This window comes from Acomys minous (genome assembly GCF_964271855.1).
Source record: "Acomys minous genome assembly, chromosome: 5".
NCBI classification, from domain to species: domain Eukaryota; kingdom Metazoa; phylum Chordata; class Mammalia; order Rodentia; family Muridae; genus Acomys; species Acomys minous.
The window spans coordinates 33,283,292-33,346,362 of record NC_140494.1 but is presented as its reverse complement, the minus strand read 5'-3'; the positions used below and the strand labels follow the sequence as shown (position 1 = coordinate 33,346,362).

At 48.2% G+C, this 63,071-nt stretch overlaps 1 protein-coding gene across 1 annotated transcript; it reads left to right on the top strand.

Moving 5' to 3' along the window:
* The first annotated feature begins 11,131 nt into the window (after positions 1–11,131).
* Positions 11,132–51,851, top strand: SLC6A3 (solute carrier family 6 member 3). The gene is made up of 15 exons (XM_084781089.1): positions 11,132–11,455; positions 13,081–13,396; positions 15,337–15,468; positions 21,244–21,475; positions 30,923–31,061; positions 32,183–32,317; positions 34,736–34,839; positions 36,245–36,369; positions 39,428–39,540; positions 40,538–40,666; positions 41,211–41,310; positions 43,021–43,121; positions 44,500–44,667; positions 45,652–45,723; positions 50,555–51,851. The coding sequence occupies exons 2-15, from the start codon at positions 13,111–13,113 to the stop codon at positions 50,576–50,578; spliced, it is 1,860 nt and encodes a 619-aa protein (XP_084637215.1). The 5' UTR covers positions 11,132–11,455; positions 13,081–13,110; the 3' UTR covers positions 50,579–51,851.
* The last annotated feature ends 11,220 nt before the right edge of the window (positions 51,852–63,071 follow it).

The window sequence follows — 63,071 nt, the reverse complement described above, 5'->3', positions numbered from 1 at the left end:
AACAAAAACATGTTTGCATCCACTACATAGTGTAGGTTACGTTCCTGTGTGTCCTCTTGCTCGGTGCTAGAGTCACAACCACAAAGTTGTACCTTCTTCTGGGAAGATAGATTCCACCAGCCCTGACTCCAGCTTAAGATGAGCTGAGTTTGGTCCAGAGCCCATCTGAACATTTTTCTTATGGAAAAACTGAGTTTCAAAGTTCACTGCTCAGCATTCCTGATGTTCTCTGTGGAAAAAAAAAATGAGTAACCATTTAACCAGCTGATGTGCAAGTTCACACACACAAGCATGCACATGTACGGGGTTGCACGTGAGCTCACATGCATGAAAGTATGGACATGCCCAGTCAAGCAAGTACAGTCTTGTGGCTGCCCTGTCCTTGTTTCTGTGTCTCACCAGATGGTGGCAAAAACGTGTTTCCAGATTCTTCCAGGACTTATTTATGCTTCCTTGACCCCAGATACGGCAGCACCCTAGTCCCAGGGTTGACCATGACAATGCCAAGCAGCACACGGAGAGCCACTGGGCTCCAAAGGCTCCACTCCGGCTCATTCCTGTCCAGGCTCATTGACTGGTCCCTTCCCATCCATCTTTAGGGCCAGTCAGGGCTGACCACTGTTTAACTTGGCTCAGCATGTGTCTTGTGGTCCCAGGTAGATACCTCTGGTCTTGGGTACTGAGGCTGTTAGCACAAAGTATCACAGTGGTGAAAGGGAGAAGCAGAATCTATGGAAGGGCCTGTGCATCTGCCCAGGCCAAGTTACACAGTAACAGATACAGGCCACAGAGAGTCAGGTCAGCCAAGTAGATCTGTTTCCCACAGGACAGGAAGGCTCTTCCCACGGTTCTGGTTGGTTGGTTTGGAGATTGCAATTTAACTACAACGTTTCTCTTTTCCTTTTCTTTCCTCAAAATTTTCCCATCTGCCCCTGCCCACTGCTACAGTCACTCTATCCTAGGCTGACAGGCCACCCGCTCCAGAGACTGCCTGTTAGATGGCAGGGAAGAGAGAGGTCTGCACTGTGTTATGTCAGTCACTCTCCTGCCTCCTGGCCATAGGCTGGAGGACAGTGATGGAGAAGAATGCTGAGAAGGCATCAAAGCATCACCAGGCATAACTGAACCACTGCACATTCCTCAGTTACAGATGCTTTCTCTGGCCCTAGTTAGCAATGTGCGCTAGTCCCCACTTAAGGAAACATTCTATCTGTGGGAAAACAGTTCAGTATTTCAAGTCTACCTCCAATGTCAGAGCCCAGCTTTGTATCCTTCCAGCTTGCTTTGCCTGTATAGTAAGTGTTGTAGCTTGTAGGGTAGGGGATACACAGCCATATATAAGACTCTCACTGCGTTCCAGGTGGTGCTCAGGCTGGATAACCCAGAAGCCAAATCTCTATATGGGGTCTGTATCAATCAAGAACCCTCTGCAGTCATTATGGTAAGGCCCAGAAAGATTAGCCTACCTGGGGGAGCTGCAAGGTCCCTCCCAGGAGTGATGGCAGCTCAGGTCTGCAAATTCAAGGACAACCTTGACCAGGCTAGGAAGCTGCTGACCAGCTTTGCTGCTGATGCACATGTGGTCCCCGCCTCTCCTTTCCAGGCACTTGGAAAGGATCCCATCAAGTGAGCACAGGGCTGGTGGGAAGAGACAAGCTCACGCCACACCGCGTCACACCTGAGAAGGTTCTAGTGGGCTACGCACTAAGGGGAAAAGCAGGAACCCGGAGGTTAGCTGTGTGCAGCAGTACCTGCAAGCACGGGCAGAAAATACTGAGAAAGGAAATAGGTAGTCCAAGAAACACAGTCACAAGCCTTTCAGGAACAGAGAAGATTATCTGACAAAATAATCGCCATAATTTTCCCAAATCTATAAATGGAGATGTAAAAGAAGCAGCTTAGTGAGCAACAAACCAAACAAATACCAAGCAGGAAAAGGTGCTTGCCACCAAGCCTGAGGACTTGAATTTGACCTCTGATCTCCACTTGTGTGTCTGGCATAGGTGTGTACACACACACACACACACACACACACACACACACACACACACACACTGTGATAAAAACTTTAAAAGGAAAAACATCCAGAAGAAATGTATGTACTCCCAAGGAACAAATCTTGCCGCCCAGGTGACTGCTGAGTGCCCACTGGCTAGTGACCGTCAGCTGCCTTCCCAGTGTCAGCCAACTCCTCGGTGAATGGCAGCTGGCTTCTCAGTGACTAAAAGCTGAGTTTCAGTGATTGGCAGGTGACTTCTCAGTAGCAGCCAAGTTCTCGGCGACTACTGACTTCTTGGTGACTGACAGATGTTGACTCTTTGATGGCCACCAACTACTCAGTGGCCTCTATGTTAGCTAGAAGGCTGGTGACGGCCTCAAAATTAAGAAGAATGCCCAGCCTGGAATTCTGTGCTTAAAATTTTCTAAAGTCAAGCAAAATTCAGACAACTTTTAGTAAGCAGGAGCTGAGCCAATTCATCATTGCCAACAGTGTCAACAGTAATCACAGGAGTGCAAGAATACAGGCATAAAGGCTAGGTATTAACTAAAGTTACACTGTTGAAAATTATGTCACAGCCAGGAGTGGTGACAGCTGCCTTTAATCCTAGGAAGGACTTGGAAGACAGGGACAGGCAGATCTCTGAATTCAAGGCCAACCTGATTTACAGAGCACATTAAGGATAGCCAGGGCTACACAGAAAAGCCCTGTCTCAACAAAACAAAGAACCGCCACCACTAAACCAAAAAGAAAAAGGAGGGAAAAGCATATATAGCAAGTCTTCCAAAGGAAACAAGACCCAAGCAGCATGGTTACTATAAACATGAATTTTACCCAAACTAGGCAGGACAATAGGAGGAGTGAAATGAAGGCAATACAAATATAAAACAGCCAGGTGACAAGTTTAAACCTTATCGTGTTAGTATTTCCATTAAACTCAGACTGAAACTCCCGATGGCAATCGTTAGGCTGAATGAAAGTGAAATGGCTGAGGGTCTGCAGAGAAAGTAGGGATTGGAAGTAAAAGCACAGAAATGTCATACCACAGACCAGTGTGACCAAGAATGGGGCAGCTTGAAGGCTTCATTGAGCTAGTGGACTTTGAGACAGGAACTTTCAGGTCAAAGACATTTCATGGGCAGGAAGGTTCCTTCCATAAGATACAGAAGTCCTCAGGAACTGATAACTCGGAGTCAGCTAAACACCGTCAAGAGGTCTAAAGGCAATAAAGCGTTGAACATGGTTGAAGACAAATCTTAAGCAATTGATCCTTTCCGAGAAGGGAATGTAATTATGTAAAAACTTAAATGGCTCTCTCCATCACAGTAGTGAAACCCCACAGCCCAGTTCCTTGGCTCTAGCGCTAATTTCAGTAAGTTCCAAAGCAACGGGGTCAGGGTGAATATGTCTCTTCTCTCATCTACGTGAAGCTACCCATGGGCAGAACTGAGCTGTGCAAGCATAGCGGCAAGGGATGCAAGCCATGTGCACTAAGAAGTTACGGCAAGAGCCTCAGAATGGGGAGCAGCGCCTACCTGTGCAGTTTTGTGAGAGCTGGTTGGGTGCTGAGCCACTTCAGGTCAGAAGGAACAGGGGCTGAACCTGCCTCTGCAATGATTTAACCGAGACTGGCTTACAGGTTCAGAGGTTTAACCCATCATTGCTGTGGCAGAAAGCACAGCAATCACATAGCCAGACATGGTGATGGAGAAGGAGCCAAGAGTTCTACACCAGGACCTGCAGGCCACAGGAAGAGAGGGAGACACTGGGTCTGGCTTGCACATTTGATACCCCAAAGCCAACCCACAGTAGCACACTTCCTCCAACAAGGCTACACCTACTCCAAGAAGACCACAGCGCCTAATCATTGTCAAGTAGCACCGCTCCCTATCAGCCCACGGGAGCCATTTTTATTCAATCCACCACATATAGCACCACCTGTTTTTGCTTTCTCTGTCTCTGTCTCTCTCACTCTCTCTGATTCTGTCTCTCTGCCTCTTCTCTCTCTCTCTCTCTCCATATTCCATTGGAGAGAGCTGATTTTTCCTCTCACAGCAGGTATAAATGACAGTTCTGTAGTTAACATTTACCTATGGCTAGGTTTACATTCATTCATTTTTTTTAAAATATATATATTTACATATATATACATATATATATAACAAGATAAAGCAAAACTATCATATCAAAGTCAGACAAGACAGACAAACAGAAAGAAAAGAGGCACTAGAATCAGAAACCCACTCATCATATGCTCAGGAATGCCATAAAAGCACTTCGTAACTGGAAGCCATAATATATGCGCTGAAGAGCTGGTGCAGGCCTGAGCACGCTGCTTCGGTCTCTGAGTTCATGTGACTTTTGCTGTGGTTGGTTTAGAGGCCCTTGTCCCCTCGATGTCTTCCATCCTCTTCAGCTCTTACTTTCTTTCCACCTTCTCTTCTGTGGGGTTCCCTGAGCTCTGAAAGAAGGAATGTGTCTTAGTTAGGGTCTCTATTGCCACAACGTAAGACCATGACCAAAAGCAAGTTGGGGATGAAATGGTTTTTTTGACTTATACTTCCAGATCACTGTTCATCTAAGGAAGTCAGGACAGGAACCTAAACAGGGCAGGAACCTGGAGGCAGGAGCTGATGCAGAGGCTATGGAGGGGTGCTGCTTACTGGCTTGCTCAGTCTGCTTTCTTATAAAACTCAGGACCCCAGTGCAGAGATGGCCCCACTCACCATGGACTGGGCCCTCCCTCATCAATCACTAATAGAGAAAATGCCTCACAGCTGGATCTCATGGAGGCATTTCCTCAACTGAGGGTCCTTCCTCTCTGATGACTCCTGCTTGTGTCAAGTTGACACCCATCTGGCCAGTACAACTGACCCCTTGTCAACTCCACACAAACACACAAACTAAGCCACAACCCTTCCTTTCTTATTCAACCCCAAGATCTCTAAAAACACAAATAACTTAAAAGTCCAACAGTCTTTACAAACTCAAACACATTAAAACTTCAGTCCCTTTAAACAGCAATTTTTTTTAAATCCAAAGTCGTTTTAAAATTCAAAATCTCTCAACTGTGGCCTCCAGTAAAATACTTTCTAACTTCAAGAGGGAAAAATCCCAAAACTGTCCAATGTCTGGGATCTACTAATGATCTTCTGGTTTCCTCCGCAAGGCTCAGGTCACGTCCCTGGCTCTGCCCTCGTAGGTCACCTGCCCTCGTAGTACACACATCTTGTCTTCTAGGCACTGGCTGACCCCATTCCACCGCTGCTGCCTTTCTTGGTGGTCACCATGGTACTGGCACCTTCAAATTTTCCCGATCCCTGGCTGCAACTGGACTGCACTTTCAGCAAAAGCTTCTTCTAGGCTCTCGGCCTGGTGCCAAGCCTCAATTTCTTTGCATGACCCCTTCAGTCCCGGCACTTCAACTGCCACTGAGACTACACCGTCACCTCTCCTGGCCTCTCACAGCGCCAAACCTCGGTAGGCATAAGGTTACTGTGTAATTCAAACGCTGGTTTCTGCGCCCCTCCCCCATACCTAGTTGTAATCCTCGTTCTGAAAATCTCCTGTCTCGATATTGTGTACACACTGCTCCCCAATTGTCCCCTGGTATATCAATAAAGCAGCTTACGGCCAATAGCTGGGCAGCAGAGAGAATAGGGCTGGATTTCCTGCCAGGTAGGGGAGGAGGAGTTAGAAGAGGAAGAGGGAGATTCCTCCCCCGCCCCGCCCCCGGGTGGGTGGGGGGAGATTCAGCCACAGGCAGAGAGGTGCTGGAGAGATGAAGAAGATTCAACTGGAGCAAAGAAAGAACTAAAAGTCAAGTAACATGGGGATTTTGGCAAAGATGGAACCAGGATAACAGAGGGTTAAGGACAGACTTAAACTGCTTAAGATTGTGATGTAAAGGTTATTATAAACAATATAAAAGAGTCTTGATTATTTGTGTGATAGCTGCGTTAAGAAATAAAAAGCCGGGCATGGTGGCCCACGCCTTTAATCCCAGCACTCGGGAGGCAGAGGCAGGCAGATCGCTGTGAGTTCGAGGCCAACCTGGTCTACAGATTGAGTCCAGGACAGTCAAGGCTACACAGAGAAACCCTGTCTCGAAGAAAAAAAAGAAAAGAAAAGAAAGAAAGAAAAGAAATAAACTAATAGAAACACAGTTATATTTATTTTAAAAATAGCATTAACAAGCCTCAGCTGCTCTCCATGGCCCCTTTAAGCCTTCAAAAACATTCTCACTCTGGCGACTCTTAACACATTACCAAGCCTGGCTGCCAACACAAGGTACAACCATGCCCGCTTCTAGAACACAGCGTCTCTGTGCTCTCAGGAAACACTTTCCAGAAGATTTCACCTCAGTGAAGCTGGTCTCGTCTTAATCACCACTAATTTCTTAGCTCCAGCTGACCAGCATCAATTAGTTGTCTCGGTAATGCAAAGTTTTCACTTCAGTGCCGCTGGTCTCTTGCTAATTGTGGCTGGCTCTTTAGCCTCAGCTGAGCAGAGTGACCGAATCGTAATTCAAAATAGCAATGGCCCCGATAGACTCTTTAAATTTTCCTCTGAAATTTCACAAGCCAGGCCTCCTTCATCTTCATGGCTCTCAGCGTTCTTATCTTCCAAGCTCCGAAAAAGCATCTAACAGAGGTCTCAACACTCCATGGTTTTTCCAGCCCAAAGTTCCAAAGTTCTTCTACAATCCTCTCTCAAACATGGTCAGTATCTGTCTGCCGGAGCAATACTTGACTCCTAGCTCCAACTTGTCTTAGTTGGGGTTTCTATTGCTGCAACCAAACACCATGACCGAAAAGCACGTTGGGGAGGCAAAGGTTTATTTGGCTTATACGCCCATATTGCTGTTCATCAGCAAAGGAAGTCAGAACAGGAACCCAAATAGGCCAGGAACCTGCAGGCAGGAGCTGATGCGGAGGCCATGGAGGCCACAGAGGCCATGGAAGGAGTGCAGTTTACTGGCTTGCTCTCTGTGGTTTGCTCTTCCTGTTTTCTTATAGAACCCAGAACCACCAGCCCAGGCATGGCACCACCCACAATGGACTGGGCCCTGCCACTTTGATCACTGATTAAGAAAATGTCTCACAGCTGGATCTTATGGAGGCGTTTCCTCAATTGAGGTTCCCTCCTTTCAGATAACTCTAGCTTGTGCCAGCGCACTTGGGTACTGCAACAAGTCTTTTGCTGCCATTGCCCTAGCATATCTTGCAGGGGGTGCAGCATTGTAGATAAAGGGTTTGTGGCTGGCTTGGTGTTTACACTTCTCATTTGATGGAATACCTTCCTGGAACATCGGGGTGAAGGCTCTTTGTGAGCGCCAGCTCAACATCTCCATGTTTAATGAGTTGTGTATGTATTGGCTTCAGCTATGGGAACTTGCTACCAGTTTGTGGAGAGCAGTCTATATAGTCTTGGCAATAGCCTGGGCTGTTTGTGGATGCCTGTGGAGCCCCTTTGGCCAGCAACTCAGATATAACCTAAACACAGCACTGGAATCTTCGTTTGGTGACAAGAGATGACCAGGTGGGTCTCTGTCTCCCATTATTTGTCAGTTTCATCTAGCTCGCCTTCATCTACGTGTGTGCGTGTGTGAGGTTTCCATACTACCCCTCAAATGCTCTTCCGTTTTAGCTGCCTCTCCCCTTATTCTGTTCCACTCCCTCCTCCCCCTTTTCCATCACCACTTGATCCTCCCATTTCAGACACCTCTAATCACCGCTTGCTTTCACCCAATGCTCTGAGCCAACAGCCTCGGCAACAACTGTAAGGGATCGAGCCCTGTATTTGGCCAAAGTGCCAGCATACAATGATGGGCTGTTCGATCAGGTTCGATCGACTCGGAGCCAACCACACTTCATCTACCTGCACAAGCCCAGAAAGTGAGGTGGAGATACATATGTACTGTTTCTTAGCTCCCAGCCGTTTGTGGTGAGATTGAAGGCCCCGCCCCGACACCTGGCTCTTCTCTCTGAGAACATGCAAAGTCCCATGTGCCCTAGCTGCATTGTTAGGAGTTAAGGGCTCCTGTTTTTGGGACAGTGGCCAGTCTGGGCATCGTGTGACTACTCCCTGTCACTGAGTTTCACACTACCGAACTGGTGCGTCTTGTCGGTATTCCACCTCACCTTACGGTATCTTCTTTCTCATACCGTGGGTAGTCTAGCGGTCCCTTTGCTCCATGGTATTTCTGTCTGTGCAGACGGAAATGTTCTCAGAGTTCCACATGTCTTTCTTCTCGGCTTTGTCTCTGTTTTGAGAGTTGTATGAGCCTAAGGTCTGCCCTGTATCTCTGTTCTTAAACCACCCTTTAGTTATTCCCACAATTTCTTCCTTACTCAGACACTTGTTTTCTTGATGCCTGCAGGTGGACCTCTGGCCCTTTCTTGACATCAGAGTTAACTACTGAACAGTGTGTTGGTAAGACACACTAAAGACAACCTCAAAGTCCTCAAAAATGCTTTGATATCACATAAGGGAATGAAAATTCAGCTCGTCCCACTTGGATTAGTTTGACTGATTGGTGAATCCAAGTTTGAACTTTCCTTTTCTCTCCCCGTGTCTTCCATCTGTACCAAACAAGAGGCTGTGTTCAGTGTTTATCAAACAGAGCAGAAAGCATGGGAAATGAGAGCGTCTTTACAGAAATCTTCAACAGAGCTTTACAAGGTATTAGATTACTGATCCTGAGTGACACCGAAATGCTCAGTACCACAGAGATACCTCATCAAGATATATCCCCTGGCTGATTTGAACCATTGTGGTGATATTTGCTATATAAGGTTGCTCCCAGGCTGTTGGCTACTGTCAGTAAATGATTACCACAGTGCACACATATACACATACATTACTCTGGATCAGGGTCGTGGAAAAGTATATAACTTAAGATTAAAGTTGGTTGAGCCGGGCATGGTGGCGCATGCCTTTAATCCCAGCACTCGGTAGGCAGAGGCAGGTGGATCACTGTGAGTTCAAGGGCCAGCCTGGTCTACAAAGCAAGTCAAGGACAGGCAAGGCTAATACAGAGAAACCGTGTTTTGAAAAACTTTTTTAAAAAACAAGCAAAAAAAAAAGATTAAAGTTGTGCGTTAGTGTAGGTTGTGAGAGTGCATTACATGGGAAACTGAGGCAAGTAAGGCTAGTTGTTACGTTGTTCTCTTAAAGGCAGGTTAAAGTTCAACAAGGTGATTCACAGTAGGATAGCAGGTCATGTCTTCAGTGACCTCAAAGTGTGTTGTTGTTGTTGTTGTTGTTGTTGTTGTTGTTGTTGTTGTTGTTTGAGACAGGGTTTCTCTGTGTACCCTTGGCTGCTCTGGACTTGCTTTGTAGACCAGGCTGGTCTCGAACTTACAATGATCCACCTGCCTCTGCCTCCCAAGTACTGAGATTAAAGGCATGTGCTACCATGCCCAGCTCAAAATGTATTATTAACTTGGCTGTGAGGTCCAGAAAGAGCCAGTCTCTTTGAATGCAAGAGATATTTGAATAAAATTGTATTGCTGCAGAGCAGACGGCCCTTGGTGCATTGGAGACCAGAGGTGGGTACCATCATCCCCTGAGCTCCCTGTTACCACCTGGAGTGTCAAGGCCTGAGACCACTCCCCCACTCTCTTCTCAGGGTGGAAATCATGTGCTCTCGTGTCAGACAGTATTGAGAATCAGGTCTTGTGAGGTGATCAGGTCTCAGCTTATTTGTGTCTTATAAAATGGTCCTGGAGAGCTCTGTTCACCTCTGCTCTGGAGAGACCCTAGAGAACTTCCCATTTACCATGTGGGAGCAGCCCTCCCCACGTCCTCCCTGGGGATCTGAGACTTCCAAGTCTACATAGGAGCAAATGTTTGCTGACCGCCTCCAGCGCCGTGGTGTTTCCTTATTAGCAGCTCCAGGTGCCTGACTCCCGCCTGCTCACTCCTTTCCAATACCACATGAAAGAGCAGCTCTAGGGGCCCTCCTGACTGGTATCGGCCCCAAGTTTGGGGGGCGGGGGCGATGGGAAGCAGGACAGGACACGGAAGCACAGAGGAGTAACCATGTAGGGGAGGGGTCAGGCCGTTTTGAGGTCCCAAGTAGAAAGTGACACTGCTAGGAACTTGGTTTAGTGGGGCCTGCAGGGGAGACAGATGCCATGTCCAGGGTCCCCTTGCTCTTGGCAGACCTCTCAGCTATTTTCAGGGGAAGCAGAGATGGAGAGGAAGGGTGAAAGGAAGAGAGGGAAGAGTGTGAGAAGGTACCAGTGCAGGGACCGCAGGAGTGCAGACAGGAAACTTGGGTTCCGAGAAAGGGCCCCGGTGCTGCTTACCCTAGAGCCTGCTCACACCTGGGTGTATGTCACACACATCTGAGTAGGAGAATTCCAGCTCCTAGCCCTTTGGGCCCCGAAGCAGGGTATTGACCATATAGGCTTTATAGGTCCCTCCAGGGAGATCACTTCCTGAAGAAGCTGACAGGAGGGAGGATGCGGGGTTAAATCAGATGGGCTGGATCCGTGTTTTGTTTTGTTTTGTTTTGTTTTGTTTTTAAATGCTCAGGAGAGGCTCCAGGAACCAACCTAGAGCACTGGGGTCAGTCTGGGAACAGGTGCACGCACTACAGACATGCACTTCATACACTACGAACATGCACTTGTGACCATGGGACCCTGAGAAAGGTGGCAGAGGATCAGGACACATGCAAAGAGCATTGGTACTTTAGGCTTTAATATCAGCGCTTACAGAACGAGGAGGGAAGAGTCCCTGAGCAAACTGCCCAAAGCGGGGGTGGGGGCCGCGAAGCCTCGCTGTGACCTGGCTAGGAACAGGTGGGGGCCGCCGGGTCACCACCAAAGCACTGTTAGGCGTGTCCCACTTGTTTTGTCCCCGCGGAGCTGGAGTTGAGAATCTTGTCTTCAGGTTGTTCAGGACCACAGGAGTACGGTGAGGGAGAAGTGGGGAGACCCGGGTGAGCCCTGAGTGCTTCTAGCAGGTCAATGCTCCCCAGTTCACTCTCTCTTAATGACCTTGCTGGAAGCAGCTGTTGGGAGTCCCTTGCAGGCGCTGGGCGGCTAACCCCGAGGAGCAGCAAGCAGGGACGGGAGACCTGGACTGCTCCTTCCTGGAAGCAACTGTCCGTCTGGTCCGCCACCGCGTCCAACCTAGAGATGCCCTGATCCCACGTGGCTGAGGCTCTCTAGCAGCACAACCTCCTAGCCTGGTCTGGCTCAGTGGCTTCTGGCTCTCCCACAGGCAGCCTCGTCCCCAAGAGATGCAGGGGCGCTGCCCTGCTGTCCTCCGCCCACCCGGGGCGGGACGGAGGCGGGGCCAGTGCCAATGGGCGCCCCCGAAGGCGGGCGGGGCTAGGCGGACCGACCCCGCGACAGAATAAGAGCTCAAGACCCGCCAGAGCTGTGAAGCGGGACTGGAGGCTGACAGGACCCCAGAGCTGAAGATTGGCACAGGAGGCAGGTAAGGATCAAGGCTTCTTAGGCATCCTCAGCGGTGCCATCTACACTATGCCTGCTTCACTCTGACCCTGGACAGACAGCCCTTGCAGGTCAGGAACCAGAGCCATCAGAGTTCCTAGTCCAAGTCGCCTGCAGACAGGGCTTTGGAGAGCATCTCCTTCCTTACAGTAGAACTTAGGAGCGTGCACTCAGCGCCTGTCCTCAGAGCGGAAGGGTTTCCCAGAGCCAAGGCTCAAGACCTTGTTCACAGGAGCTTGCTGTTGCTTCCTAGGGGACATGGCTGTCTATGGCTGAGGCCGGGCATCTCGGACCCTTCGGTGGCCCCGATCTGGAGAAAGCACATCCCCTGGGGGTATTTTCATAACATGTCAAAAGATCCATCTCCCTTCTCCGTTGTGTTTGTTTGTTGTGTTGTATTGTGTTGCATTGTTTAAGCCGGACTGAACTTAGGTTGTGGGGAAAACAGAGAATCTTGGCTTATGAACCACCTGTTTCCTGATCCAGCCGGTGAAGAAAAATGTTTTCCCAGAGGCCAATTTGCTATCTGTGCCCAAACCTTGCCTCTGAGGCATCAGTTGAGGAGTAGGGTGGGGCAGGCAGGTGCCTCTGTCCCTGTGTGTCTATATGAGAGCAGAGCCTTGGACCAGGTCCTTTGCTCTATCCCGTACTTTCTCCTAACCAACCTCCTCTGTCAGTCCTACCTGCTCTCTAGCAGCTGCAACCTTTTGTCCCATTTTTGACACATGTGAGGAATTTGCATTCGGGTTTGTCACCAGGGTAAAGAGGCCACAGAGAAGTGGTGCATAAAATAACTTCTGTCAGGAGTTTTTGTTTAGGGATGCAGAGGAAAGTCACCCCATTAGAGCAGCCACCCAGATGTGGGCCTTCCATCAGTGTGCTTGTCTGAGTTCAGTGGAAAGAGGCTGTCACTGGCTGTGAGGCTGCTGCCTCCTTATGACCCATGGCCCTGGCTCTGCAGAAGCACAGCACAGCCTTGCTCCTGCTCCAGGAGTGCTGCTAGGGTAGCAGTGGCCTGATCCCTCTCCTGGTGACAGTCGGCCGACTCTCTGTTAGCTCAAAGGCCTGTGAAGCTGTGATCATGGGCACCTTGGAGAAATCGATGGCCATTTGTTTAAACTTTCAGTTACTGTGACTGCTTTTGTTGGTGTTCATTTTGTTTTGCGTCATACTACTGAAGTATAAAGAAAGCTACACACCCTTACAAGGACCGAAGAGAGTGGAATGCTATTGGCAAGATGTAAAACTGCCTCCAGGGAGTGCGGATAAGCGGTGCATGCAACACCTAGGATGTTTTTTATTGGAAAGAAAATTAGAAATTACACAAGCCTGCACTAACGGGAATGAGGGCTTTGGAGGGAAAGGGAGCCGCAGGGGTGTGTCTGTTTCTGGTCTCTGTAGTCAGTCTTTCCCATCTCTGCAAGCCCCTCCCAGCATCTCCCAGCTATCCTTTATGCTGGCCATAGCATCTCAGGTGCTTGGACTACCTCAGGCCTCTGTGCCCAACCGAGGTACCCTGTGGGCATGGCTACTGAATCTGTGCATTGCTGTGTATGTATTTTGTTGTTGTTGTTGTTGTTGTTGTTGTTGTTTTTATGTTGACTTTAGTACAAGAAGAAAGAAGCAGAGTTCCTACCCATGAGTAAAAGCAAATGCTCCGTGGGACCAATGTCCTCCGTGGTGGCCCCAGCTAAAGAGCCCAATGCCGTGGGCCCCAGAGAGGTGGAGCTCATCCTGGTCAAGGAGCAGAACGGAGTGCAGCTGACCAACTCCACCCTCATCAACCCACCACAGACCCCAGTGGAGGCTCAAGAGCGAGAGACCTGGAGCAAAAAAATTGATTTCCTGCTATCCGTCATCGGCTTTGCTGTGGACCTGGCCAACGTCTGGCGGTTTCCCTACCTGTGCTACAAAAATGGTGGAGGCGAGTGTTGCCTGGTCTCCTGTGCCTTCTGAGGGTGGGGCCTTGGCAGGGGATTCTGGGATGCAGTAGAGGCCATGGGAGGCATAGTACAGTGGGGGCTGTGCTGTCAAGAAACACTCACAGTGAGGGAAGGGGAGATAACCAAGTCAGTGAAGTGCTTCCTGTGCAAGCTGAAAACCCCAGTTTGATCTCCAGAGCCCACATAAAAAAGCAGGGCATGATGGCACAAACGTGCAATGCTTGTAGTGCCAGGCAGGTGGGGACAGATAGAACCCTGGGGATCCACAGCCATCTAGTGTCAGTCTAGCCTATCCAGGGAGCACCAGCTCAATGACAGACAGTGTCTGAGGAATGACACCCAAGAATGATGCCTGGCCTCGCAGGTATGTACAAACATGCTCCTGCACAAACAGGAACGTGCACACACAGGAAACGCTTTCAGCAGGACAATCCTACCTTCCTGTAGGATGGTGAGGCTGTTTCGCCAACTTCACTGCCCTTTAGTCTTTCCAAGCTGGAGAGCTCTGAGAAAATCTCACCACAGGGAACATGGAACCCAGAAAGCAGAAAGGGGAAGGGAGCGGGTGGAGACATGAGGCCCTGGCGTCTATTTCCACTACAAGTTTTACTGTGGAAAGAAAAGTCTCAAAGGCCAAAGCAACACGTTTTCAGTGAACTTCAGAGAGTTGTAAAACTTCAAGTTGAACTTAGAAAAGCAGAAGACGCTTCTAAACTGACAAACACTCATCTCTGCAACCTCTTCCCTTCCCCCTTCTCCCTTCCTTTCTTCTTCCTTCCCTCCTTCCTTCTCCCTTCCTTTCTTCTTCCCTCCCTCTCCCTGTCTTCCCTTCTTTCCTTCCTTCTTTCCTTTGCTTAAATATAGTAATGGCACTTGAACCCAGAGCTTTTAATATACTCTCAAGCACTCTACCACCAAGTCACACCCACGGCCCTCTTACATTATTCCGTTTGAGTAAGGATTATACTATTTCCTGAGCAGTTCTTGAACTCACTCCGTGTATCAGGCAGGCCCTGAACGTGTGGTCTTCCTGCCTTTATCCTCTAGAGTAGTGGGGGGTTACAGATCCCTGACACCAGGCCTGGCTCCCCTACTTTTTTCTCAGCTATAGAGCCATAGCTGTGGAGTGGAGCTAAAAAGAAGGCAAAGGGCAGGGTTACCAGAGAAATTCAGGATGAGCCTAGAAGCTGCTGTTTTCATGGCTTGGGCTCCCTGATTGGCTGCAGGGTATGAAGAATTGCTTTGGGAAGGAAGAGCTGCAGTAAACACACGAGCACAGTGGTCTCATCCTGTGCTCGTGAAGGAAAGAGGTCCAAGGTAAGTGACCCAAAGACATAGGCGAGAAGGTTCCCACTGGCCTCACCCAAACCCCGAGAGAAAGCTGTGGCCAGTCTCTGACTCAATCAAGGTCAGACTTGGGTGGGTGGGTGGGGCCTTTTGGCAGTAGAGTGCACAATTTAAGCAGACCAAGCCTTGCACTCTGCTCCAGCAGAAATTCAGTTCTAGTCCCCCAGAGAGGCAGAATCTAAATGCCAGGATTGGGTGACAGATCCCAGGACTGCAACTCTCAGGGGCCAAATAGGATCAAGACAAAGCATGACCAGGCATGAAGGGGCAGGAAGAGCTAGGAATAAGGCTGAGAAGTGGCTCAGGGTCTTCAACTTCTTTGCTTCAGGCTGAGTTTAGGACATAGGGTCCAGGGACAACCAGAGGCATTAAGGGGAACGCGTCCAACACTGACAGCAGCTGGGACAGGCAAGGAGGTGGGGTTCACCCCCATCCAGGCTATCCCTTTGGGTGGATATGCAGAAGCCCTCCACTCTAGACAGGAAGCTGGGTGACAAGGTCACACTTGAGGTGACAACATCGGGACCCCCGTGTGATAGCGGCCACCAAGCTGAAGCTGCTGTCCTGTGCACAGGTGCCTTCCTGGTGCCCTACCTGCTCTTCATGGTTATTGCTGGGATGCCACTCTTCTACATGGAGCTGGCTCTCGGACAGTTCAACAGAGAAGGAGCCGCCGGTGTCTGGAAGATCTGCCCTGTCCTGAAAGGTAATATGCGGCGACATGCTCCCCATGAGACATGGCTGTGTCTCTGGGGCTTCAGAACAAGACAATGGCATTATGTGCGGGTTCTGCTTTCCTAAACTGCGTGGACATGTGCACATGTCCTTCCATTATGGGTCCTACCTAATGATGGTAATGACCAGGCATCGTCTAGAGCATTCCTTGCTCCCAGGCCAGGCTTCCCTGAAGCTAAGTGGTGGTATTTTTGTCAGCATGTTAAAATGGTAAGATTAAAAACAAACAAGCAAAAACCCTATGAATCTGTCCTCTGTCCACAGTCATCCACTTACCTATGTATGGTCCACCCAGCAAGCACTGTTTTTAAATCTATCATCTATCTTCGCAACCTCCATCTACTATCTATCTCCAGCCCTCACTAATTGATCTATCTATTTATCATCTATATACATCTCCATCTGATCACCTGCCAGTCTACCCATCATCCATCCACCAGTCGTGCATTTATCAATCATGTATCTATCAATCACCTATCTAGTTCAGTGAAGCCCCAGAATGTTTATACACAGCTTCAGGACTAGGAGGCAGATGTGCCGTATACTGAGCCTAGGTGGCCTGCCCAGGGGTTGATACTTCCCAGATGTTCCCTCCCTTTGCTCCCAGGAGATCCCAGGTAGATAACTCTGTGTCTTCTGCATGGGAGATACTGACGCTGAGAAGAAGAAGGGCTTCTCTGGTGTGTTAAAAGCCAATCCTGTATCCCCCCTCAGTCCTGTTTACCCCCAGCCAGCTTTGGATCACCTTTTCCCTGACCCAGTGATTGGTGATTGGTTGCAGGAGATTGCAAGACTCTTCTTTGGTGACGTCTCCCTCCCCCCCCCCCCCCCCCCCCGCAATGACTCTTGAAAGACTAGCATTTGGGTTTTCTCACAAGTATTCTAGCAGTGGCTGCAGGGAAGAAAGCAGAGCCCCCAGCTCCCCTTCGCAGTGTCTGCGGGCCAACGGTTGACACCCAAGACCAGAAACCGCTGCCTTGGGTAGGAGCCACGAAGGGCTGCTCCCAGCTGCTCAGGCCGTACTCTTCTAGAATAATCCACTCTTTCACGGTGGAAATGAGAAATGCAAAGGCTGCTGCCACAGACAGGCTTCTCAGTTTGGGGTTCACAACTGGTAAGTGTTAAGATGGCAGCAATTTTTCCTAGACTAAAATGACTCTCTGGATCGCAGTGAAATGAAACTACGTCCATGCACAATCTTAGAGCCTCGCAGACCCTCTGGGGAGCCCGTATTGGCACTGGATACTCCCAATTGTGATCAAAATGTAGGGTTGAGCACTTGGAAGAACTGCACAGGCTGTCTGACACCATCGTTGGTCTCTAATGGAGGACTACTGAGGCACTTGGGAACCCTGGGACTCTGGGAGATAATTCTTCTGTTGAAGTCCAATTACCATATGAACAAGGTCAGTGAACTCAATCTAAGAGCTCCAGGTGAAAACGAGCGACTCGTGCCATGTCCTTCTAGACTATCTACCAGTGCTAATGTGGCCCGGGGAGTAGACACCTCTGAGGCTATGTCTCATGGCACCCATCATGAGTTTCAACCAAATGTGGCATTCAGGTGACAGTTGAGAACTCATTTGAAGAGCCGGCCTGCCTGTCCAGGGTTAGTGGACACGCATAGACACGCACACTGCAGGGGTGCCAGGATTTGCTCTGCTGGATTTTGTTGAGACCTGTGCCCCTGGATTGTAGTGTATGAGATAGGTTTCCACAAGATACAATCAACACTATGCCTCAGTCCTCACTGGGAGTCACAAGACTGAAAGGCCTGCAGGAAACCAGGGAAGAGGGCAGATTCAGCACCCAGGGGTGCGGTCATCCCAGGAAAGCCAGCTAACTCAAACATGGCCCCGCTCACAACACAAAGCTCTCTATCACCAGCTGGGTATTGGTGATAGTCTACTCCAGCAATCCCAGTACTAAGGAATCTGAGGCAGGAGGATTGTATGTTCTAAGACAGCCCTGGAAGCATAAAAGGCTGTCTGAAAAAAGCTCCTCAGCAAAACCAGTAAAGCTTTTTTTTTAAGCTTTTTTTTTTCTGTTCGTAAAATATCAGTAAAATGCTAAGAAGACCCGCACAGTATTACAGCGCTAATAACCTGTCTCAGAGCACAGTGGAATTGGGCAAGCATGGATGCTCGTAGCTTTGTTTAGAAAAGAAGTCTGTGGCTGTGTGACTAGGAAGGTGAGAGGACCTCAGGGTGGGCAGAGCCCAGAGCTGTGCTGCCTTAGTCCTTGGTGATCCTATCCCTGCTCCCTGGGCTGGAGGAGGCCACACTGGAGCAGATGCAATATTGTGGGAGGGGCCTATGAGCTCCAGGTGCAGGATCTCAGTCAGACATTCTGTCAGCTCCTAACTTGAGGCTGAAGAACCTTCACTCAAAGGGGCAAACTGTAGCTGTGTGCACTCATGTGCTCTCTCTCTCTCTCTCTCTCTCTCTCTCTCTCTCTCTCTCTCTCTCTCTCTCTCTCTCTCTGTGTGTGTGTGTGTGTGTGTGTGTGTGTGTGTGTGTGTGTGTCTTCACCTTGAACTGTTCAATGACAATCCCAGAGGGCCTTTCCTGATCCTCTTGGAACACATGCCTTCTCTTTCCTTCTTCATCTTTTCAAAGTTTGGTTAAGAAATTTATCTTTATTTCCATGGCTTCTAAACTTAAATTTTACATGGACAATGAAGATGACAGCTAAAATACTCAGCATAACTATAAGATAAAGATTGAGCAGTTCCTCAGGAGAAGTTGGGCTCTCCTGCCTCCTGCCAATCTACCTGTGTCCAACTCGGGAAACTGCTCCAGCTTCAAATGCCAGATAGGAAAGTCCAAGGTAAGAACAGAAAACGAAGCCCAGGGTGGGGGACAGTGAAGGCCAGGGTGAGGGACAGTGAAATTTAGGGTGAGGGACAGTGAAGGCCAGGGTGAGGCACAGTGAGGCCCAAGGTGAGAAATCTGAGTCCATAGGTCATCTCAGCTTTGAGGGTGGCCACAGAAGCTGAAGTGGCCTCAGCATCTGAAGGCAACATCACAAGATCTCCGAGAAAATGGTCCTTAAATCTCTCTCTTTCTCCTGTCATCTTTCTCCATTCTCCATGTCTATCTTTCAGATGTGAGTAAACACACACACACACACACACACACACACACACACACACACACACACACACTAAAACCACCCAGATTAATAGCCTGGTGACTTTGCAGCCTGTGCTTACAATAAGATAGGGCAACAAGTGGAGCTGTAGTTGAGTATACGCAATATAATGACAGCCATCACAAGGCCATTCTTTTTGTTGATTTTGTTTCTGTTAGAGACAGGGTCTTACTCTATATCTCATGCTGACCTCAAACTCACGGTGATCCTCCTGCATCAGTCTACTGAGTGCTAGGATTTCAGGTATATTCCATTATACTCAGCTATGAGAAGATTCTTGTGGTGGGGGCCAGGTCTATAAATGCTGTGTCTTATGGGACATGAGGGAAGAAGCCAGTAGTGTTGGCCTGCTGATGATAGGCTTCTGCGGACAAAGCTGGTGGCTTTCTGGGTCTCTGTCTTCCTGAAGAGCAGAGCTCATGGCAACCAACTGAACAGTTAGTTCTTGCACTCCTTCCCATGGAGACGTTTCCCTCTCCTAGGGCAGCTGAACACATGGGAGAGTGGTCTGTGGCAAGCGCTCTCTCTTGCAAGCCCATTTGCCCTAGGAGGCAGATCAGTTGGTGGCAGGCTTCACCCCATTGTGAAGAAAGGTGTGCTTGGCGCTAAACTGTGGTACTCCTGCCACACACAGCAGTGGTCCCCAAAGGATGAGGGGCACAGTCAACTCTTTCTTCAGACACTGCACTTATATTTCACCATAACATATGATCAAAGGCTTCTTTGGGTTCCTAAAGCTTTAAAAAAAAACACTGAGGACTTCAGATACAAAGCTTTAACCTTAAAAAGTTTCAAATGGGGCATCCCCCATCAGCCAGCCATCTTTCAGGAAAACTTTCGTTGTGCAATTTGGAAAAAAACGTGGATTATGACCACATAGCTTCCTGGCAACATGGCTGACAAACTACATGGCTTCCCAAAATGGCTGCCTGATGAGTTCACTGGAAATCAAAACCTTTCTCCTAAGGAGGCTGGTGGATGAAATTGCAATGTGGAGTTGTTTGGTCTTGATTAATTCTATACAGAAGAGTGTTTTCCAAAGGAAACAATTTGCATTTTACTGTTTCTACTTCTGAGCACGTTCAAGTAGTTCACTTTCTCTTCTCGGCTTAAGACAAATATGTTTTAGTGCCTTATCTTTGCATTCATGGAAGGAAAATAACCTTGGTCATGAAAATCCCTTCTCCAAAGACCATCCAAAGCAGCTAAGACACAACCTGAAAACCTCACCTTTAAGTCATACTCCTCTCCAAGCCACAAGCAGACCAGAAAAGACACGGAGTCTAACTAAATTTTAACAAAATCAACTAACGTCACAGACCAAAACAATTATATCTGCAAAGCTGAGGAGGGACTTTCAAATGAGAACCCTTCATGTATCTCAGCCAAATGACCCACAGTAGCAGGCGAATGACTGTGCAAAGAAGAGACCGTTGGCCAACGTAAGGAGTCTTCTAACTGCCTGACCATCTGCCCCCTGCTCAGGATAGCCCTTTTCTGAGGACTGCTTGCCTCTCTGGTCTCCTCCAATTTACAGGAACACCCACTGATCCCAAATACCAGGTTTGGTGATCTTGAAAACAATACTCTACCATGCCCTAGGTACTCCTAGTGGTGGTTCGGAATAGTCCTGGGTGGGCTCACACAGGTGCAACTACTTGGTCTGACTGATCTTTGAATCTCCGGGTAATCATGCATGGCCTGGGAGACGCTAGACGGTCATGTAAGGTCTGGGCAGCTCTAGGTGGCTGTGAACATGCTAGATATCTGTTTGTCCTGGATGGTCATGGAGAAAGGGCATGAGTAGTTATCAGTGACTATGTCTTGAGAGATTCTGGTGGTCTTAACATATATGGATGGATACAGATGCTTGGGTGTGGCCTACACAATTCTGGGTGGTCCTGGATTTCCCTGGGCAATTAATTACTCTTTGATGGTTTTTAATAAACTCGGGTTCTTATGGATGGCCACAAAGGGTCCTAGTTATCTTTTTAATGATTCATGGTGGCTCTGGCACCTTAGGACATTTCTGGGTAACTCTAGGTAGCCTCTGATGGCTCTGTTATCATGGGTGTTTCTGGCAGCCCTGATGATGGTGGATTGTTCTAAAGGTCTGGTGTGGCTCTCATAGCCATAGGTAACTATGCTTGGCTTTCCTGGGTGACCCAAGAAAGCTGTAGATTACCCTATATGAGTCTAAATGACTCTGGCTGCTTCTTGGGTGACTGTAGTGGAAGTGATTGGCCTTACTAAATCTGTATGTCTGTAGGGTAACCCTGGGTGGTCTAGAATATTTATGGCTGACCCTTGGGGGAATACTTGAATGTTCAGAGGATGTCTCAGAAACTCTCTGATGGCCTTAGATGACCCCTCTGATTCTCAGTGTCTGAGACCTATTGATGTCTCCGGTAGATACAGATGAATTTGCGAAGTGGCAACCCCTTCTCATAATCACTGAATAAGGTCTGTTCCCCATTCTTCCTGTGCACTCTAAGGTGTTGTGTAGTGCGAGGGATGTCAGTGCAGCAGCTCTGTGAGTGAGTGTATAATGGGAAGGGTATCCTGCTGATCGTGACTCTCCTATCATCACCAGGTGTGGGCTTCACCGTCATCCTCATCTCTTTCTACGTGGGCTTCTTCTACAATGTCATCATCGCATGGGCACTGCACTACTTCTTCTCCTCCTTCACCATGGACCTCCCATGGATCCACTGCAACAACACCTGGAACAGCCCTAACTGCTCTGATGCCCATCCCAGCAACTCTAGTGATGGCCTGGGCCTCAATGACACCTTTGGGACCACGCCCGCTGCTGAGTACTTTGAGTAAGTGAGTGGTTGGTTCTTCCTGTCAGCCTAGAGAATGGGAGGGTTGGCAGGTCAGGGAGGGACCTCAGGGGCAGCTCTGAGGACACCACGTCACCTTGTTGTTCTCAAAGCTGTGCTGAACAAGTCCCTGTCGTTGCCCATGATGCTGAGCCCTGATCCTTATGCAGTATATTTCAGAACTGCACAAGGATGGTCTCATATATCCTCATCCAACTCTAATGCTGGGGGTCTCGGGAGGGATGGACCCTGCATTGTTGCCCACCTGCTCCACCCTGCCTCTATTGTGGGTGGGAAGAAGCTGCCCAAGACACTGCGGCACTGCTTAGAAGGAAGGGGGCTCCAGCTTCAGGCCCCCAGGGCACAGGACACGGAACAAGCAAATTCTCTGTTAGCTCCAGAAAAGGAGCTCTCTGAGCATTGCTGCCTGGGTGCCTGAGGTTCACAGGGAGGCTGCTGACAGGTTGTGAGGGCTTCCCCCTTGCCATGAAGTTTTCTCTTCACTTACTCCACTGTATCCTTTTTCCATGCATAGTGCTAGCTTTCTTTGCCCAACGCTGGTGCACTCTGATCTCCAGAAAGCCTTCTGGTTTTCTGTCTCTTTGCTAGGCCTGGCCTTTCGCACTCCACCTGTAGGCTATTGCCCCTTTGTGGAATTTGTTTCCCTGAGTCCTCCTGTCCCTCTTTATCACTAGGTGACCTATCCTGGAAAGGTTGTGACATCCATAGACCCACCATTCCCCTTTCTTAGAGTCCAGGCATGTGTGCATGTGTACATTCACTCATATGTTTGTGCACATGTATGCTTATGTGTGTATGTATGTACACATATGTACCTGTATATGAATGTGAATGCTTACCACAAGGAGCCATACTGCCACATGCAATGTTTTCCCTATATGATTTATAAGACAGAAGCGATGGAGATGTAAATTTACAGATGTGTAAAGGAGTCTGGCTCCTCCATGAGGCGCTGGAGCTGTGCTGCCTCTCTTGGGACACTACTGGTCCTGTCTGGCCTACTCTGTCTAAGGCAGGGTCTGCTGAAGTGTGGCTTCTGTGCCAGGCATGAGCAGAGGGCATTTGAGACAATCGCTGTCAAGGAGAGGGTTTCCCATGGGCACTGATATTCTCTGTAGGGCTGAACTCTCACTGGCCTATTTGAGCATGACTCACTACTCATGTTTAAATGTCTAAGAGTTCGCGTACCACTTAGCAGGAGAAGCTGGAGCTGGGCCAATGCCTATGATCCTAGTATTCAACAGGCTGAGGCAGGAGAATTGCAAGTTCAGGGCCAACCTAGACTACAGAGGAGAAGCAAAAGCATCGCATAAGGGGCTTTGGTCAATAGAAACGAAGCCATTTCTGTTTTAATGGCAGCATGGCCCTGAATATTTAGATAGAGGCCTTCCTGTGGCAAGCAAGCAAGAAATGATGGCATTACTCAAAGAACACTTCGAACACCTGCTGAAGTAGATTCTAGTGCATTCTTAAGGCTTGTTCATTACCACAGTTCTCTTACTGAATACTTTAAGGGGAAAAAAAGCCCCCAACCTTACACACATGTGTAAGGTTGTCATGTGTCCCCATGTGGCAGCAGTATCTGACTAAAGTTGAGGGGCCAGCAAGAGTGTGAGGAAACCAGTGCGTGAGGACGCCAGCCGCAGACTCAGTTAGAGGATCCATCAGTTGCACTAAAGGAAGCTCAGAGCCAAGTCAAGCTTGAGTCAGGGTTAGCTTATACACAGAGAGAAGGGTGACTAGGTTTGTGAGCTCATGTGCCTTTCACAACTGCCAGAGACTGAAATATGGTTCAAAGCACTTGGAAAGAACAGAGATTTCAGAGTGGGTGAGGGGTCTGGGGGAACGGCCTGGTTTCTCTTCGGAAGATGTTGGGAGCATTGATTCCACTGTGTGGTTTTCAGATAAGAAAATTAGAGGGAAAGTGTAATTAGTCTGGGTGTTTGTGATGAATGATGAAGGAAAGAATGTTATCTTTTAAGTCTGGAAGGGAAGACCGCAGAGCAGAGGTCTTCAACTCTGTGCTCTGTGAGGGCTTGTAGCCATGGCCAGACATTGAGCTATTACTAAAGGCATCTAGGACAGAGGCAGGGAGAAGAAAATAGCATACATTGCCCTATGAAGTGTGTAAAGGCCAATCTAGTGGTTGTCAGGAAATCTGTGTCCTGTAACACGGGTGTCCGTGGGTAGCAGTCCTAACCTTGCTGTCCCTGTGTGATACTGCATCATGGATTTGGCATGTTGGTAGGTTCCTACATGTTGGTAGGAACAGGTGTGAGAAAAGTAGTACCAAGCATGCCTGCTGTATCCTTGGAGAATAGCAGCAAGGCCATGATGGGACACTAAACACTGTCATGTCATCCCCAGACTTTGTCCATAGGGACAGACCATCTGTCCAGGATGAGGTATGTTCCCCATACGTGGCCAGTCCTGTATACAGAACTGGTTCCTGTGCCTAGAGTCAGCTTAGTCCATGTCTACCAGGACCAATGGAAAAAAAACAGAGAGTAACCACAGCAGCCCCCTTGTCCCATATCATCCAGCAACCTCCCTTCCAGGCAGCAGCCCCTAGAGGTGATGGAAACAGCTGCTGGAGAAACGTGAAAGGAAGTGGAGTCTAAGGAGTTGACAACTGGCTAACTCACACAATCACTTTTATTTCAGTGACTCTTAAACCCATTTGCCTCTTTGTTTTTAAGATTCTGGGTCTCAAACCCAGGACCTTGTATATGCTAGAGAAAGAATCTACCACAAAGTCACACTCTGTGTTTGGATAGTTTTATGTCAGATTGACAAAGCTAATGTCATCCAAGAGGATGGAACCTCAATTAAGAAAATGCTTTTATAAGATGAGGCTGTAGAGAAGCCTGTAGAGTATTTTCTTAATTAGTGATTGACAGGATAGGTCAAACCCATTGTAGGTGGTGCCTTCCCTGGGATGGTGGTCCTGGGTTCTAGAAGAAAGCAGGCTGAGCAAGCCATGGGGAGCAAGTCAGTAAGCAGCACCCCTCCATGGCCTCTGCATCAACTCCTGCCTCCAGGTTCCTGCCCTGTGTGAGTTCCTGTCCTGACTTCCTTCAATGATGAACAGTGATGTGGAAGAGTAGGCCTTTCCTCCCCAACTTGCTTTGGTCTTGATTTGGTTTTGTTTTTTGTTTTTTGTTTTTTGTTTTGTTTGTTTTGGTTTGTTTTTGGTTTGGTTTGGTTTTGGTTTTGGTTTTTGGTTTTTGGTTTTGTTTTGTTTGTATTGGTTTGGTTTGCTTTGCTTTGGTTTTGGTTTTTGGTTTTTTTTCCAGACAAGGTTTCTCTGTTTCTCTGTGTAGCCTTGGCTGCCCTGGACTCACTTTGAGGCCAGGCTGGCCTTGAACTCACAGAGATCCGCCTGCCTCTGCCTCCCAAGTACTGGGATTACGGGCGTGCGCCACCACCACCAGGCCCCTTTACTCTTTTTATTATTTGCTTAAAGTCAGGGTCTTGCTGTGTAGCCCATATTGCCTGATCCTTCTGCCTCCACCTCCCAGTTCTAGGATTACAGGCCTGATCCCCCTCTGCATGCCTGTTTCCTTATTCTTTCTGACATTTCTCCAATGCCCATTAGTAGGCGTGCATAAAAAATATACCACAGGCCCTGAGCAGAAACTGCAAGTTCAGTACTGTCATGCTTGTGGCTGTGCTAGGAAATTATGAATATACTCGATACATGTGAAGCCTAGACTAAGAAAATGCATATGATCTAGAACCTTCTGACAAGCCCACATAACTCTAGCCACTCAGGACTCCCTGACCTCTGTAAATGCTCAATACCACTCCCACCAACTTCCTCACACAAATTATTATAAATTCAGAGATCTAAAGCTGCAAGTGTTCTTCTAACGTACTGCTGTAGCTATGTCTCGCTGTTTGATGTTTTAATCTCAGTTCAATTTAGCGTGTACCCTAATCTCTCAGGTGGTCCCTACTTTCATAAGGAGATATTTTATGAAGATACTTGTTTAGTTTTGGAAAACTTGGGTTGTCTTGATATACTTCTTTTATCAGCTTGAAATTTAATTGTCTTGGCAACGTGTGTTATAGGTTTAATTATAAAAATTTAATGTTAATACATACTGAAATATACTTTGCAGCCTATGCTATGGTCTTTGTCAGTAAACGTTCTACATGCCAGATTGCAGGGTGCATGCTTGTGGTCCCAGAACTTGGGAGTGTGAAGTGGAAAGGGCACTTGAACCAAGGAGTTTGAGGCTACACTAGACAACATAGGACATTATATGAATGCTAGCTATTCATGTTCAGTATCGTTGTTCAGATCTTAATTTGTTTAGTGATCTTCTATCTACTTGTTTAATAAGTTACTGAGAGTGGGCTTTAAAAATCTCAATTATAATTGTGATTTTTGGCTGTTACTCTTTATAGCACTAATGGTTATTGCTTCATCTGAAGCTGAAGTCTTTGCTCTGTTATAGTTTAGTTACTTAGTTAGTTAGTTAGTTAGTTAATTGTGTGTCTCTGTGCACATGTGTGTGTGTGTGTGTGCAAGCACATGTGCATGCACTCTAAGCATTTACAACAGTAGGGCCTGCATGTGGAGGTCAGAGGACAAATTGTGGGAGTCAGTTCTCTCCTTGGTGGCAAGCATCTTTACCCACCGAGCTCTCTCATTGGCTGTGATGATTGGTGTTTTAAAACACACATGTTCACGAATATTAAGCTTTCATTTTGCCTCTTTAACATCAGGAAATGTCCCTCTTGGTCATATTCCTCCTTGTGAAGTTTATTGTGTCTGGTTACAAGTATGTCTGCCCCCTTTTATAGTTAGTGGTTGCCTGATAAATCTGTTTCATCCTTTTGATTTTAACCTCAATGTGTCTCATTTAAAGTGAGTGACTAGGAGGCAGCATGGAGTTGGTTCTTTTGTGGGTTTTTTTTTTCTCTCCAATGTAACAATCTCTGTCTGTTAACTGGAATTTTTGTCCAATAGTTTCCAGTATGGATACATTTAGATCCTCTCGCTTGGTGTTTTCTCTCTTTGCCTCATTTCGTTGTTTACTGTTTTGTTTCTTTCCTCCTCTTCTTTTGAGTTATTTGACTCTCATTCTTATGTTTATTTGCACTGTTGGGTGATAAACTGTAGCTTGTCCATTTTCAGTGGGATCCCAACATTAGGTAAGGTTTAAGTGGGGGCCAGACTTACTGCATAGCTAAGTCGTGGTATGGCCCTGTAATACCAGCCCAACACTGTCTCTTCTGCAAGGTGGTCTAACAACTTAGAAGTCTCTCTCCAGAGTAAAACGTCTCTTCCATCTGGCCCAGGCGCTGGGCTTTCCCTTGTACTGGCATGACATTCCTGGAGAGACCTCAGTTACCTGGGGTGAATTATTTCAATAGTCTAATGGCCAGAGGTGAGGAGCACAAGTCTCACCCCTGCTGGACTGGCAATGTAGTCCCACTTTTGGTCTTAACACCTCATCATGAGGTAGAATATGTCTGTGTAAAACAAATATAAGCTAAGAACACAGAGTCGGTGTCAGGCTGCGGTCCCGATGAATCATTTTTCCGTAACTGTTGGATTTTCACTGCTCTTGGCAAGGCTAGCACAAACAATCCGTCTTGTTGGTTTGTAACAAGGTCCTTCCATGAAGCCTAGCTGGAACTCCTACTGCAGCTTCCCAAGTGCTGGGGTTACAGAGATTGATTAATTGTGGGCTAGCAGGTGCTTCCATACAGAGTGGAGTCCATTATTAGCTGGGAGACCCAGTGAGTTCCACCCCACGATAACATTTAGCATGTCTTCCTTTAGGAACATCAGGTCTGTCCTGGGAGGTCAGGTGGTGGGTGCAGTGCGGTCTTCTGCAGCTTTAAGCTTTGTGCTTGTGGCTCTAAGAGTTTCCCTCTGGGAATGCTTTATCTTCTGTGCATTGATGGCTCTGTGTGCCCAGTAAGTCCTCTCCCCTGGCTAGTGAGAAACACCACTCCCAACCCCAGCTCCAGTGGGTGTTCTTCCTGGCCTCAGTCCCCTCCAGACTGTACCCTGGGGTTCAGCGAGGTCTTCATGCTCATGCAGGTAGATCTGTGGAGAGCCTTTCTGGAAGGGTCCTGGGCTCTCTGAGCTCCGGTCCATTCCCTATACTTAGTAAGATCCAGAACTGATCTCAGAACCATGCCTGACCCTGCCAGGGGTGAGGACTTCTGCAGGAGGAAGTGGTCACTGTCTGGATACATTCTCATGTGCCCCTCCACCAAATCTCAGTCCTGGGTTACCTCCAGTCCACTGTCTGGTGCCCCTTCCAGAAGAGCTGGGTCCAGGCTACCTGCATGACATCACTTCTCTGTTATAGCACATATCTGTGGCCAAGGCTGCAGTCTTGCCTCATCTATCTATTGTAGCATGCTCCTGTGGGCAGAGCTAGGGACTAGAGGTAGAAATTTGGGCCCAGACCCCAGCTCTGCTACTTGATGGCAGAGCTCATCTTCTCTATGCCTTGGTTCCTCTACCTGTAAAAGGAGAAGGAGGGGCAGGGACCCAGAGAGAGTGTGTACATGATGCCCCGGGTACAGATTCAAGGCAAACGACTCATCGCCGAGATCTCAGCTTTGAAGAGAACACAGAACTGGTACTGTGAAGCCTTTCCAGGTGGTGGTGAGCATGCCAGCCTAACCATGCCTGGCCCTTCATGCCACATCAGCTTCAAAAATGTCTGAACATCACCCCTAAGTCGCCTTACTTGTTGACGGCAGGCCCCCACTCTCAGGAGCATCGTCCCTGCTGTGTAATGTGGAGCTTTCTGTGGCTATTAGTGGGGCTGGTTCCCATGTTGTGGTTGGCTGGGGAGGTGAATGCTATGGGAGTCAGGACGTTCCTCTAAATGGTCCATGAGATCTTCTGTGCATGTGCATGTCATGCATTTGTGTGTGTGTAATATATGTGCATGTTTGTGTGGGTGTGTACACATGTAGATGTAGGTGCATATGCACATGTTTATATGTATATGAATATGTGCTCATGTAGATATACATACACGTGTGAGTGCATGTACATGCATGTCTATGTTGAGGACAGAGATCAATTCTGGTTCTTCCCTAATCACTTTCCATCTTATTGGATGTGCTTATGTGTTATATGTACATATTCATATGGGTGCATGCATATGCGTGTGTGTGTGTGTGCATGTCTGTATCTGTGTGTGTGTGTGTGTGTGTGTGTGTGTGTGTGTGTGTGTGTGCATACATGTGCGGAGTTCAGAGACTGACATAGGTTATCTTTCTCAGTCACTCTTTACTTTATCATTTCTGAAAAGGGTCTCTCACTGAACCTGTAGCTCACTGAATTGACTAAGCTAGCTGGCCAATGAGCTGCAGGGGTCCTCCTGTCCTCTGCACCACACTCCAGCACTGGGGTTATAGGTATGCACCAGCAGACCTGCCTTTAATGCGTGAGCCGGAGATTCAAACTCAGTTCCTGACAATTGTGTGACAGGTGCATTTCCCCCGCCTCCAGACCATGGGGCCTTACATACTCCAAAGTGTCGAGGCTTTAATTACAGAACAGAACCAAAGCAGTGCGGTCCAACTCATGTCAGTAGTGATGTGACATGGTCATTGGGGCCGTAATCATGTGGGATAGTAGCTTCAGGAGCTACTGGCCACACTTCCTGAGGAGCACCTTCTTCCTTTGGGAGGAGCGGAACAGTTGGGGCCCCAGGAAGTGTTGGTAAGAAGATCTAAGAGATGAGGTCCCACTGGAACAGCAAAGCAAGGAGCACTGGACAGCAACCAGGGCAAGGGCAGGGCCTTGAGAATCCCCCCATGAGGAAAGATAGAGGGAGTCGGAGAGACCAAGGACACCACAAGAAGACCTACAGAGTAGACCAGCCTGGGCCCATGGGGGCTCACAGAGACTGGACCACCAACCAAAGAGCATGCATGGGCTGGACCTAGGCCCCCTACACATCTGTAGCAGATGTGCAGCTTGGTGATCATGTTGGGTCCCCTAACAATGGGAGTATGAGCTGTCTCTGATCTGTTGCCTGCCTTTGGATCCATTTCCCCAGCTAGGCTACCTTATCTTGCCTCAGAGGGAGAAGATGCACTTAGTCCTCTTAAACTTAAGATGCCAGGGTGGGTTGGTACCTTCTGGGGTCTTCCTTCTCTGAGAAGGAGGGGGCAATGGGGGAAAGGACATGAGAGTGAGACTGGGAGGAGAGGAAGGAGGGCCTGGATTCAGGCTGTAAAGTGATTAAATAAACAAACAAACAAATAAGAAAAAAGGAACCCCCACTACCAGATAGACCCAATAACGCTACCAGAAGGCACACTGGCCTGTCGCCTTTAGCTCATGTGATTCACCCCGCATATCCACATGCTAAGAGCTTGCGCAATACCCATGGAAGACAGGATGCTGAGCAAGCAACTTATATCTGTAAGAAGAGAATGATGGTGCAGCTGCTTGTTCCCCTACCCTTACCAGCCTGGGACCCCTGTCTGGGGACCTCGGCCCTAGCTATTGTTGGAGTAAGATGGGATGTTTGAGCTGGCTTTTCAGTGTTGCCCTGCCCCTGCTGGCAGCAGAGCTCATCCTAGGTGTGTTTCCACAGGCTGTGACGATCAAGAAGCCATGATGCCTGTTTCTGATTTTTACAAAACAAAACAAAACTCTCCAGATAGTTGGGGTTAGTTGTGCTCTGTTGTGAGGCTGTCCATTAACTTCCTGGGAAACCTCATCTGACCCACTGACAGATCTGGACTGTGGTGGCTCTTTTCACTGTGAAGTCCTCACTCCCTTTGGCAGAAGCGGCATTAGAATAGGCTGGGGGCTCAAAGCCCCCGTCTGTGGAGGTGATTCAGCCACCCTCACGCCGCCAGGTTCATCGGGAGCAACTGTACCTTCCACACATCCGCCTTAGGCTGGTTTCCCTCAGGATGACTGCAGCCGCACCAGGCTTCCAACCAGATCATTCCTCAGGGAGCTCACATAGACTGACAGGAGCTGTGTGAGCAAGGGTGAGAGAGGCTGTAACAGAACACACGGGAACATGCATGTGCAGTTTTACTGCTCAGGGCTCTCCTGGCTTCACCCCTGCCAGGTCTCCCCTGTCTAAGGTCTCCATTTCTCTGTATACCCAAGCTGCCCATCCCCCGCCTCCCCCCCGCCCCCCCGACCTCCAAAGATCAGATCCGTGCATGGAGCAGGCTCGAGCTGACCTCATGAGGGGCTCCTGGAAAGGCACCCAGCTTCTTGTCCATCTTAAAGCGGTTCTGTGACTTGGAGACAGCTTTGGGCCTTCCACAGTGAGAATGGGTATTTACATCAGGTCATACCAGATACTTTCCATATGACAAAGATGAGGAGGGTAGGGACTAGCTCGGTGTCCTGTTCCAGTCCTGGGAGACAATTGCTCCCTCCAGAATCACCTGTTGCCTCTCCTCCAGGCGTGGTGTGCTGCACCTCCACCAGAGCCGTGGCATCGATGACCTGGGCCCTCCACGGTGGCAGCTCACAGCCTGCCTGGTGCTGGTCATTGTCCTGCTCTACTTCAGCCTGTGGAAGGGAGTGAAGACCTCAGGGAAGGTGAGGCGCTAGCCAACAGGACCTGAGAACACATGGCTGTGGATGGTGGGTGGGTGGATAAGCATACGGCCATAGTTTGTGAGCGGTCACGGTTGGTGGGTAGACATATGGCCGTAGTTGGGTAGAGTACCAGGTGGCTACGTGTGCATGGGTGTACTCATGGCCATGGTTGGCGAGTGACCATGTGGCCATGTTGAATAGACGAACATGTGGCCATGGTTGATGAGTGACATATAGCTGTGGCTGGAGAGCAGATAGGCAGTCATGGGTGAGTAGGTGAACATGTGGCCATGGTTGATGAGTGACATATAGCTGTGGCTGGAGAGCAGATAGGCAGCCATGGGTGAGTAGGTGAACATGTGGCCATGGTTGATGAGTGACATATAGCTGTGGCTGGTGAGCAGATAGGCAGCCATGGGTGAGTAGGTGAACATGTGGCAGTGGCCAGTGGCTAATATGTGGCTGTGATTGGTATATGGACATGTAGCCATTATTGGATGAGTAGTCATGAGACCATGATTGGGTAAGTTGGCATGTAACCTTGGGTATATAGACACGTGACTATGGTTGGGTAGGTGGGCATGAGGCCATGCTTGGTGGGTGGGAATATGAGTGTAGTTGACAGAGATAGCTGGTCATGGTTGAGTTGAGAATTGACAGGTAGCTGTGGTTGGTTTGGCCATGGACACACAGCCGTGTTTAGGTAAGGAGGGGATGCATGGCCATGGTTGAAGAGAATGAACATGTGAGCATGATTTGAGGGAAGCAGCGGGCACATGATCATGGTGGATGAGAATAGAACACTGTGTTTGGGGTGGGGCATTGAAAAGAACATCATTCATAATGGTGTGGCCAGCATGAACTGAAGCCATTTTATTTCTTACTGAAAATCCTGGGGTGGGGGTTATGTTGGTATGGGTGTCTATGGCAATTTAGCCAAAAATGACCTTGCTGCCTGTGACAACACCTGGAACCCTCCAACAGTAGCAGATATCTCCTTCCCTTCCCTTGTGCCTTGTCACGCCTTTCCACATGCTACCCTAGATGTGTCAACATATGCTCTCACCAAGGTCCCACTGTAGATGACTCATGCCTCTTGGAAACACTGTCTTCTTTTCCAGGTGGTGTGGATCACAGCTACCATGCCCTATGTGGTCCTCACAGCCCTGCTTCTGCGTGGGGTTACCCTCCCTGGAGCCATGGATGGCATCAGAGCCTACCTCAGTGTGGACTTCTACCGTCTCTGTGAAGCATCGGTGAGTGCAGCCTCCGTCATGGTTGACAGTCCTTTGGGCTGGTAGGGCTTTGTGAGAGGGCTCCTGCATATGGTCCAGAGACCCAATATGTGGATCAGCAGGAATCAATAGCAATTCCTTCCTATCCTGTGAGGTCAGCAAATGTAGACTGGTCCATTCACCTGTATATCTGTCTCTTTCATAGGCAGGGTCAGTGTAGAAGGTGTCATAAGACACTTCAGAGAGCTAAAAGGATGAAGAGAAAAGAAACAGGGTAATGACCATCTTTAGGTCTCCACAGGAACGGAAGCCTGTGCCATTCAAAGCACCCTGAACACCCCTCATCTTCTTTATCTGTGATACTACTGGTTCCAAGAGGTGTGCGTGTGTGTCTAAGTTGGTGCCAAGAGCACAGTCTGTGGCTCTGTGTTAACTATCTGCTTGTATGAGCTGCCCTTGGGCCCCTTGAACCAAGGTCCGTCCTTGGGAATCTCAATTTCTGATAGACTGAAGGTTTCTAAGTAAAGGAAGGAGTTATTTGAGGTTAGAAGATTTGGGGAAGGCCTCATGAGACATGGACTCTTCCAGGCTATAGATGATGCTCCTGAGAAATAAGAAGAGCAAAACCATCTTTGGAAAGCAATGAATGAAACCATTTTAGAGAGGCAGCTGTGACAGATTCCATGAGGAGTTGTTGGAAGCCATGTGGGCTGGGTTTGGACAGGTGATACAACCCAAAGGCAATACAGCAGAGCTCAGGCACTGTGTAGTCCTGCTGGAGGGGGTGTAGATTTCTGCTGAGACTGGAGCAAGGGCAGGAGGTGTGCAGACCTCACGGGGGCTGGAGCTTGAGCGAGGCAGAAGGTATGTGGGTCTCCAGAGGAGAGATTAGGAGGGCTGAGTCCTGAGGTCCTCTCTAAGTTTGCTGCCTCATTTAAACTTGAGGCAGAAGCAGGCAAGAGTAAGCTGGGATGCTGAGAGTAAGGAAGGTTCAGCGGGGAGTAACAGTGCCCGCCAAGTCTGTGTGAAGGTGGAAGCAAGGCCCGAGAGCATGTACACGTGTCCCACAGTGTTAAAGAAGAGGTAGGGGATAGAAAAAAGGATCTGTGGAACCAGAACCAGGACTATGGACATCATCCCTGTGGGAACCTGGAGAAGCCAGAGTCAGGGAAGACATGTTTGAGAAAAAAAGTGAAGGCCATTAGGACTTCAGCAAGCGGGCATGCAGCCCACGAAAGAAAGCAGAGAGACACTGCTTTAAAAAAAATAAATAAAGCAAATCACAAAGATGAGATGTTGTGAGGAATTAAGATGACAGTAAGATGGGATGGATGGATGATAGGTAGACAGTAGGCAGGTAGATGCTAGATAGTGCTAGATATTGATAGATTTGATTTCTAATAGATAATTGATATGTGATAGAAATAGGTGCCTAGATAATCAAACATACAAACACAAAGAACCAACCAAGAAAGAAGAAAAGAAAGGAAGCTATTTCTTCTACCTTAGAGCAAAGTGGTCCAGATAAGGTCAGCCAAGCTTCTGAGCATTGCCCAGGGAGGCATTGAGTGGGGTGTGACCATGGCCCAAGCAGAATGCATGCTGTGAGCCCAGTAAATGGTACACACAAAGCTCTGGGCTCCCACAGTCCAGGGCTCCAGTCTCCTTAGCAGCTTCAGGTCCTTTGCCTCATGAGCTCAGGAAGCAGACATCCTCAGCTCGTCCATTGCAAATTCCAGCGACAGCTTCTGATATTCTTGTCTCAGTGTCTAGGCCCCTGGGTTACCCTGGGCTAGCTTGGCCTATGGACACTCAGCAACAACTCCTGGTACTGCCCAGCTCCCAAATTCTTCAGGCCAGGTAGGCCTGGCCCAGATCCCTGGGAAGGAGAGGACTTCAGCAACTCCTCCTTAGCCTTCCCACCAAGGCTACCCAGGAGCAGTTCAGGCCTGGCTGCCTAGGTGGTCCCTAGCACGGCCCTAACTCAAACAGGTTACATCTGACTTCATCCTGTTGGTGGAACTCAGCTCTGGCATCTTTCATTTTACATTCAGAGAAGCGAGCCTGCTATCTTCTGGGCATCTATTTCTGGCCTTAGGCTCTGTCCATGTGCCTCGTGAAACCACAAGTGATACACAAAACCAACAGCCTCCCTCTTGCCATGTGCTTTCAGGCCAGGGATACAGGACCTCTTGCTATGTGTTTTCAGGCCAGGGATGCAGGAGGGCTTGTTTCCTGAGACAGCAGGTACCAACCACCACCAAGCTGAGCACTTCTGCCGCCTCGGCTGGAGGTGAACATGGAGTGCAGACAGGTCACCTATTATGTCATTTGGAAGACTGGCTGGTGACAGCTCCCACTCTCTCCTTGGGTGGAACTTGCATCCCACAGTTCTCTCTAACTGTCTGTCTCGTGCTTCCCCATCTCTGGCTGTGACAGGTGTGGATCGATGCTGCCACCCAGGTGTGCTTCTCCCTCGGCGTTGGTTTTGGGGTACTGATTGCCTTCTCCAGTTACAATAAGTTCACCAACAACTGCTATCGGTGAGCCCTGACCTACTATTGCTGGGAGATGGGTCTATGAAACCTAGTCAGTGTCTCTGACCCTGGGGTCTGCCTCTTGGAATAAAGTATTCCTTGAGGAAAAATCACAAATCCTCGGGGCCACACAGATTTCCTTTCCTTAGTTATGTTTGTTTTGCTTTTTTTTTTTTTTTTTTGGTTTTGTTTTGTTTTGTTTTGTTTCAGAGGTAGAACCTTATGTTACAACCTAAGTTGTCCTGAAATTCATTATGTAGCCCAGGCTGGCCTTGAATTTATGACCCCCACCTCCTGCATTAACCTTGCAAACACTGAGGTTACAGGTGTGAATCACCATGCTTGGCTCCCCACAGCTGCTTCCAACAAAATCTCGCTTCTCACGTTAAAAAGGATGTTGAGACATGTGGTGCTGTGTGCCACCGTCTGAGAAGAGCCAGGTCCCCAGGACAGGATAGCAGGCCAGCCCTCCCTCAGCATATACACCTTTGTCTCTCCTTAAACCCCGCCCCCGGTTCCTCTCCATCCTCTCTCACCCAGCCATCCCCCATGGATTTTTCTCTCCCTTGCTCGAAGTCCAGTTTTGCCTAAGACCTTCACCCAGGGCATGTTTCTATAATCCTCATAGCCTAAACTGAGAGATCCTGGGCCTGGGAAGATGTCCCTGGTCCTGAGTCACCTGCAACTACATACTGGAACCCCAATCCTCCTGGAAAAAAAAACAAACCAGAAGCAGTTGTTGCTATCCTCTTTGAGCTTAGTGGAGCTTAAGTTTGCTTTCTCATCCTAAGGACAAGAAAAGCACTAGAAATACAGAATAAACACAGAAAAATGGTTCCAAGGTACTGAGGGCAGTTTCATGGAGGTAAATAAAGGGGAGGCTGGGTCTGAGTCAATCTTGAGGCAAGTCCTCCCCGAAGTTCATGTGTGTACTTAGATAGGCACTGCACAGCAAAGTGCTGGGTCTTCTGCTATAAGCTGACCACAGTGGGGGACCCTGACCCTCCCAATAGTCTCTAGATTTGCCTCCTCTGTCCCTTATTATTACTACTTACAGTAAATTCACCAGACCAGCCACTCTACCTCCCTGTGTGCATCAAAGCTTTGCTTCACCAACCCTAAAATCTGTGCATGCCCAGGTTCCCGGACTGTTGTGAGGTGGCCCAGTGGCATGATGGCCCAGTGAGTGGGACGCAGAGTGGTCATCTTTCCCACCACCCTGAGCCCCAAGAGACCCCAGGAGTACCAGGCAGGTTTCCCCAGCTGTAAGTGCTGTGATGGCACTTCTCTCAGAAGCTTCTCTCTGAGCCTGCCCACCCCTTTCTGTAGATGCTGGAAATGGGTAATAACGGCTGGCATTCCCAGAGCCATAGTTTAACTAGTGTCAGGACAGTCTGTCTTGTTCCTACAGAGACGCGATCATCACCACCTCCATTAACTCCCTGACAAGCTTCTCCTCTGGCTTCGTCGTCTTCTCCTTCCTGGGGTACATGGCACAGAAGCACAATGTGCCCATCAGGGATGTGGCCACAGATGGTGAGCACTTACCCCACCACACACACACCACTCTGCCCTCTCTAGAGAAAGGCCAGAGGAACATGGCCAGAGGAGCCCAAAGGATGCTGGGTATAAGAACTGCTGACTCAAACAGGAGCAGCCATGGCCATCTGGTATTCGTGTGGGTTACCAGGCCCAGTCCAACCCCTAGGTTCTTCCTGCCCTGCTTCCCCTAGACCTTCTCTGCTATGCTCACATGAAACCACACAGTTCAGCCAACACCTCACTTCCCCAGCCTGTTCCCTGTAGATACGGTTTGGAGGTCTGGGTGGACATTGTCAACATTGTCATTTGCATCCCCTGGAACTTCATGCCATGGTGGAGTGTGTAAAGCACAGGGGAGGCGAAGACTGAGCTGTTCCACTCACATAGTGTCAGGAAAGGGAGGAACTGGGCTTCAACATGGCTTGCCAAGATGAAACCTGTTGCCTCTGACATTAGCTATCAGTGTTTCCTATAAGTGCCTAGAGATGCTGTCAGGCTTGGATGAGATTTGGGTCTAATCAGAAAAGTCCTCAAGTCTTTGGCATATGATCTTTTCTTCCTTCCCATTTGGCTGATTTTTGGACACTGAATGTCTATCCACACCTAGAAGTTGTGACTAAGAGTGGGAACCATGGAGGGGAGGGCTCAATGTGGCCATATGATGTGACATTTTAGTCCATTTTCGGTTGCTGTAACAAAATGCCTGAGGCTGGGTGACTTTATAAAGAAAGGTTAATTTACTTCACAGAGGTCTAAGAGTGTGCAGCCATGAGTGCGTTTTGTATGTGTGTGTGAGGGACTCCAGATGGAAGCGAGAGAGAAAGGAATCAGCCCAGTGCAAAAGAGCTAAGCACATAGGATAGACTGGCTTTGTAAGTGCCTGCTCTCTTTGTGTTTAATTATACTAGACAGCCTTCTGTCACTGTGATAAAATGCACACACACACACACACACACACACACACACACACAAAATCCATTTAAAAGAGGGAAAGCTTGTTTGAGTTCTGTTTCAGAGATCTGTGCCCAGCATCCCCTGGTCATCTCTTTGGACATGTGACAAGAGTATCATGATGGGGTCAGCCAAGGGAGACAAGCTACTGGGAAACTGATGGTTAAGGAGCCAAAGCGAGAAGGGTTTGGGGACACCCCACATAACCTACTTTTCCCACCTAGGTCTCCCCCACAAGAGCCTACTCCGTATAATTGCATCCACTGATGATGTTGGTTTCCCCAAGATCCAACCACCTCTCAACAAACCACCAGCTATGGACAAAGTCCTCAACACATGGTTCATCGTAAAGTTCCACATCTGAAATGTAGTCTCAATCCAGTCCTAAGAGACGCATTTCTGGGAGACCCAACTCAGTCTCTAGAATCTCTTCACCAGGGTGGTGCCCCCAGAACCCAATACTTCTTGAAGGCCCTACCACCTAACTACCAATCCATCCTCAATTAATTTCAACATGGAGGACTGGGAAGCTAGCTCAGCTGATAAACTACTTGTCATGCTAGCTTGAGGGCCTGATGCAATGCCCAGAACCCTCATTAAAAAGCTACCTTCAATGGCACCTGTTTGTAATCCCAGCACTGGGGGAAGCAGAGGCCAGCAAATCCCTGGGGATCGCCAGCCACGCAGCCTAAACTAATTGATGACTTCTGGGCCAATGAGAAGCACTGTGGCGTGTGCATATACACTCACATCCATGTACATAAACACCAACATGGGCAGGAAGTAACCCCTCAGTGTGACATGCAAGTAGAAGACAAAGAGGGCATGCAGAGTGAGGGAGAAGGAAAAGGCCTCTGGCGTTGAAGAAATCTGACTGGGCTACAGAGGAGGCTGTCTGCTGGGACTGCTCCCCTGCATTCAGGCTTATACTGTGGCCCATTATTGATGACAAGCACATCATTACTCTCTAGAGACTGACCTACTATGTTGGGGGTTGCCCATCCTGTTCCCATTCGCCTCCCCGGGGACTGTCTTCTATTAGGATGCTGCCCTTAGAATCAGGGACACCTTGCCCTGGCTGCATTACCATTGGCTGATCACTTCTGAGCTAGGTCCACTTTCATTGTTCCCTTGGTTCTTTGAGCTCAGAGTATCAAGGGCTTAAGGCTGCAGCCATGTCTCGCTTTCTTTCTGTGAGTTCTCCGGGGACTGATGGCATGCTCTACCCCTCTGAACCCCTCAGGACCCCAGTGGACGAACTCTCAACTAAATATCCAGGCGCCCCTGCTGTAGAGCCTGTGGGTGACATAAGTCTCGCTTATCTAGGAAAGAGTCACTTGAAGGTGACGTTACATTATACATTGCATAGCCAGAGCAGCCACTGGCTGCCATTGATTTCAGAGGAGAGGGAGAAGTCTTGTTTTCTCATATGCTGGGAGGGTAGAAGTCAAGAGTGTACCCTAAATGTAGCGCTTTGTGTTTGAAAAAAAATCAAAATATACATTACTTGAGAAAAATGTATATTTCTGTGCATACTTGTGCACATGTATGGCCTTGCTGCTGTGTGTTCCTGCGTGTGTGGTATGTCTGTGCTACATATATGTGCTTATGTGTGCTCTGAGTGTGTGTGTAGGGGAGGTATGTTTTAGTAGGAGGTGGATACATGATCTGTGCAGAAAGATTAACTAGAAAGACATCTAGGGTTAACTGAGGCAGAAGTACCTGCTGATCCCTTTCTCTGGTCCCCGGGTTGATCTCATTCTTGCCATTCTCATGGACGTAAGTGAGTTGGGGGACAAGGGTGTAAGCTGACTGAGCAGCAGCTCTACTAACTGCTCCTGGAGCACTTCAGCCAGCATCTCCTCAGGAAGGAGGACCCTCTAGAGAAACGGGAAAACAGTGAGGGAGGGAGTTCCAAGTCATGTGAGCACTGCTGGCATTGGCTGAGTAGCCTTAGAGGGCGGTGGAACAGCAGACAAAAAGCAAACTGTGACAAGTAGGGAATTGGGAGGCAAGCGTGTGGCAGTGATGAGCTCCGGGGATGATAAGTAGGGGAAGCAAGAAGCAAGCTCGGAGTAATAATGGGGGTTTCTGCCTCTAGGCCCTGGGTTGATCTTCATCATCTACCCTGAGGCAATCGCCACTCTCCCGCTGTCTTCGGCCTGGGCTGCCGTCTTCTTCCTCATGCTCCTCACACTGGGTATCGACAGCGCTGTGAGTAGTCATACCCCAAGGCTCCATAGCCCTGCCTCGCTGTGGGCCTGTTCCTGGAGAAGGACCCTGCCCCCAGGGGGCTAGGCATGACTCCAAACAGTCCCCACCTCATGTGCCTATCACAGAGCCTGCGCATCAGGTGCAAACACTAGAGACCCTCTCCAGACCTGAGCGGGAGTGAATGGGGTGTAATCCAGCATCAGGGTCTGAACACACACAGAGTGGAGCCCCAGTAGCCAAAGGGTTGCCTCAGGATGGCAGAGTGACTGGCCCCAGGGGTACACACAAAGACCTTCCCTGACCTCTGTACTCCCTGATGATGAATGGAAACTGGCTGTAGCCCAGGCTGGACCTTGGAAGCTCTGTTTGCATCCTCCTGGTGTTCAACCTCAAAGAGGCTAGGGCCAGTTTGCTTTCTTAGACTCCTTCAGCCCCATCAACTCCTCGTGACCATTTATTGGGTCCTAACATCAGAATTGGTTGGTGGCACTTTTTGGCTGCCCCATGTCATTGACCCACCCTGGCAGAACTTGGCCACCCTAAGCTTCCTGGAAAGCCTGAACTAGGAATACTTTTTCCCAAGAGCACAGATGTCATGCCATGATCCCACCCTCATCTTCCGCCCAGCTGGTAGCCGATGGGTTTCTTGCTTTATATCAAAGAAGGCACATCTCATGGCCATTGCCTGCAGACAGTAGGCCCTACCTGGCTAGCCCCATTGTAGTGCAACTTGGGGACATATCCAATGCCCAGCCTGGGGCTGCGTTCATAAGACTTTTGGCCACTTGGCACTTTGAAGGCCCAGGGACTCCAGGGTGACTGTGTTGGCCATCCCGGGACTCTTTCTGAGGCATGTGTTGTCAGGGAAGCTTGGGCAAGGCCTCCTTCCTCATCTTACCCCAGGTCTGCTGCACATCCCCCTGAGGGTACACTCACTAAAGGAGAAATTAGGCCCCCGGGAAGGATAGCGCCAACCACCATTCTCCATGTCCCACAGATGGGGGGCATGGAGTCTGTGATCACGGGGCTCGTCGATGAGTTCCAGCTGCTGCACCGTCATCGCGAGCTCTTCACTCTTGGCATCGTCCTCGCCACCTTCCTGCTGTCTCTCTTCTGTGTCACCAACGTATGTAGTTGCCTGCTCCTGTCGCGTCGGCCGCCCTGGTGCCTGGTAACATAGCTGCTGCCATAGGAACAGGCTTACCGCATGACTTCTAAAAGAAGCCTCGTCCTCTGCCTTATGTAAATTAAACCTACTTCCCTGTGGTCACAAGCAGGGCAGCCACGTGTCTGGAACCTGGTCCCAGACAGAATTCAACCTCCAGGATGCACCAGCAGCTGAAGCTGCCTTCCTGGGGCGTGAAATGGAGCTGGAGAGTGGCAGAGGCCATCTGTAGGGTCTTGGCTACTTCCGTACAGGAGATAAACCACCACACGTGGGCATTTGAGTGTTTCTGACCCTTGTCATCAAGTGGTTTCTATTTTCATTGTGATGGGTGTGTCCCTAAGAAGTCGTGTGTGAATCCATGACTCAAATCAAACTTTATAGGGATGAATAAGAAATATCTCCGCACTGAACCCAGAGAATGGGTTGCCTTTTAGGGAGAATGTTCCAATGGTGGAGTTGCTGCAGCTGTCCCTACGTTCATTGAGAGCTCCTTCTCTTTCAGGGTGGCATCTATGTCTTCACACTGCTGGACCACTTTGCGGCTGGCACGTCCATCCTCTTTGGTGTACTCATTGAAGCCATTGGGGTGGCCTGGTTCTATGGTAAGTCTTGATGGTCAGAACAGCATCACTGTGGCATCAGTGTGACAACTGGGCTAGTGTCTTCTGGCTTGCTTTTTGGACTCCAGAAGTGGCTCTCATGGCATCACAGGGTGTGTGACCAGGGCCTCTCTATTGGATCAAGAAGGACAGTCAAGTGGCTACCTGGGAAGCCGTGTTGTGATCAGAGATGTTCAGAATGGCTGTGTTGCGTGGGAGAGTAAGGCTTATTTGGGATCTGGACCCTTCACAGCTCCTGGCAAAGGGCAAATGCCTCATATAGCTAATCAGGTCCTTATTAACAATAACAAAAGAGCTTTATCTCTATCTGGGCAGAGGATGGCCTGCCTGTCATTATGGGAACCTTGATCAGATAATTCAGTTGGTCTGTGAGAGGGATGTCAAACATGGCCACTTCCCACAGCTGTGCCTGACATGTACCTTCTGGACCAGCAAAGTAGCTTATGCATTAGGTCCTTCTATGAGAATAGCACATCAGCGATTTATGTACTAAGTGATCTGACGCTGATCACAGGCCTCTTAGGAGCTGGATGGAGGTGGGGGATGAGCTTCAGGATCCTGAGGACTGAGGTCCATCCTTTCTAACCATCCCCTGCTTATATTGCCACAGTGGGATTCTAACGATGTCCTGGAATGTGAATGGAGCTCTAGTCAGAGACTCTTTCTGATGAGGCCATGAAGTCTTCCAAACTTCCCAAAGCTAGACACCCCATTGCCGTCCCACAAGCCAGCGACCAGCCAGAAGTGGATGAAGGGAGTCGCCATTAAGATCCCCTTTCCAGGGGAGGCGTGGTGGCACACGCCTGTAATCCCAGCACTCGGGAGGCAAAGGCAGGCAGATCTCTGTGAGTTCAAGGCCAGCCTGGTCTACAAAGTGAGTCCAGGATAACCAAGGCTACACAGAAAGACCATGTCTCAAAAAAAAAATCTCTTTGCCAATTCTTGAATAAGAGAAGTGGAATAATGTCACTGAAAGAAAAATGTTTCTAAAGTAAACTGCTGAGAGAAAACACCAGTTATTAAGTATCTAGAGATAGCCTTAAATTAAGAAAAATCAACACACACACACACACACACACACACACACACACACACACACAGAGGAATATTCAGCCTTTGAAAGCGAAGAGATTTTGATAGATGCTCCAACATGGGTGAACCTCAGAAGCTCACATGCTAACTGAAGCAAACAAGTCCCCAAAAGACATGTACTGTGAATATATATATATATATATATGACCCTGAAAGGATCCAAGTCCCTAGAAGCAGAGATGGAATAGTAGGTGTTGGGGTGAGAGTTGGAGCTGATGCAGTCTCAGCTAGGGCACATGAGAAACCTCCAAAGATGGAAGGCAGTGATGCAACCACTGAGCCAACCCTCAAAACAAGAAGTTTTGTGTTAGATGTGTTTAGACACAATGTTTGACAGGTTGGAAATTACTGCTTGCAGAGAGAGTAGGGAGGCTGTGTGACCCAGAGAAGGAGCTGAACCGAGGTAGGATTGAAGTATTGCTGGTCCCTCAACTCCGCTCAGCGGACCACAGGCCTCTTTGAAGCACCACCAGAGTCAGTCAGTACATGGCTGAGTAGAATCAGGGCTATGGGGCCTGAGGGGTGAGGCCCCTAGTGTCAAGAAGAACTTACATATGTCCAGTTTCATGACTAGTCCCACAGCCACCTCTTCCCTCTTAGGCGTCCAGCAATTCAGCGATGACATCAAGCAGATGACAGGGCAGCGACCCAACCTGTACTGGCGGTTATGCTGGAAGCTGGTCAGTCCCTGCTTCCTCCTGGTAAGGACCGTGGGCCCTAAAACTTCCTGCCTGCTGCTGCCCTTGAATCCATCCCGATGCCTTGAAGTCACTGAGAAGGATAACAGAGCTTTGCCTAGACCTATGCAGTGGCTAGCAGCCACTTAGATCCATCTGATATATGAGCTACACAGCCAGCTCATAGCCCGCTGCAGTCAAACTCGGGCACCCACTCCATGGTCATATGTGGAATACAACCAGTATCAATGGCCAGGGTGACCTGCCTGGGAACCCTGCACAGCACTGGCCACTTGTCTCTGACTGAAACAGTTGGTCCTGTGTGTGTTTGTTTGTTTGTTTGTTTGTTTGTTTTTAACTATCTCATCTCTGTCTTCTCCCTATTGACAAGCTCCCTCTCCACATAAAACAGCTGGCCTTGATCTTAGGAGACATGACAAAGTCTTCATCCTATATTGCTTTGCAGAGTGTTAGATGAAACCTTTAAATTATGCTACACGTTTCATTCCACCAACTTCATGGAAGCATAATTTATGTAACTTTAAACCTAATTTTAAATCCATCCCATATAAAGTTAAACCCTTAGCAGAAAAAAAGATGTTACCTTGTGGTTTTCTAAGTCACTGTGTTACCATCTGGCCACAGCAGCCAGTGCACACTGCAGGCATGTTATTATGTGGCTTCTACAGCAGGTAACACTTCCAAACAAACTGACCAGACCAAAGCCAACTTACGTGTAGAAGTGTGGCTTTGCCAGGCACAGCGCTTTCTTTAAAAAAAAAAAAAATGTGTCCTCGGTTGAAACCAAAAACAAGAGTGAAATATGTGTGTCCAACCAAGTGTTGTCCAAGATGGTATATTTGAACAGTAAACTTTGCTGACCCTGCGAGATAGACACAACAGGTGAGGATTTGTACCCCAAAAACACATCCTAACCCACATCCACTGGACTTGTATGTTTAGGAAGGGCTATTGTGCCCAGACACGACATGTGTAGGTGTGCAGTTTACACTGATCATGTGCAGGTACAAAGTACAGGTGCCGTATGAAGCACAAGCTTATGTACACTGTACACGTGCAAGCATAAACTGCAAATGCATAGTGCATGCCTGGGTATGCAGTATAGGCACGAGCAGGCTGTTAGGTACACATGTAAGCACACTTATGTGTAGGTATGAAATACGTGTGTAGTTGCACAGCATGTGTATAGATGTATCACTGGTGCCTCAGGAAGAGGCTGTGTTGCTTGGGCCAGACCCAGGCATTCGGCTAGGGTTGGCACTTGTGGCCTGTGTGGCGAGGATCTCTTTTAGAGATCTCTTTTAGAAAGCTTTCTGGCTTTCGGCTCTATATTTACACCTGCCAGCAAAAGCTGCCTGACCTCTCTGCCCATTTCTTTCAGTATGTGGTCGTGGTCAGCATTGTGACCTTCAGACCCCCGCACTATGGAGCCTACATCTTCCCAGACTGGGCCAATGCCCTGGGCTGGATCATCGCCACATCCTCCATGGCCATGGTGCCTATCTATGCCACCTATAAGTTCTGCAGCCTGCCAGGGTCCTTCCGAGAGGTGGGTATTTTCAAGGGGCTCCTCGTCCTAATGGTTGTGTCCCCATCTCTGGACCATATCCGCCATCAGGGACCTGGAGGTGGTATCATGATGGGGCGATGGGCTGATTCAGCAGAAAGGGGGGGGGGGTGCCATATTTGTGTTTGTGTGCCAGTGTGTCCACACCTGTCCGTGTGGTAGGTGTATACATCACATCTGTGACTATGCATGTCCATTTGTCTGTGTGCACACATGTATGCCACTTTCTGTGAAGTGCCTCTGTGCCTCCATGTGTCTATGTGATGATGCCAGTCTATACCCATATGTCCTGTTTGACACTCCCCACCCCCACTCCCCACTGTTCCTGGAAGAGATAAGAACTTCTGTGAGTGGAATTGTGAGTGGACTGATGCCCAGAGCCAATCCCACACTTGAGTCACAGAGGCTTCTCAAAGCAGTTTCCCTGGACTGAGCAGCAAAGCCCACTGTACCTGTGGGGCCCAGTGACTGACTCCACCTTGGAGCCACAGTGTCCTATGATGTTGGACACTGTGTCAGGTCCCTCGTTTTACAAGCTGGCACTCAAAGGCCCCTGTCAGTCAGGCCAGACTGTGTATGGCCAAGGGAACAGCCCCCTGGCTACTATACTTCTAGAAGGAATGGGGTTGCCATGGTGTCCAGATGAGAAGCAACAACAATCTTAGGACCTGAAATCTATTCTGGGAGCCTGAGTGACAGCTGTACCTCAAGAACAGATTAGTAGACAGAAACAATGCTTTGTGCAGGGGATAAGTGATGGGGCCTGAGGGAGGGACAGAGACCTCAGCTAGCACTGCAGCACTACATCAGAGCGTTGTTGTTTTACTCTCACTCGGAGTTAGGGACCTGAGGCCATGACCCCTGAACCTGGCTCCTTTTGGGAGAGTCCTTGTTATCATAGCGGGTGCTGGCTGGTCTCTGCCAACCCAGGTCGCGTGTTACATCAACAACCCCATTCTCTCTTAGAAACTGGCCTATGCCATCACGCCTGAGAAAGACCGCCAACTAGTGGACAGAGGGGAGGTGCGCCAATTCACGGTGAGTCTGCCGTCCTGTTTGACCCTTAGGGAAGGGATTCAGAGAGATTTGAATAGTATCCTCACCCCACAGTCGCTCCAACAACCTCTCCCCGCCCCCCACCCCAGAAGACCAGGAAGCTGTGTACAGGAATTTGCCACACCAGCAGAGCTTTGGTGCTGGCCAGGGCCACCCAGAAGCCCTAGGTTGTGGGCAGGGCAGCCAGCATGTAGAAGAGGCCCATGAAGAAGAGCAGCCATGGTGACATTGGCAGGGACGCCTGCATGGGGGGAAGAGCCCTGTGGGGACAAATGTGAAAGTCCCTAGCCTCTATGCCCTCCATTCTTGGAGACAAGAAAAGTATCATGAGACAAAAGGCCCGGAGCAGCTCCAGAGGCCGAGCCAGGTGGGCCAGGGCTCCTAGGGGAAAAGCTAAGGAAAGCTTGGAGTTAGTCAGATGTCCATCAGGGAAACTGAGAGCAGGGAGGCCAAACTGAGTGAGTGGAGTCCAGCCTGGTGAGATGTCCATGGAGGAAGCAGGCAGGCTGGGGAGGCTCTGATGAGAGTAGGGTCCCTCGGGCCCCGTTTCACTCCTCTGCTCTCTCCTTTGAGAGCCAGGTAAGTTCTTCTGTCACACAGGCAGGTGACAAGTGTTGTAAGCATGTATGCTGTTGAGAGGCTGCCCCCTCCCCATCCCATGCACAATGCTCTTTACTCTGAGAATTCTGTTTGGTGGTGAATGTAGCCGCACCTGGTATCTTTGGCTTGTGTGGAACCGCCCCTTTCACCGCCCCTTTCACCGCCCCTTTCACCGCCCCTTTCACCGTCTCCGTGGCTCTAAGACTTCGGTATCATTTGCAAGGCTAACATAAGCCTCAAGTTTCACCCTGATGAACTGGGTCTTTCACATACAGGGGATCTTCATCTCCTACATTTAATTCCGTTTGCCCTATTTCCTGTTTATTTTCCTCCTTTTGCCTTTTTGTTGGCTGACCTTTTTGCTTTTTCTTACTCCACTCATCTGTCTCCACTTTCTTGGAACCTGCATACTTTAATCCTTTCAATAGTTATCTTGGAGGGTGACATAGCCTCAAAGTCCAAAGTTAATGTCTCAACTCAACTTTATGAATATTAGTTACATGGCTTAACTCCTGCTACTGGTTTCAGAGTTACTGTCTTCTGCTCCACGCCCATCTTTTTAACCCTGAGTTAGACACTGCTGCCGTGGATTTACTGTGTTACTGCTCTGTGGGAGCCATGCCTGGGGTTTATGCATGCGTACGTGCTGTTCATGACTTCACCATATTTTTGGTGTGTATATTTTCTTCTAGAATCATTTTCTGGGTTCTCAAAAATCCTTGAGACATGTCCTTAGCGAGCTCGCTCCACAGACTCCCGCCTCTCAGATATCCATAAGCCTTTCGTGTTGCCTGCGCCCCTGAAAGCTCAGAGACCCCTGGTCCTATGGGACCTTCACAGCTGCACTTTAAAAATTCTCACTAGGCTTTGTGGCACACAGCTTAAATCCCAGCACTCGGGAGGCAGAGGCAGGTGGATTGTTGTGAGTTCAAGGCCAGCCTGCTCTATAGTGCAAGTCGTAGGAAACCTTGTCTCAAAAAATAAACTACAACAACAACAACAAAAAACCCCTCCTTTTCTCTCCTGTTTTGCCTCTGGGCTCTAGAGTACATGCCTGGCTCCTTTGGGACTCTTATTTACATTTGGGTGTTTTTAAATTTGGACTTAGAGACACAGCTGCACAGTGGCTCTGGTCACTGGTCCACACATTGTCTGCTCCCTTCCTGCCATTTCTGTATTCTTGGATGCTTTCTGATGCATCTCCCATGATTCATGTTCCCATAAATCAATGGGAAGTTCCTTTGCCTTTATCGATTCATCCAATCATTTGTAAATTAATCAATGTTTTTCTGTGAGCCAGTACAGAGAATATTTACCCTTTTGCCTGTCACAGTTTCTTCTTTTAAGGTTTGTTTTGGGTCTTTTTATATCTTCTATGACATCATCTGAGATTTGAAGCTTTCTGCTAGTTGGAGTCAGTGTCAGGTGACTGACTGATGTTGTTCACTAAGGTTTTGTGTATGTGTGTGTGTGTATGTGTGTGTGTGTGTGTGTGTGTGTGTGTGTTAAAGATTAATCATAGCCAAGGCATGTGGCTTTCCCTTAATGCATCCTGGATATTTTTTAACATCTGTGTGTGTGCATGTTGGGGTGGGCAGTGGTCGTGCATGTGTGTGCACGCCTGTGAAAGCTGTAGGAATATTCTAGGCTATCCTGAGTGTCGTCCACAGTAGCAGTTTTCTCAGAGGTAGAATGCCATCTACTTCATTTGAGACAGGATCTCTCGTTAACCTGAAGCTCACCAACCAGGCCAGCCTAATGCAAACCCCAGTGATCCATCTGGCTCTCCCTCCCCAACATTAAGATTGTAAACACAAGCCACCATGCCTGACATTTCCACACAGACTTCCTGGGGTTGAACCATGTCCTCACACTAGCAAAACAAGCCCTTTACCAACTGGGCCCTCTCCCAGCCCCCTATATATGAGATATTTTGGTTTTGTTTTTATTTTGTACAGGGTTTCACTATGTAACTCTGGCTGCTCTGGCGCTTGCTTTTCAGACCAGGCTGACCTCTAACTCACAAAAATACACCTGCTTCAGCTTTCCGAGTGTTGGTGTTAAAGGAATGTGTCACTATACCTGGCTGGATTTTTTTCAATACCTTTAAATATTCTTGGAGCTCCTTGAATCTTTGGAGGTGTGCTTTTTAAGATCTGTTTGGTGGGTCCCAAGAGGCACAGGCATAGATCTGTCTCTCTGCTGCAGCACAGGCTTGAGTATAGAGGGTTTCCAAGAGGGGCAGGCCCACAGGTCCCTCTGTGCCACTTCCCATACGCTGTCACAAAGCTGTCCTGGGTGTCACACAAGCTGCTCAAGACTCAGCCCCACTCTCCAGGTGTTCCCTGCTGCTCTGTCCTGCAAGCTCCAGCCACACGGGTCCCCCACATTCCAGGGAGTTCTCTGGGATCTCACTCTACTCTGAAATTCAGAAGCCCTCAGAGCAGCAAGCTGGGTAGCTAGCTGCCTCAGTCATTCTTCCTGAGGTATCACTTAACCACGGCCATCTGACGTCCAGTGTCTTGCAAATCCCATGAACACATGTGGTGTTTAATTGGGGCTGTTTCAGATGGTAGAGGAAATTCAGCCATGTTAGTCCCCTTTGATCAGAAATAGGAGTGTGGCTCTGGTCCATCCATTTTGCCTGCTCAGTAATATTATAATCTATCCCTGTCTCCCTAATCATATCCAACTCCTCTAGTAGCTGCATTTTAAGCCTCATTTTGTCCAGCAGAACACACATCTCTGGACTCACACGTGTCATTTTTTCTGGCATCCCACACATATCTGTGTTATATTGTGCCAACTGCAACATCTCTGGTCCTGTACTTTGGACTCTAAGCTCTGGGTTCTAGGTTCCTTTTTTTTTTTTTTTTTTTTTTTTTTTTTTTTTTTTTTGATGATCCTTGCTCAGAGCTCTGAATTCCTAGTCTTTGAAAATATGTCACCTTGCAGCCTCCTTTCTCTTGAAAGTATTATCTAATCATCTGCTTCTATTGGTGACAAAGTCAGAGGGGATGAGGCTGTACCCATTGCTGCTTGGACAGTGTTCTGGGTTCTGTCCCTCATCTGGATACCTTCAACCAGAATTCTGCTTCTTCCCTGGACCATATGCCACACTTGGCCAGTGCCTGTGCTGGCCTAACCTGCAGACTTCCTTAGGCTATGCCCACCCTAGGTCATGCTGTGGCATGTCTGACCAGGAATGAAAAAAGCCCCAAAGGGCCACTTGAGGAGGAAACCAAAGAGATTATTCGCATGAGGCAGCAATGGTCATGGCCTCTCTTCCATTTCTGGCTCAATGTGTCAGACAATAGTATGTGAGCATTGTTTTCTAAGCATTTGGCAGCACAGGTCTCAGTAGTCGGTGTCAGCAAATGCCTCGCGATCACACACACACACACACACACACACACACACACACACACACACAATGGGTTGAGCGAGCAGCAGAACAGCAGGCTGCTGACCTCACTTCCCAAGCCATCCATCCATGTGCTGCTCCCCACTTGTACCTGGATCACACTCAGCCAAAGAGGCTTTGGGGTGCAGCGTGCCCTGGGATGGACCCAAGAAAGTGTCAGCATGCAGGGGAGGAGGACACTGATGGACCACTCATAAAACAGCAAGAGGAGCCAGCCGGGATCTAAAGATGTTCTGCATGTCTCACGCTAGCGGCTGGTCACAAATATGCCAGCTTGAGGCCAGAACTCTGGCCTTGTAAGCAAATGAGCCCCACGAGGCTTGGTTATGCGTTGTTATGTTGGTTCTGTTTTGCTTTGCTTTATTCTGCTTTGGTTTTTTTTGTTTGATTAGTTGGTTGGCTGGTTGGTTTTTGTTTGTTTGTTTGTTTGTTTTTGTTTTTGAGAATCTTACAGTAGCTCATGCTGGCCTCGAACTCATAGCAATCCTCCTGCCAGCCTCCTGAGTGCTGTGACTGCAGATATTAGCCACTGCACCTAGTTTCCATGTCTCTTCTTCAAGTAATTCAGTACTTGAAAGTTTACACCAGGTCATTGGCCCTTGGGGCCCCTCAAGAGTGGCATCCATCATTGGTAAGCCTCCCCATGGGCGAGTGGTATACCACCTGTCGAGTCAATCCTGATTTCATTATAGGGTCAGTGGCCCATAAGCCATGATTCTAAGGTCTGCTCATAAGCCATGATTCTAAGGTCTGCTCCTCGCTTCTGAATAAATGATGCTTTCTTTCCAGCTGCGCCACTGGCTGTTGGTGTAAAATGGAAGGAGACAGCAGCCAGGCAGGCCATCTTAAAACAGCAGGGACAGGGAGATCACACAAGGAAAAACCGAAGCGTCAAGAAAGGAGGGCTACTTCCACTCTTCCCCTTTGACATGTGGAAGAATAATCAAAGCATGGGCTTCAGTCTTTGACTGTTCACACCCAATCCATGCCACAAAGAGTCCTCCGTCTGTGTATGGCTGTAAAAACACACACCTTGATACCTGTATATACACTGTGCCAGAATCCTTGTGCTCACAGTAGTTGCTGAGATAATTTCTTTTGCTTAAATTTACAATGTCAGGTATCCTATTTTGCTGTTGGTAGAAAAGACAGTTAATACATGCCAAGTCCTTTCCTGGTGCTTGGCCCTGAGCAGACACCATGACCTTAGCATCCTGTTCACACGTTATACATGCAGGGTCTGTTCTGAGCCACGGAGGACAAGGGACTTGGTGCAGGTGACCAGAGACTCTGTGTTCCCTCCCCCCTTATATTTGAGATAAATAGAATTCATGAAATAGGGTTAGGAGACAACCCCTACTCCTGGCCCCTAGGAGGGCTGGTCAGCTTGCAGTCACTTCAGTATGGACTTCTAGGACACAGAGAAAGTGTATTCCTCAGAGCCAGTGTGTCCCCACTTTCTGGGCACCTGCTTTGCACAGGGTCCCAAGGCAACCTGAAGCCTGGCCTGGAGCCTTGCCTGATCTTTGGGGAAAGACACCTCTCTTGGGTTTGATTTCCCACCTGTACCTGTCACATCAATGCACATTATCCATGTTATAAATGGCTTTTTTAAAAATCATATTTATGTGTGACTCAAAATTATTCTCAAACTGCAATGTTAGTTCGTTCAAATCCATTTTCTGAAGAGTAATTAGCAATACCATAGGAAGAAGACATGCCAAGAACCAGCTCCCCACAGAGTGCTGGCTTTCGCACCTGGAGTGAAAAGTGGCAGTCAAGATTTTCCCTTGAGATGATAAATGTGAGCTTTGGCCTGGCCTGCATCCCATAGGCATGGCACTGTGTGTCTGTCAGAGAGAGCCAACCTTGACACGAGGGACTTGAATGTGCCACCAGGTGGAAACGCAGGCCTGTTGGCTTTGAGACTGTAGTGTGGCTGAGAAGGATCAAGTTTACTATCTCCCCTCTGAGGAACAGCTCCATGTAGAAATCTAGGTGTTGTCAGCATCTGTTTTTTGTCTCCATAGCCAGTACCTTCTGTGGGTCCTTATAAACAATAAAGGAAATACATGTTGGAAACAGGCTCATCCATGCTTTCCTGTGTTTCTTGGCTCTGTTGTCATGTACAATATCCATCTCGCCTGCTCACACATGGAGAAAGGGGTGGGTCCAGCTCCCCTAGAAAGAACTCTTTCTTCCATCCCAGGACCCCACTCTACATCCCCTGTGCATCTCCACACTGGATCTCCCAAGTCTGGATCAAGTTCATCTGTGGAACTCCCTCACACACGTGCTAGTTGTAATACTGACCCTGCTCCAGGTCCATACTGCTGTGATGTATGTAACACTCACTTTGTATTGCACCTGCTCACTTCAGTAGGTCCCACTGCCCACCTGCTCACCTCCTCCAGCCCTCCTCCTCCTATTAGCATCCTGTCAGCTTCTTCCACATCCAGATTCAGGCCCTCAGCCCAACGGCCACCATAGCTAGCCGAGATCTCCTTCCAGAGACACACCCACAGATCTTCTGAGGGGGCCTCCATTGTCTATTCTACCCTGTGACTGGGGGACTCCTTGGACAGTGGGGGACCAAGCTACACCTGGAGGAAACCCCCACGTGTCTCCTTATGCTTGGTTTGCTGCAGTTGTGCTCAACTGTCCCAACTCTGTGGCCCTTTAATAGAGTTCCTCATGTTGTGGTCACCCCAATGATAAAAGTCTTTCATTGCTGCTTCACAACTGTAACTTTGCTCCTGTTATGAATCATGATAACTGATATTCAGGATATCTGCCATGCAACCCCTGTGAAATGGTTGTTTAGTCCCCCAAAGGGGTCACGGCCCACAGTTTAGCAGACTATGTTTAGTGTGACTTGCGACAAGCCATGTAGTCATCAATACCATGACAATACAACAGTCTCCCTGTAGCCCATGATAGAACAGGCACCTCCATCAACACGATGACTACTGTCATGTCTCAAAAGAAGAACCTCACTTCCTTCAGGTCTTGGCCCTCTGAAAAAAATGACGGGTGAATCCATGTTGACCCCAAATCTACGTGATGATCAAAGGCCTCATCGCCAGGGCCCACTGCTTGTGAGCCCCAGAATGCTGGCTATTTCAGTTTCAAGAGTAGTAAGAACAGCTTCCTGACTGGTTGTGGCTACTGTCTGTAGTGCATGCCACTCTGCAGCTATGCATACAGCTGTGCTTGGTCAGGGTTAGGGAAGGGGTGCACTGCCAATCCCTGTGGCTCAGGGCATACACAGGGAGGCCTGGGGCTACTTGCCATTCCGCCCTTCCTAGTCTCTAGCTTTTGACTGTTCACACTATGCCACACACAGCATAAGAGGAGAAGGCATGAGGGCTAAGTGGAAGTCCAAGCTCTCAGAGGTGAGTGCTAAGGACAAGTACCTTGAGAGAACACAGGGAACCTCATGTAGATGATGCCCCAAGTGAGGCGACCACCAGCATGTCCCCAGAACCATTAACTGTCCTCCCAAGCTTTATAGGCATCCAAACCTAGGAGGAGCTGTGCAGAAAGCTGTCAATGGCTGGAGACTTTCCTAGTGCCCATTACAACATGTGATTCAGAAGATGTCCCAGGGGCCAAGGGCATGGGAGATATGTGCCCCAAACATGTGAAAAGGCTCTTAAAAATCAATAAAAGGGTGGTTATCTGAGGAAACAGACAAAAGATGAGTGGGTACTGAGTTGTTCATCTTTTATTACCATAACACTTTCCTGAGAGACTCATAAAAAGAAAAGGTTGTTTTCACTCACGGCTTTGGAGGTTTCAGTCTATGAGCGGATAGTCCTATCGGCTTAGGCAGTAGCAGCTCAACCTTCATGACAACAATTAGAAGCAAAATGGATCCATCATGGGATGGGACATAAAAGAGGAAGAAGAGGAGGTTATGGTACCACAGTTTCCTTCAAGAGCATTCCCCCACTAACCCAACCCCCTCCCTTTGGTGCCTCTTTCTAAAAACAAACAAACAAACAAACAAACAAACAAACAAGGACATCTTGAAATTTGTAGGAAAATGGATGGAACTAGAAAATATCCTGAGTGAGGTAACCCAAACCCAAACAGACATGCATGGTATGTTCTCCCTTATAAGTGGATATTAGCCATAAAGTACAGGATAACCATGCTACAACCCACAGACCCAAAGAAGCCACGTTACAAGGAGGGCCCAAGGGGAGATGCTTGAATATCCCTCAGAAAGGGAAATAAAATAGGCACTGAAGGTGGATGGAGGGAGGGAACTGGGTAGGAGAGGGGGAGGGGAAGGGAGCAGGGATGTGAATTAGGAGTAAGGAGAGCTGAGGAAAGAGGACCAAGTGAGAGAAATCAGAGATGAGGGGCGTTTTTGGGACTTGCCAGAGACCTGGGATAGGAGAGGCGCCAGGAAGTCTAGAGGTGGGTCACCTAGCTGAGACTCCTAGCCGCAGGGGATATGGAGCCTGAAGTGGCCACCTCCTGTAGCCCGGCAGGACTTCCAGTGGAGGGATAAGGACACCAACCCACTCACAAAACCTTCCACCCAAAATTTGTCCTGCCTACAAGATGTGCCAGGGAAAAGATGGAGCAAAGATTGAAGGAATGGCCAACCAAAGTCTGGCCCTACTTGAGACCATCCCATGGGAGAAAACCAATTCCTGACACTATTAATGTTATTCTATTATGCTTGTAGGCAGGAGCGCAGCATAGCTCCTCTGAGAGGCTTCACACAGCAGCTGATGGAAACAGATGTAGAGACTCACAGCCAAACATTAGACAGAGCTTCAGGAGTCCTATAGAAGAGATGGGGGGACAACTGAGGAAGTTATAGGGGTCAAGGACTCCATAAGAAGACCTACCTAGTCAACTATCCTAGGCCCATGGTGGCTCATAGAGACTGAACCACCAACCAAAAAGCATGCATGGACTGGTCCTGGGCCCCCTGCACATGTGCAGCTTGGTTTTCATGTGGATCCCCCAACTGGAACGGAGGCCCTCTCTGACCCTTTGCCTTCCTTTGGAGCCAGTCCCCATAACTGGGCTGCCTTGGTAGGAAAGGATACACCTGGTTCTGCATCAGCTTAATGTGCCCATGGGAGACCCCCCTTTTCTCTGGGGAGAAGGAAAGGGGAGAGTGGGGGAGGAGTGTGAAGGGGAAATGGGATAAGTGGAGGGGGCTGCAATCAGGATGTAAAGTGAGTAAATTAGTAAATTTTAAAATAAAATAAAAAGATCAACCAATTCCTAACAATGCCAAACTAAAGACCAAGCAATTAGCACAGAGGTACTTTTGAGTATATTCTAGATCCAGATTTTAGCAAATTTACTCCAAAAGAGGGTGGCTACGTGGTCAAAATCTAGGGAAAGGGGCCCAGACTCACTCATTATCAAAGAACTCACAAGGAAACAAACCCTCGTAGTCCTGAAATAGTTAAGCTCTAAAAAAATCTGACAGCATGTGTAGGGTAAGGATATGGACCAAGAACGTTAGTGCATTCTGGGTAGAAGCATGCATCAGTGTGGTGGCTCAGGAAGGGTGTGTCATCATTCAGGAACACTGGCTTTCTAGTTGTAGGTACTGTTGGAGCCCCTCTGCATGTGTGGCATTTCTTTGCCCATCAGCTGTTACCTCCCCATCAACTGTGGGGATGCTACACTAGCTGACACTGTGCCCTGTCCTCAGGGCCCGCCCCAGGCCTAGCCTACCACCAAGCCAGTCTGACCTGACATCCCTTTGGGACCAGAGTGAGTTGGACTTCAACTGAAACTGTGCTTGCTTCTAGCCCCTTCCTTTCCTTATCCTGTTTGTTTAACCCTTTCTAACCTCACAAAAGCTCCACCTTGGAGTGAAGGCACAAGAATCCTACCCAGGAATTCTCAGGAGTTCCAACCTCAGTTCCGTGTCCACCCAAGCCTGCAGTCTACCTCAGTGTTCCCTCCAAGAGTCACGTGTCAAACCCAAACCCCATAGTCTAACCTCATGTACCCACCAGAGGACATGTGTCCATCCTGAGTGCATCAACAGTGTGTGTATGTGTGTATATGTATACACACATACACACACACACATGCACATCCACTTGAATAAGCCAACCATGCCATGCATGCTGAGGTCAGAGAACAACTTGAAGGAGATGATGTCCTCCTTCCATCGTAAGAGTGCCAAGGATTAAGCTCAGGCTGTCAGGATCGGTGTCTCCACCTGCTGAGCCACCTTGCTGACTCAAAAGTTGATTTAAGTAGAAGACACAGTTACCACAGACGGTGTTACAGACGGTCCCAAATGTGATGTGACTGGAGTCCCCATGAAGACGGAGAAAGACTCCATGATAGAAACACTTGAAGAAAGAATGCCTTTGGTCCAGCAAGGCAGAGATGGAACAGGGAGCCTGCAAACCAAGGCACACCAGGCTCATCAAACCCACCAGAGACTGGAGACCATGTAGGAAGATAATTACCCAAGGTCCCCAGAGGAGCTGCTCCATGTTCTGTGTAGTTTTGTGCCTGTGTGGTTAATTCTGCATTTTCATGTTTGATTCAAACTCAAGAGGCACCATGTACAATATGCAAGGCTTGTGTCCATCAATTTCAGTAAATTCTAACTTTTCATAATGTCTTAACTGTTTTAAGTGTTTTATAACTTTTTAAAATTATTTCTTTTTATTTTACATGCACTGGTGTTTTACATGCATGTGTCTGTGTGAGGCTGTTGGATTCCCTGGAACTGGAGTTACAGACAGTTGTGAGCTGCCATGTGAGTGCTGGGAATTGAACCCGGGTCCCATGGAAGAGCAGCCAGTGCTCTTAACTGCTGAGCCATCTCTCCTTTAATATCCCTTGAGAATTTCATATATACATACAATGTTTTCAGAACATATTCGACTCATACTCCTCCCAGATCAAACTCCAGCCCACCAAGCCCTCTGAACTTCCTCTCCTCTGGGGTTGTTGTTGTTGTTGTTGTTGTTGTTGTTGTTGTTGTTGTTGTTTTATATAACCTACTAATTCCAGTTTGTACTGCCCATAAACTCATCCACTGAAGTTAAGTGCACCTACCAGGGGCCACACCCTTAAGGAAAACTGACTCTCCCTCTCTCAAAAGATATCAACTGTCAGTAGCTCCTCAGCCAAGAGTGGGGGCTCACGACCCTTGCACACACCCATGCTGGAATGCCAGCTGACCTTATCTTGTGCAGGCAACTACAGCTGCTATGCATCCTTTATGAGTGCACTGCTCCTGGCAAGTCCAGAGCACACTGCTCTGGTGCTTCCCAACTTCTGGCTCTTACAATCTATCTGGCCTCTCTTCCGTGATGGCCCCTGAGCCTCGGGGAGGGGACATAATGTAGATGTCCCATTTGTGGCTGAACACTCTACAGACACTTTCTCCCTGCACTTTGACCAACTGACCTACATTAACAGCTATTAACTGCAGAAGGAAACTTTTCTAGTGTTTAAAGGCTGTAGTTCTCTGTCTAGTTGTGAGACCCCCACAAAATTACACCCCCCCTTACATGTTAGCGTGTCCATTGGTAGTTGTTCCAGTCTTGCTGGTGCACCCTTTTCTAGGAAAGATTGTTTCTCAGAAGACTTTCTCGAATTCTGGCTCGTAAGAGTCATTCTGCTCCTTCCTCTGTAATGTCCCCTAAGCCATAGCCAATGGTGATGTAGATGTATTCCATTGGGGATCCCCACAATCCGTTGTGTACAGTTGTGGTTTTCTGTGATGGTCCCCACTTTATGTAAAGAGAGGTTTCTTCAGAAGGGTTGGTAGCCTCACTTACCTGTGGGTATAAAGATAAAATTTAGAATGTAGTAAAAAAAAATTGTGCTGGTCTAGCAAAGTGGCGATAGCAGTAGACTATTTTCCAAAGCTCATGACATTACTATCACAGGGAAGTTGGTTAGGTTTCCAGTACCAGGCATGATGTCCTCTCTGCTGAGTAGACCCTAAATCCAATTAGACAGCTGTTGGCTGCCACAAACGTGTGAATGGCACCTCTTTTTGTAATTATTTTATTTTTTGATATTATGATTGCATCATTTCCTCCCTTCTCTTTCCCCCTCCAAATCTTCCTATGTACTCCTCTTCACTCTCAAGGGTGACATCTCTTGCACTTTTGTACATATCTATGTATAAACATGGCTGTGTGGGTGATTGTCATGGTCCATAGGTGTCACGGGTAGATAGGTATGTTTATCTGCTTCACTCCTGGGCATCTGGCACAGTCTTTGCTGGGACCATGAGGGCTAGGCTGCTAGAGCTAGAATTTCTTTCAAGTCAGATCCAGCTTGAGTCTTTTGAGTCACGTGTCCCCAGTGTGCAGTGTCTTTAGCAATAGGAGCCTAACCCTCAATCCCTAAGAGACAACCAAGGGCTATATCTATATTCTATATAGTTTGCGGAGTTACCTGGATTATCCTAACCAACCCTTCAAAAGGAGATTTATCATGCCTGGTCCTGCGGTTTGTTTAGTCTGTGGTTTTTGTAGGGAGTGATGTCAGCACATGTAGCTTAACTGCCTTTAAGGTGTGTGTGTGTGTGTGTGTGTGTGTGTGTGTGTGTGTGTGTGTGTAAAACAAATATAACCAATGAAAAACAAGCTATCAGCTTCACAGTGCAGGTCATGGGAAGTATTCAAGGCAGGGTAACCGGGAGGGGCTGGAGAGAATAAAGGGAGAGTATTACAATTCTATTTCAATTAAAATGTTTAAAAAAGAAATTTTTGAGAAACAAATAAGGGGTCTAAGAGCCTTACTAATCCATAGGTCTAGAAATAGGAATTCAGATACTATGTACATTTAGCAAAATAATATTTAGTAGACTCACCCCTGGGACCTATCAACGCCCCCAAACTTAGGTTCTTAGCCAGATTTAAAATATCAGAAAGTAATTGGTTACTACCATGACACTGCACCACTATTACCTTCATGGGCGTCTCTTGTCACTCTGGTCATCATTGTGGCTTACAAGTTACACAGCTGTGTAAGACTGTTGATGACTTTTCTTTCCCAGCAGGCTTCATAGCACCTTCCAGTACTATGAAATCTATCAAGCAGAACAGAAGTTTCCTGGCCAGCATCAGCTTGATTTTTCCATGGCCTGTGACCAGTATGTATAGTGTCTTTGGCAGGAAAGTTTTACCAGTTCTGATGGGCAGACAATAGCAGTGGCATAGCCTGCGCTGTTTTCAGGGTCTCCAGAACACTCCTGACCAGCAAGTTGAGGGAGGACGCCCACACCTGGCACTCAGCTTCTCTTAGCAGCCTGTCTTCTAGTAGTGAGTCATTTTTACATCCAACTGATGCTCTCGTGGTGTAGTTCAGTTTTGTCTTGATTTTGTGACTACTTCTAGCCTGTGTAATTCTCCTGGGAGTTTCTCTAAATTGTTCCTGTCTTCAAGATCTCCGTGTTAAACAGGCCCGTGTGGTTGGAGAACCACCACATAAGCACCAGAAAGCCCTAGGATGTGGGCTTACAGGTGCAGAAGAAATCAAGTCACCAGAGTGAGGATCTGGGGCCCGAGGCTGCAAACGCCATATGGTCCTTATCCCGGCTTTACACTCCTTGTCTTATGCCGCCCATTTGTTCCCTCTATTTGAAAAGACTCTTCTTTCCAACCCCACCCACCCTTCTCCAACCTCTACCTCAGCCCAGTGTACTGTGATATCACCCCTGGAAGTCAGACTGACCCAGGCTTCTAGATTCTTACCCCTGGTCTATGCTCCCTCAACCCACCATTCTCCTCTGGCTCTCCAGTAGGTGTCATTTTGCATAAGGTCTGCCCTTCCTCTTCCTTCCAGGTTCGGCTGGGAGCAGACTCTGACTTGTTTTCATTTGTTTACAATGGTGTCTTGAATAAGCCTGTCACACAGTAGATAGTGACGCCGAACACACTCATATACGTACAGGGAGGATGGGTAAGTGGGTGAGTGACCATATGGGTGGACAAATGTGTGGGTGGGTAGGTGGCTGGATGGGTGAATGTGATGGACTGACTTATAGATAGGTAGAGGGGTAGGTGTATAGATAGGTGGGTGAGTAGACACATGTCCTACATGTAGTAGATACATAGGTGGGTAGATTGGTGCACGGAGGGATGATGGGTAGATGGGATGGGTTGATAGGTGGGTTCATATGGGTGGGTGGGTGGATGTATAGACGGATGGGTGGGTGAATAGGTGGTCTTGTATTACATCCACAAGTCTGGTCCAATCCATTTATCCTGCAGGACTGGACCTGTGAATGCTATATTTGGCATTTGTTCTATAAAGAGAGGACAGACTGTTGTGTTAAATTTGAAATATGTAAAGGAGAATTCTCTTCTTGCACCGAGCGCTGAAGCTGGGCTCTCAGAGGGGAGGGCCACTGTACGGCTTTCTCATGCTCAGCAGGGCCTTACCACCCCCTCTGCTCTTTACCATCGGATTTGAGCTCTTTGCTGACTGACCTTTAGACACAAAGTCTGAGTATTCAAGCCCAGAAAAGCCACGTGATTCCTCTGAGAGAAGCATTTTAATAAAGGCTCTGCAACAGTGAAATACCTGGCTTAAAGGGTAAACAGATTCCTGTTTGGCTTTTTTCCCCCCCTGAAATCCTCCTTCAGTCTCTGTAGATCTGTCTGACTGGCCCTGCCCAAAGGTCACAGAATCTACCTACTCCCTGATTACTGACTGCATGGGGGAAAATGGTTCCATCTTTGAAAAAAACAGGTAATTAGTATGTCTTGTTTGTGTTCCTGGTCCCTGTGGAGAACACAACACACCTGGCCTCAGAAGGACCCACTTGCTTCTCTCTTCCCAAGGCACCAGGCCACAACCACAGCCAACCTCATACCACAGCTATGATACCAAATCGAGTCTCAGTGTTAAAGGTATAAAGGCCCAATGCTTTCCCAGAAGACCCCAAACCAAATTACCAGTGCTGGGATCTGATACAAGGAGCCAGCACAACCAAAATAAAATGGACCCTTGCCTTTTGGCCAGGAGTGGATAGGGTCAGCACCCAATCAGCTATCCCAGCCCTCCCAGGGCTGCAGGAGAGACTTCAATCCTTAGCACCACTGGCCTGGGTTCACAAACACTGAGGTCTCAGAGCAGGTACATTTTTATAAGAGTCGTGGAGCCCCGAGTGTAGGGGTGGCAGAGTCGGGCTATGCACCTCCTGGGTGTCCCAGCATTCAGTAATCAGAGTGTGAACAAAACTTTCAGAAGCTGTACTTTCCACCAAGCCTTCTGTCATGCTGATGAACCAGTTCGAACTTAAATGAGGAGCGGTTGGAATCCTGAAGGTCCAGACCCTAATTACAACTTAGCTTGGGCTCTTGGGCTGTTCTGCAAGCCCTTCCTCACCCATCTCTATGGCTGACCTAACATCTTATGACTAACATATAAAACATTTGGAATATACTAACAGAGCCCAAGTCTACATCAGCTAAAAGACTAAGATTCATCATACAGCATCTACAGCTCAGAGAAGAGCGTTCCCTGCTTCAGTTCAACACGCCTACTTAAGGCTTCAACCAATGCGTTTGGAAAGTGCCTTGATGTATTGCTTTCTCTGTTCCATTACTATAAAAACTATCATTGAATTGTTACCACGTTTAAACATGAAATTTGAGGTGACATGAATCTGAGTTCCCTGGCCATGGTCACTCATATTTGGCTTCAGAATAAACCATCTTTCATACCTTCAGAGATGAGAGTTGTGTCTTGCGCCAACAACTGAAGAGGGTAAGAGTTGCTAAAAGAACATGCTCAGTCAGCCCCATCTCCACATCGGATGCCTTACAACTTCATGGTGGTGCAGTAATCCCAGCACTTTGGAGGTGGAGACAAAGAAGACAAGAAAATCAAGATCGGAATTGGCAGAATACTGAGTTTAGGGCCAGCCTAGACTAAATAAGACCGTTATCTCAAGATTCAACAAACACCTTTAGGCTCATAACATCTCTGCAACTGGAATTAAGGCCGAGTGCCAGGATACCTGCACAGGTAAGCCAAGTGTGACTAGAGAGTTTTGGGTGACCGGTCAGGCAGCAAACTGTCTCTGTCATTTTTTCATTTTGGAAGCTACTAACCTGCACTTCCTGTTTACTCAGGTAATTAATGTATTCCTCCTCAAGTCTCTGATGGGGTTGAAGACCAGATAGTTAATTTTAAATTTAAACTTAGTTGTTTAAGAGTTAATATACTTTTAGGTCTAGGTAAATATTTTAGGCCAATAAATACAAGCTTTGCTAGAGATTGATATACATTCAGAATTTCAGACTTACCAAGATAAAATAATATCTCTTCAAGGTTGCCAAATATCTTTTGATTAGACGTTATGTATGTAAGTCTTACCTATTGGTTTTTATAGTTTTTCACAATTGTTCTTACTGTATATTAAAAAATGGCCTTTTACTTAGACAGAAAAGGGGAATTGTTGGTCTGGTGTATTTTGATGCTAATTAATAAAATGCCACCACACCTAGGCAAGGCAAATGAGATACACAAAGCTAAGGTTCCTGGGCTTGGAGAGACAGAGAGACTCTTGGGAAGAAGAGAGACCTGAGGACAAAGGAGAGGAAGAAAGTTGCGCCATCATGGGTTAGGTGGAATAGAAGCACATAGCCAGCATGGATGGAGGATTTGGCCCAGATGAAGAACATTAGCAAGTACATGGGATTATGGATGGGAGGTAGCTTGATAAAAATTATTAGAAGCAGATGGCATGGGACTGGGACAGGTATCCCATACCTGCCCCACTATAGAAAGTACTTTAGAGGACTGATATCTGCCCTACCCCAGGTTAACTAAGGCTATTTTAAAATATAACAGGTGTCTGTGTCTTGATTGATTGCTAGTTGGTTATACTGCTGTAATAATAATTATAGGCCTAATAATAAACATTATTAGGCCATCCTGGTCACTTAATAACAACAGTAGTATATGATCATTAATGCAGATTCACAATTGTCCATGATGCAGAAACTAAGAGATTGGAAAATGTTCAGCCTTAAATGGAACATAGATACTGAACCCCCTCTTCCCGAGGCTCAGGGGTCATTGCAGAATGAGAAACAGAAAAGGCAGAGGCGGAGTATGAGGACTTGGAAGAACAGTCTTCTGAACACAGCAGGATGCCTGCACAGGCGTTCACAGCAGTTGTGACCATGTGAAAGAAACCTGAGCTACCCTGATACAGAACAAACCCCAGTATGGAGCAGGGAGCTGAGCATGCCACGCTCCTCCATATATAAGCAAAAGTCTGGGGCTATTGGAAATTGTTAGCTGCTGAAGACAGGGAGAGAGT

What these genes read in the sequence shown, in the direction of transcription:
- SLC6A3 (XM_084781089.1), top strand. Translation starts at nt 13,111, where the DNA reads ATGAGTAAAAGCAAATGCTCCGTGGGACCAATGTCCTCCGTGGTGGCC. An exon ending in TGGGGTGGCCTGGTTCTATG is followed by an intron (nt 41,311 to 43,020) that starts GTAAGTCTTGAT and finishes CTTCCCTCTTAG; the next exon opens with GCGTCCAGCAATTCAGCGAT. An exon ending in TGCCAGGGTCCTTCCGAGAG is followed by an intron (nt 44,668 to 45,651) that starts GTGGGTATTTTC and finishes ATTCTCTCTTAG; the next exon opens with AAACTGGCCTATGCCATCAC.